The 57,118-nt window shown below is 37.2% G+C and overlaps 6 protein-coding genes and 2 pseudogenes across 16 annotated transcripts; 7 read left to right on the top strand and 1 right to left on the bottom strand.

Annotated features, from left to right (window-relative positions):
* Positions 1 to 12,613: 12,613 nt before the first annotated feature.
* LOC137735051 (NAC domain-containing protein 91) lies at positions 12,614 to 16,204 on the top strand. Its single transcript, XM_068474412.2, has 6 exons — positions 12,614 to 13,100; positions 13,826 to 14,103; positions 14,501 to 15,058; positions 15,201 to 15,291; positions 15,396 to 15,625; positions 15,706 to 16,204. The coding sequence occupies exons 1-6, from the start codon at positions 12,935 to 12,937 to the stop codon at positions 16,006 to 16,008; spliced, it is 1,626 nt and encodes a 541-aa protein (XP_068330513.2). The 5' UTR covers positions 12,614 to 12,934; the 3' UTR covers positions 16,009 to 16,204.
* Positions 16,205 to 16,309: 105 nt separating this feature from the next.
* Positions 16,310 to 18,975, top strand: LOC148696055 (IAA-amino acid hydrolase ILR1-like 3; annotated as a pseudogene). The gene is made up of 5 exons (XR_015964305.1): positions 16,310 to 16,893; positions 17,008 to 17,133; positions 17,625 to 17,939; positions 18,159 to 18,287; positions 18,469 to 18,975. The product of XR_015964305.1 is annotated as an IAA-amino acid hydrolase ILR1-like 3 (transcript).
* A 4,425-nt stretch (positions 18,976 to 23,400) lies between these two features.
* On the top strand, positions 23,401 to 25,462 carry LOC137735449 (heavy metal-associated isoprenylated plant protein 9-like). Its single transcript, XM_068474872.2, has 5 exons — positions 23,401 to 23,753; positions 23,962 to 24,136; positions 24,293 to 24,465; positions 24,566 to 24,656; positions 24,754 to 25,462. Exons 1-5 carry the CDS (start codon positions 23,733 to 23,735, stop codon positions 25,245 to 25,247), a joined length of 954 nt encoding a protein of 317 aa, XP_068330973.2. The 5' UTR covers positions 23,401 to 23,732; the 3' UTR covers positions 25,248 to 25,462.
* Positions 25,463 to 26,924: 1,462 nt separating this feature from the next.
* Positions 26,925 to 29,117, bottom strand: LOC148696054 (uncharacterized; annotated as a pseudogene). The gene is made up of 6 exons (XR_015964610.1): positions 29,105 to 29,117; positions 28,397 to 28,511; positions 28,195 to 28,302; positions 28,040 to 28,110; positions 27,869 to 27,964; positions 26,925 to 27,185 (listed from the first exon to the last, which is right to left on the bottom strand). The product of XR_015964610.1 is annotated as an uncharacterized LOC148696054 (transcript).
* A 1,846-nt stretch (positions 29,118 to 30,963) lies between these two features.
* Positions 30,964 to 32,290, top strand: LOC137733170 (uncharacterized). Its single transcript, XM_068472330.2, has 2 exons — positions 30,964 to 31,225; positions 31,718 to 32,290. The coding sequence occupies exons 1-2, from the start codon at positions 31,102 to 31,104 to the stop codon at positions 32,098 to 32,100; spliced, it is 507 nt and encodes a 168-aa protein (XP_068328431.2). The 5' UTR covers positions 30,964 to 31,101; the 3' UTR covers positions 32,101 to 32,290.
* Positions 32,291 to 35,098: 2,808 nt separating this feature from the next.
* LOC137733794 (uncharacterized) lies at positions 35,099 to 40,218 on the top strand. 9 transcript variants are annotated; one of them, XM_068472981.2, is made up of 7 exons: positions 35,113 to 35,228; positions 35,463 to 35,511; positions 35,753 to 36,454; positions 36,577 to 38,159; positions 38,286 to 38,402; positions 38,514 to 38,688; positions 38,775 to 40,014. In XM_068472981.2, exons 3-7 carry the CDS (start codon positions 35,761 to 35,763, stop codon positions 39,914 to 39,916), a joined length of 3,711 nt encoding a protein of 1,236 aa, XP_068329082.2. In that variant the 5' UTR covers positions 35,113 to 35,228; positions 35,463 to 35,511; positions 35,753 to 35,760; the 3' UTR covers positions 39,917 to 40,014. The 9 variants fall into 9 exon arrangements, with proteins under 9 accessions (XP_088553233.1, XP_068329080.2, XP_068329082.2 ...); XM_068472983.2 differs by having other exon boundaries at positions 35,746 to 36,454; positions 38,796 to 40,014; XM_068472978.2 differs by having other exon boundaries at positions 35,746 to 36,454.
* A 3,497-nt stretch (positions 40,219 to 43,715) lies between these two features.
* Positions 43,716 to 47,149, top strand: LOC148696053 (uncharacterized). The gene is made up of 4 exons (XM_088697460.1): positions 43,716 to 45,760; positions 45,852 to 46,160; positions 46,249 to 46,354; positions 46,457 to 47,149. The coding sequence occupies exons 1-4, from the start codon at positions 43,716 to 43,718 to the stop codon at positions 47,147 to 47,149; spliced, it is 3,153 nt and encodes a 1,050-aa protein (XP_088553586.1).
* A 6,983-nt stretch (positions 47,150 to 54,132) lies between these two features.
* On the top strand, positions 54,133 to 55,897 carry LOC137733377 (peroxidase 5-like). Its single transcript, XM_068472530.2, has 4 exons — positions 54,133 to 54,365; positions 54,454 to 54,645; positions 54,884 to 55,049; positions 55,135 to 55,897. The coding sequence occupies exons 1-4, from the start codon at positions 54,150 to 54,152 to the stop codon at positions 55,545 to 55,547; spliced, it is 987 nt and encodes a 328-aa protein (XP_068328631.2). The 5' UTR covers positions 54,133 to 54,149; the 3' UTR covers positions 55,548 to 55,897.
* The last annotated feature ends 1,221 nt before the right edge of the window (positions 55,898 to 57,118 follow it).

The raw sequence follows: 57,118 nt of genomic DNA, 5'->3' as shown, positions 1-57,118 counted from the left end.
GTGTCGCCTTGGCTTTTTATAGAGGTATCGATTACCTCCAACATCCACATCTTGAAGGTTGCTCATTCCTGAAAATCATCTTCGGTGTATTTTGTTTTAACAGCCCATTGAGATTTTTCTCCATCCGACCCTTCTCTTTTAACACCTTTGAAAAATGGCCAACCCATCTAACATTTGCTTAGATTTGAGTCTCAGCAGTGCGCCGCGTCAGGGTAAGGTATGGTGCCCGTCTTTTTTATCTTCTAATGGCCCTCTTACAGGTGAAGACTCCGTGATGACGGATGCAACAACAGCTGCGATAGTAGCTAGGAACCTCCTTACTCCCAAAGATAGTAGGCTGCTTTCAGGACGGTCCGATGAGTTGGCCGTTCAAGAGTCCCTCGCTCTCAGTGTTCAGTGTGCGGGCTCTGTGTCCAACATGGGCCAACATCTGCTTGCTCGATCCCGTCAAGTGGAATCATTGATGGCAGAGATGGAAAATCTTAAGCAAGAGATCAAACAGCTTAAGTACGAGAATAGAAGTTTGCATGTGCTTGCAAATAACTATTCGACGGGCATGAAGAGGAAGCTTGATGAGCTGCAAGAATCTGAAGGTCGAATTCAAAGTGACCGTCAAAGACTTGCGACTTATCTCCAGAGGCACCTTTTTTCTGGGTCATCTAGCGTTCCACCCAGTATTGAGGCCTCGAATACTCTATCTTCAATGCCTCCCGCTCCGATGCCTTCTGCTCCGATACCTTCCGCTTCTAGAGTTTTGCCAAGTACTGGGGCTTCACGTGAACATCCTTTGTGAAATCTTCATCTTTTTTTTTTTTTTTTTTTTTTTTTTTTTGTGTACGCACTTGTAATTTCTCGGAGATCAATGAACATGCTTTATTTTATTTAGTGTATTGTGCTAAATACAGATAAAACATATACATCACCAAGATGTGTTATTTCCCTTTTTTATTTTTTTTTATTTTTTTTATTTTTTATTTTGATGATGTGACTGTACTTGAAGTTTTGAAGTTTCAAGTTGCCTACGTACCCTTGGTTGAGGAGGGATCAAGTCATGACGTAGTTCAAATGAGTGATGGTTTTGATGATGATTTTGCCGTACACAGTTTATGCTCTTGCGGGCCAGGAGCGTGGTGCGTTTACTTGAAGGGTAGTAGCGCTTCAAAAATCTGTCGTTGATGGGGCCGATCTTCAACCCGTCTTCTGCCATGATTAAGTAGGCGCCATCGGTGCAGATCTCTTGTATTACGTAGGGTCCATCCCACTTTGATGTGAACTTGCTTTTTGTCTTATGAGTTGTAATGATAGGCCTACGCAATGCCAGCACGAGATCTCCGGCTTGGAAAGACCTTGGGCGGACTTTCTTGTTGAATGCCTTGGATAACCGTGCTTGGTAGCATTCCAAGTGTTGTTGAGCTTCGAGCCTTCTCTCATCCAGCGCTTCCAACTCCTGAAGGCGCAACTTTGCATTTTCTTCATCAGTCAAGCCTTCTTGTATAGCCATCCTTAGTGAGGGAATTTGACTTTCGAGCGGTAGAACAGCTTCTACGCCATATACGAGAGAATAAGGTGTAGCTTGGGTAGGAGTCCTATGTGTAGTCCTATATGCCCAAAGTGCTTCACTTATTCTTTCATGCCAATCTCTCTTTGTTCAGCCGATTACCTTTTTCAGGAGGTTGCACAACGTCTTGTTGAATGCTTCCGCGAGGCCGTTGGCCGGAGCATGATACATGGAAGACTTGTGCTGCTTGAACTTGTATTTGTCGCAAAGCTCGTCCACGAGTCGGTTGGAGAACTGCTTTCCGTTGTCAGTGATAATGTAGCGAGGCACCCCATATCGGTGGATGATATGCTCCTTGATGAAACGAACAACAGTTTCCTTTTTTACTTTCCTTAAAGGGATGGCTTCAGCCCACTTGGAAAAGTAATCTGTTGCAGCTAGGATGTAAGCTTCCCCTGCAGATGACTTTGGCGTAATTGGTCCTACAACGTCCAATCCCCATGCGTCGAACGGCCATGAAGCAACTGTAGGGTGTAATGGTTCAGGCGGTTGATGTATGAAGTTGGCGTGGAATTGGCAGGCTTGGCACCTTTTGGCGTGTTCCAGGCAGTCCTTCACCATGCTCGGCCAGTAGTAACCCATTCTTTTAAGCCGGAAATGTAGCTTTGGTCCAGACTGATGTGCCTCACACACACCTGAATGTGCTTCTTCCATGGCTTGATTAACTTCTTCCTCACCTAGGCATCTCAGGAGCACTCCTTCAAAAGAGCGTCGATAGAGTGTTCCTTTGTAGTAAAGGAAGCGAGGTGCTCGTCGACGTATTTCGAAACGATGTCTGAGATCATCTGGAAGCTTTCCGTGCTCTAAGTAGTCGATCAGCGGCTGTCTCCACTCTTCAGCATCGACTGGAAGTACTGAGATGACATTTGTATCATCTAGTGACATTTCATTAACGAGCGGAATCACCCATCTTTGGCAAACTGGCACGTCTGCAACTTCATCTTTTCCTAGTGTCATACTCGAGGCTAGATTGGCGAGAGCGTCTGCCATTTGATTTTCCTTTCTTGGCACATGTTCTAGTGTCACAGCTTCGAACTTTTGTAGCAGTTGGGTCGCTAGCCGGAAGTATGGGATGAGATCATCTTTCCTCACCTCATATTCAGTTAAGAGTTGATTGATTATGAGCTTGGAATCGCCACATACCTCAAGAGCTGTGATTTCCATGTTAATCGCCATTTGGAGCCTGATGATCAATGCTTGGTACTCAGCAACATTGTTGGAGCATAGCTCATTCAGTTGGAAGGAGTAAGGTAGTATTTGCCTTTGTGGCGACATGAGTACTACTCATGCCCCCGCTCCGTCTGCTCGTGCGGATCCGTCGAAGAACATCGTCCATGTTGGGAAGATGTCGATGTAGAACACCTCCTCGTCAGGCAAGTCGTCTGAGATTTTCCAATCAGCCGGGATTGGATGATCGGCAAGGAAGTCTGCTAGCGCTTGTCCCTTGACGGCTTTAGCTGGGACGTAGATGATCTCATATTGATTAAGAAGCAAAGCCCATTTAGCGAGTCGCCCTGTCAAGACTGGCTTAGTCATAACGTATTTGACAGGGTCGGCTTTAGCAACCAAGTGGATGGTGTAATCATGCATGTAATGTCTGAGTTTCTGAATGACAAACACCAAAGCGAGGCACATCTTTTCTATTGGGGAATAGTTCAACTCAGCGCCGATGAGAGTTCGACTGAGGTAGTAAAGTGCTCCTTCTTTTTGGGATTCATTCTCTTGCGCCAAGAGTGCTCCGATTGAACTTTCCTGAGCAGCAATATACAATATGAGTGGTTTCCCGGGCACAGGTGCCCCCAGGATAGGTGGACTTGACAAATATTTCTTTATGCTTTCAACAGCATTATGGCATGCTTTGTCCCATACAAATGGAACATCTTTCTTCATAAGGCGACTAAACGGTTGACAACGCCCTGCGAGGTTGGAGATGAAGCGTCTGATGAAGGCTAGCCGTCCTTGTAGACTTTTCAGCTCGCGCAGGTTTCTTGGCTCGGGCAGACAAGGTGCGTTTGGTGCCGTTTGCAGTTTTAGCTCGTGCAGGCAAGGAACGTTTTGGTGCCTTCTGCAGTTTCAGCTCGTGCAGGCAATGAGCGTTTGGTGCCATTTGCTGTTTCAACTCGTGCAGGCAAGGAGCGTTTGGTGCCGCTTGCAGTTTCAACTCGTGCAGGCAAGGAGCAATTGATGTCGCCTTTTATGCTCTTGCAAACCAGGAGCGTTGGTTGTCGCCTTTTATGCTCATGCGGACCAGGAGCGTTGGTTGTCGCCTTTTAGGCTCGTGCGAACGAGGAGCTTTTGGTTGTCGCCTTTTAGGCTCGTGCGAACGAGGAGCTTTGGTTGTCGCCTTTTAGGCTCGTGCGAACGAGGAGCGTTGGTTGTCGCCTTTTAGGCTCGTGCGAACGAGGAGCTTGTGGACAAGATGGTTGCTGCTTGTCCAATTTCTTCGAAGCAATCTTCGAAAGGCATTCCTCACAATCTTCATAGCAAGGAGCCTTGATCGAGAAATTGAATAAGTCTTCGATGAAGAAGAGATCGCGCATGAACGATCTTTGTGTTGAAATTTTCTTATCTTCAACATTTTCACATTGCTTTGGAGGTTGGTGAAAGCTGATTTCCCTCCTTTCTGATTGGTGCACTTGTGGAGAAGACATATGTTTCTCGTGCAGTTTCTTCGGAGTGACATGAGTCCATCCTTCAATTTCACTTGACTTGGAGCATGCCCCCAACAGTCGAGGTGAAGACTTTGAGTCGAAAGAGCCAGAAGTGACATCTTTCTTAAGGATTTCATCTTTAGTGCCGTCCTCTTGGGTTTGTTGGCATGAAGATTTGCCAGTGTGGACGATGATGCGCTTCCTTACTTTCAGTGGTACTTTTGTGTCGACCTCTAGGATTGCTTGGCGCTTCATCCTTGAAGGAATCAAGCTTCGAACATCGCCTTTTTCTGCTAACCCATCGAACTTTTCTTCCTTTGGTGTTGTCTTCCTCTTTCCAAAAGGCTTCTCATTATCTTCAAATCTTTCCGAAGCTGATCGTCGCAGAGGAGAGATAGCTGTGTTGCTTTGTTTCTTAGGCTTTAACAACCTTTCAAAAACAGAGCTTTGGGATGTTGGCGCGTTAAGCCTCTTGAAGACAGAGGTTCGGCCTTGACTACCAATGCGATTAAGCACTGAAATTCTGGAGCTTGAATGGCTCATCCTATCGAAGATCGACGTCCGAGGGGCGGGTTTAGGCTCTTTTTGGTTTTGTTCAATGCTCACGCTGATGTGTTGAGCGCTAGCTTTCTTCACTTTGCTTAAAATCTTCACGGGTGTATTTGGTGTGAAGCCAAGTCCAGCTTTGTTGTTGTCAACTCCGTAATCATGCTCCTTCAACTTCTTTTGAGTCTCAGTGAGGTCACGATCTTTGTCATTGACGGTGTTTGAAACCTTCTTTCCAAGATTTGAAGATGAAGCAAAGTCATGCCTAGCCTTTGACATGAGTTCGTAGGCATTTGGGTTAAAGCCTTCTTCGGTCTTCTTAGTTGGAAGAGAGCTTGGTTTCATTTTGACGCCATGTTGTGCCTCCAGACGGTTGATGAGTCCGGCGGTTTGCAAGTTTTTCTCCTCTGCATGGGTGCTGAGCTTTGCGATTGCTTCATTCATCTGAGCTAGCTGCTCCTCGATTGAAGTTACTCCAGTGGTCATGACTTGCATGGTTGTACTGCCGCTCGAATCAGCGTCGGAGAGTAGGGACTCTGAGTATTTCCTCGGGCTTTCCCCTCTTGATGCCCTTAGCGAGGCTAGGGTGATCACAGGCTCGTGCCTCAGGTGCTCTTGTTCCTTTGACAGAGTTAATGCAGGGGCGGAAGCCGCGGCAAAAAGAGCTCTTGCCTTACTTCGGGTTATGGTGCCCGAAATATCACCACTTGCGGCGATGATGTTCTTGTTCTTTGCTTTGATTGCAGGAACAGCTTGATCCTTTCTTGATGCCATTTGCGTTTTTCGATGATTTGAGGATAGAGATGAGAGGTAGAGATGTCCCACTGGGCGTGCCAAATTTATGAACACGAAAGATTCCTTGATACAAGAAACAAGAATACGTGTACAAAATATAATTTTTGTGTTTATGATTTTGGGGTTACGATCTCTCTCAAATTTGGTCCTCTGATTCTATCTTCGTAGGGTGTAGGTTTGTGGATGAGTTGTTGATCCAAAGGGCCGTCGGGGCTTGATCTAAGGATGAACAGTTGATGAACGGATCTTCAAGGGCCGTCGGGGCTTGATCTTGAATAATGGTTTAACGAAGAACGAAGAGAGCTTTCTTGATCCTTCGGGATTTGCTTGAAAGCTTCAGAGTTTCAAAGCTTCAAGGATTTGGGGAATTCTCTTCCAATTTGGGAGTAGAGAAATGTATTTGTGAATTGGTTGATGCTTGATACCTTGATGGAGAAGCCTATTTATAGGCTTTGAGAATGAATCACCACCACAAAATATTTTTTTCCTTTCCAAGCACCATTGCCTAATTTTCCCACTTAATGCAATATTGAAATTGAAGTGGTGTAACTTATGGCCTAATTTCCCACTTAATACCATTTTAAACTTGAAGTGGTCTAACTTATGGCCTAATTTCCCACTTAACACCATTTTAAACTTGAAATGTGTATGCTTTGTCATTGCCCAAATGAGAAAAACTTGCTTTGATCCGTAATGGATTGAAGTGTGATTGCCTTGTCATTGCCCAACATGAGAAGAAAAATTTGTTTTGATCATCAATGGATTGAAATGTGCTTACCTTGTCATTGCCCAAATTGAGAAGAAAAAACTTGTTTAATCATCCAAGGGTATTTCTTCCTATTTTGTTGAGTCACAAGCCATGTGTACAATTTGTACGACACGTGGCGTATGCCATGTATGCCCTGACATGTCAAAACTTTAATGCGTTGGTGAACATTTGTTTTACTGAAATTTCGATGTCTACACCTAGCACGAGGCCTTTTAGGAGCTCACTGGCTTCGAGTTCCGTAGGAACTCCGAAGTTAAGCGAGTAGCGCGCGAGAGCAATCCCATGATGGGTGACCCACTGGGAAGTTGCTCGTGAGTTCCCAAAAACAAAACCGTGAGGGAATGGTAAGCCCAAAGCAGACAATATCGTGCTACGATAGAGTTGGGCCCGGGAAGTGATCCGCCCCGGGCCGGGATGTGACAATTTAGTATCAGAACCTAAACCTGGCCGTGGTGTGTCGACGAGGACGTCGGGCCCCTAAGGGGGGTGGATTGTGACATCCCACATCGCCCAAGGGAGTGATCCTAAGATGTATATTCCCATCCCTACCTAGCACAAGGCCTTTTGGGAGCTCACTGGCTTCAGGTTCCATGGGAACTCCGAAGTTAAGCGAGAATGGGGCTAGAGCAATCCCATGATGGATGACCCACTGGGAAGTTGCTAATAAGTTCCCAAAAACAAAACCGTGAGGGAATAGTAAGTCCAAAGCGGACAATATCGTGCTACGGCGGTGGAGTCGGGCTTGGGAAGTGGTCTCGCCCGAGCCGGGATGTGACAATTTGGTATCAGAGCCTAACCCTGGCCGTGGTGTGCCGACGAGGACGTCGGGTCCCTAAGGGAGGTGGATTGTGACATCCCACATCGCCCAGGGGAATGATCATTGTATGTATATTCCCATCCCTACCTAGCACGAGGCTTTTTGGGAGCTCACTGGCTTCGGGTTCCGTAGGAACTCCGGAGTTAAGCGAGAAGGGGGCTAGAGCAATCCCATGATGGGTGACCCACTGGGAAGTTGCTCGTGAGTTTCCAAAAACAAAACCGTGAGCCCAAAGTGGACAATATCATGCTACGGTGGTGGAGCGGGCCCGGAAAGTGATTCGCCCCGGGTGGAGACGTGACATAACTAGTTGGCCTAACCTACGTCAACATCATTGACAATCATAAAATAAAGGTAGATTAATTATGGCTAAAGTAATGTGTTCTCTCTAATCCTTCATATAGTTTAGTTGAACTTCGTATGGTTAACAGTTTGAAATTTTTATTTAATTGAAAATAACAGGTTGAAATAAGAAATTCAATAATGAGTCTAATGACAGAAATTCAACCAAATATTGAAAATCATAGCCTTGTTTTGGACTATGATTCAGAAACCCTTTACTTCTGATTAACAAAGCATACCGAAATCTTTAAATGTAGTGCAATCAGGGAAACAATTAACAGTTCATGCCGAGCCTAATCTCAACAAGTTTCTCTTTTTGTTCATTTTGTATGATATTTTGTATGGGGTATCAAGCTATAAAAAGCACAAAGTTTACAGAAAAAGTTGGAAGTGGAAGATGACCGTTCTATTTTTTTGGTCAAATGATAAGGATTATACGTAGCAATCGTACTTAAATATTAATTTCAAAACCTTTTTTGGCTTTTTAGCATGATGTACACACACACACATGCAGGTAAAAAAATAGTAAATATTGGAGATAGACAGTAAATCACTTGAGATTAGAGAGTAAATTGCTTTTCCACAGCCATGCTTGCACTATGCTAACCGTACTGCACAAAGTAGTCAAGCACGACGAGCACAAAGTAATCAAGCACGATGAAAAAGATTCGCAAGCTTCTTTCAACTCACTTTTCTTTGTGTTCACATTATTAGGATACTACAAATGAAATTTTAATCAAAAGTTGCCGAATACATTGGAATCCTAAGTTGGGAAAAAGACAACAAAAAGAAAGATTTACGAAATCCTAATTAAAAATGTGGAATGTGGGGTGAATAAATATAAGTTTGTAAGTGTTTTTAAAAAGATTGAAAATGTTTTGTGTGAGAATATTTTGGAATTAATTTTTAATAAAATGAAGTAAATTATGAAAAAGTACTTAAAGTACTTCTTAAAAGAAGTACATAATGAGTGTTTTTTGTAAAAAGTACTTCAAGTGCTTTTGAAATCAGAAACATTTTCTCAAAAAACATTTTTAGTCATTTTAAAAACACTTTTAAATGATCTATTTATTTTTAAAAAGATATATAAGATTACTTTAACTTCTAAAAAAATTCATGAGACAAGATTGATGTAGATTGTAATGAAAAGTTTAAGGTTCTATATGCCCGCACTAATATTGACATATAAGCATAAGTAAATCTCGAACCTTTTAATTTCTATTTTTTAATTTGTTGAAAAAGCTCCTCTCTTTAAGATCCTAAAAGGTTAGAATATACCATGAAATTTAGGGTTTTTCCAACAACCTTCCCAAATCTTGTTCATTTTTTTTTATTTGTTGAAAAATGGGGCTAAAAGCAAAAGCCCAAACAAAACTGATCCATAATAAACTTTGACCTGACCATTTTAGGGCAACCATTATGAACAAAATTAATTGAACAAGAAAGAGAATTATCAAAGTACAAATTGCCTAAATTTAAATCAAAACTATAGTTCACTAAACTATCCGCTAAAGAATTATGCCCAAATGTTGTTCATTGTTCATCATAAATATCATGGAATTTGATAGTTCTAAATTTGTTTATGACATGAACATCTGGTATTAGACATAAATAAATGCCAATGGCTTCTCTACCCACTTCTATTTCATCAATATAATTAATACATAAAACTTAAAACTCATATTTTCCAATATACAACATAAAAAGTTATCCCTATTTTCCCAATATCCAACATAAAAAATAAATAAAACTTCAATTTTACATAAATAATTTAACGGCAAGCAATGGAGGAGTTTGAGCTCCCACTTTAGGGGATGAGCAAAGTTGCACTTAACAAAGAAAGAGTTGTATAGCTGCTGTGCATTTGTAAAGATCCTATAGAAATGTATAGCAGCCTGTGCATATATGTAGGTTTGCAGCTATCCCAATTTGTAATTTTGTAGCAATGGTGAGATGTACCACATTAGAGGCGTTTTTGTATTTGCAGTGCATTCAGCATCACCGTTAATAACACACACTAATTGCAACTGATTTTGCCCTTTTGCAACGTATTGCCATCTTACAATCTAACTTTTCTAATTTTCTGACAAAGGGATATCTAATACACTCTACTTTATTCGAAGGGAGATTCAAACTTGGATGCAATGTGGTAGACACGCCATCCTAACTAGCTGGCCTAACCCACGTTAACATCATTGACAATCATAAAATAAAGGTAGATTAATTATTACATTTTAGTCTAAGCTTAGTTGAGTTGGCTAAAATAATGTGCTCTCTCTAATCCTTCATGTAGTTTTAGAAATTAAATGAACTTCGAATAGTTTATCCTATGAATAGTTTATAAAACAATAAAAATTATATTTTTGTTAATAAACAGTTTGAAATTTTTATTTAGTTGAAAATAACAGGTTGAAATTAGAAATTCAGTAATGAGTCTAATGACAAAAATTCAACCAAATATTGAAAATAATAGCCTTGTTTTGGACTATGATTCAGAAACCCTTTACTTCTGATTAACAAAGCATACCGGAAGCTTTAAATGCAATATAATTAGGGAAACAATTAACAGTTCCTGCCGAGCCTAATCTCAGCAAGTTTCTCTTTTAGTTCTTGTATGAGGTATCAAGTTATAAAAAGCACAAAGTTTACAGAAAAGAGTTGGAAGTGGAAGATGACCTCTCTATTTTTCGATCAAATTAATGATAAGGATGATGCGTAGCAATCGTATTAAATATTAATTTCAATACCTTTTTATGGATTTTTAGCATGGCGTGTATATATATATAATATATATACATACAGATAAGATTAGTAAATATTGGATAGAGAGTAAATCACTTGAGATTAGGGAGTAAATAACTTTTCCATCCAGACATACCATATATACACACAGTGGAAAAGATTCGCTACTTTCAACTCACTTTTCTTTGTGTTCACATTATTTGAATATAATATAATATGGATGAAATTTTAATCAAAAGTTGTGGAATAAATTGGAATCCCTAGGGGAAAAAAGACAACAAAGGAAAAGAAGTATAAAATCCTAGTTTAAAATGTGGAATGTGGGGTAAATAAGTATAAGATGATAATGTTGTTTGGAAATACTTTTAAAATAATTTAAAGTGTTTTTTATGTAAATATTTTTTGAACTAATTCTTAGTAAAATACAAGTAAATCTTGAAAAAACACTTAAAATGCTTCCAAAAAGAAATATATAACTTGTGCTTCTTGCAGAAAACATTCTAAATGCATTTGGAATCCAAAATTTTTTTTCTAAAAATACTTTCAGTTATTTTAAAAGTATTTCCAAACAATTCATACTTAAAAAAATATATATATACAAACATTATTTTAGCTTGTGAAAAATTCATTAGACAGGATAGACAGGATAGATGTAGTTTGTAATCGTTTGAAAAGTTTAAAGTCCAATATCCCCGCACCAAGAGTGACATAGAAACATATTTAAATCTCGAACCTTTTAATTTCTGTCTTTCTTTTTTTTTTTTTTTTTAAATTAAAATTAAAATTTTATTTTTTATTGTTTTGTTGAAAAAGGTCCTCTCTTAAGAATCCTAAAATTCTAAATTCCCTATGTGAATATGCCATGAACTTTAGGGTTTTTCCAACAACCTTCCCAGATGTTCTTTTTTTTTCTTTTTTTTTTTATTTAAAAAAAATGGGGCTAGTAGCAAAAGGCCAAACAAAATTAATTAGTAATACATTTACATCGGAACATTTCAAGTTGGTTTTCATGAACAAAACTAACTAAATAAGAAGGAGGATTATCAAAGTAAATATTGCTAAATCTCAATCAAGACTATAGTTCGCCTAACTATACACCACAAAATTATTTTATTTGTAGACATACCAAAAATCCACATTGCCCAAAATGTTCTTCATTGTTCATCCTAAATATGGTGGAATTTGATAGTTCTAAATTTGTTTATGAGATTAACATCTAGTATTCGACATAAATAAATGCCAACGGCGTCTCTATCACTTCTATTTCATTAATATAATTAATACATTAAACTCAAACTTCACATTTTCCATTATACTACATTAAAAATTATCCATATCTTCCCAATATCCAATACAAATAATAAATAAACTTCAATTTTACATAAGTACTCTATTAGCACAAAAAAATATTCATAGGAAACCCGAACTCGACTACTCGAGGGTGGTATATCTATTTTTATTTTTATTTTTTATGCAACGATATATTTATATTAAATTGTTTCGAATTTGTCATTTACGAAATTTCAATTGAAAACTTCTCATTTACAATTAAAGAACAATACTAGTATTCCGTAGTATAAGTGGCTACATCTATTTTCTTGTTAAGTGACAAGAACATCATTGACTACCGACAAATTACCGCATAGAAAATAAGAAAAAATATTTCTCACATAATGGTCTGACGTGTTATGTTAAAAAACGGTCGATGCTAATTTAAGTAAATTCATACATAAATAGCCAAATAAATCGTCCAAAACGATAATCAAATACTATACCATATTAGGGAACGCGTTATACCGAAAAATAATTCACTTTCTCAAATTGTAATTCCCACACATTGTAGAAGAAATCATGTATACTCTTTTCCTTAACGATAAAGTTTCATCACACTATCACTTCACAAATCTTTCGACATTGCCTATGTTCATCGAGTCCCCATCAGTCTTTTGCTCCTTTCTCAGGCCACCACGTTCATTTTCTTTTTAGCTTTATCAGTTTTTTTGGTACATGAAAACAATTAAATTGTTAAATACAAAAATAAATATATGAAAAATTAGGGTAAAGTTCCTAGCAATTTGTCAATTTCGTACAATATTGAAACAAGCGGGACCAGCCTTCCGGCCGAGCGCACTCGCTTACGTGTCCGTACCTCATTGGCTTGCATGCACAATCCGCCCGCAAGACCTTCGTCGCGACGCTTTATAAATTCTCCCTTATACCCCTACTATTACTCAAAATCACTCTTCTACCTGAACGCGCTCTCTTCTAGCACAAGGCGTTCCATACGGACAGTGGCAGTGTTGAAAATTTGAGGCATTAAAATACCCCTGTTAATTTTCTCGGACGCGGTCTGTACGTGGAATTTAAAGCGGGCCGGAAGACTTGGCAGATGTATATATAAACTGTGTGTGTCTCTCTCTTCTCCCTCAGTAGTGCCTCTCACAACCTTCTTCGTTGCTTTCTCTCTGCTGAAAGAGAAAAAAAGCTAGAGAGAGAAAGAAGGTCCACACCTGATTTCAGAACACCAAAATCTCCATTTCGAATTCGAGAATCTATCCGATTCCTAGTGTTTTCTTTTGAGTTTCTTGGAAAAAGTTTTGGGTTCTTGAGAAAAGCCAGGTTTTTTTTTAGTTTTTCCTCACTCTCTCTGTCTCTCTGTTCCTCTGTTTCTCTGTTTCTCTCTCTTGAGTTGCGGTTGAGTGGTGGTGGCGGACATGGAGGTGCTGTCTATGAATAGTCTGCCGCTGGGGTTCAGATTTCGGCCGACGGATGCGGAGTTGATCGATTATTATTTGAGGTCGAAAATCAATGGCAATCACAGACAAGTCGCTGTTATCCGTGAGATTGATGTTTGCAAATGGGAGCCCTGGGATTTGCCTGGTATTAAACTTTTCTTTCTCCATCTCTTAGTTTTCACATTTTTCTGATAATTTTTTTGTGGGGTTTGATTGCATGTAGTGGAAAATGGTTAAACTTTGCTTGTGATTAATTGCTTATATCAAGTGGCGGAGCCAGAAATTTACAAAAAAGGTTAAAAAAATAGCTGTCTAGAATCGATCATACTTTCATTTATACTTGTCCGCGACGTGTTCTTAAATCCTTTAGTGTGTTATTTAGTTGTTAAATTCACTATTTAGTTTCCATTGGGTTGTAATTAAGCTGGGATTTTGTTGGATTACTGGAACTTTGGGAAAGTTATGAACTTTTGGTAGCAGCAAGTACTTGATTTTCTCACTAATTATCTAAATTGAAGGTCTTCAATTTTTGGGGTTTTCTCTGCTCAATGTTTAGCTTAGTTATGCTGCAGATTTATCAGTGACTTTTTAACAATTATGTCCTTTTATCTGTTGGGGGTTTTGACTGGATGTAGTAAAGATGCTTACACTTGCTTATGATTATCGGCTTTTCGTAAAAGCAATCGATTAATATATTATTGAGTTGTAAATTGTAATTAGGCCGGGAATTTGATGAATTGTTGTAACTAGGGAAAATTATGAACTTTTGGTAATTGGTAGCAACAACTTGATTTTCTCACCGATTACATATTTTTCGGGTTTTCAGTTTTGTATATTTTTGCTCAATGTTATGTTTATGCTGTGCTGCAGATTTATCGGTGATACAGACAACTGATCCGGAGTGGTTCTTCTTCTGTCCACAGGACAGAAAGTACCCGAATGGGCACAGGTTGAACAGGGCTACAATTAAAGGGTATTGGAAGGCCACTGGAAAAGATCGTCAAATCAAGTCGGACAAAATCTTGATTGGAATGAAAAAGACACTGGTCTTCCATACCGGGCGTGCTCCTAAGGGTAAGAGGAGTAATTGGGTTATGCACGAGTATCGTGCGACACAGAAGGAGCTTGATGGCACAAATCCTGGCCAGGTTGGTTTTCTGTTCAACCTTAATGATGTTTAGTTGATTCTATGATCACATTTGGACACTGAAGTCTTGAAAATTGATAGTTTGTGCAATCAGTTTAAGTGTAATTTGTATAATTTAGTCAAAATCTATTACTTAGTCGGGTTTTAGTTTTAGTGAGATATCTTATGATGTTTAAATATGATTCAAAACACGTCCATTTCGTGATTTAGACAATAGACAGTAGGATCTGATTAACCGGTTTGAGGAAAACGGATGGTTTGGATGTCATATTGTAACTGATAGAACAAAGATGCTCAGTTCTCCGTAACACATATGCTCACATCACTGACCGGGAATTTCAAATGACTGAACTTTCAATTACTAATCAGACGTTATGGTCCGTGTTTTGATTATGCAGAGTTCCTTTGTCCTTTGTCGCCTGTTTAAAAAACAAGATGAGACTATCGAAGATTCAAATTTCGATGAAGCTGAACCTACTGTTTCATCCTCCATCGCTGTTGTATCGTCTCCTCAAGACGTGCAGTCTCATCTTGCACCGGTTCCAACATCACCATCATTTGAAAGGCCAGATGAAAAGCCTCTTACCAAAGTCGAATGCACCTTTGCTGATAGTGGTAATGCGATGGGATCAGACACTTTACCACCTCTACCAACTATTGAGTTCCCTAGCAACAGCTGTGATGGTTATGATGCAGAAGGTCAACTGAATATGCCACTGGGGGAGTTGGACATGTTTTATGATCCCCCGCAAGAGCCACTTTTTTCCCCTTTGCACTCACAGATGCACGCGGAGCTTGGTTACTATGGCAGGAATGACTTCAGCAATGATCATCAGGGGGTGACGTTTCCACATGGAACCAATGAGCAAGACGCGTATGTATCCGAGTTCTTGAGCTCAATTCTAAACAGTTCAGGGGAGCAGATTGATGTCGATGCAAGCGCAGCTGAAGTACAGGTGAGTGGAAGATTTCATGTTACTTTTTAAGTTTTGCCTCCCAACTTGCAATTGTGCATATCTGCAGCATTTTGTGCCATGTATGTGCTTTGAAAAGATTGTCTCTAGAAAAATAATTTTTTGCTGATCTCATTTCATACAGTTTTTGAAAGAACTTCAAAATGATGTTCAGCCTGAGGAGAATATTGTCAGAAATGATCCGTCACTGTTGATGTCGATTCCAGAAGATTATGGTAAGTCTTTTCTGGTATTAACATTGATGAGTGTAAGAGAATTGTGGATGGTGTGCTAGATGAATGTTAGTAATGGAATGCTTCTCCATTTGGTTTTGCTGCAGGCCAATCCTCAAGGTCTGAGGTAACGAGCAATCATTTGAATGCAATTATCAATCGCGATGCTGGAACTGGAATCAAGCTCAGGGCTCGCCAAACACAAAATCCAACTAGTGCAGAGAGCTTTGTGACACAAGGTGATGCGAAAAGAAGAATAAGGCTTGCGACTAAAGTTCAGCGACTCCAATGCAGCAGTAGACCAGAAGACAACGAACTAAAACCAATAGCTCTGGAGGTGAGAAGTTTGTGAAGCACAAATAATGTCAAAGTCTGATGAGATTTGAGGGTTGGTAATGAGTTTAACGCTGTTTGCAGGAGATAAGCAATAACGAAAAGAAACCTATTGGTGCTGTTGATACTGATGTTATTAGTGCTGACATTGATCTGCCAGAAAAAGGAACCGTGCCCACAAGACCCAACTTCACTGCGGATGGCAGCATTGTTACCAGCAAAAGGCTGCTTTCTGTGTTGTTGAAGGCCGTCTCTCCTGCCGGTCATTCTATGTGGTCCTTAGCCTTTCTGTTTATAGGAGTTGTGGTTGCATTCTTGTTCATAATCTTGCTAGCTCATGGGGATTTCATTAGTTTTGAAGCCGCCAGAAGACCTTTCGCAGCCTAGCGTACCGCCTAAGCCCTACATTTTAAGGGTTTGTTTAATTTTATGAGTCTAAACACAGGATAGATTTGTTAGGTTCAGAGTCCTCATGTGATTATATACAGCAGCTAACAATTTTTGAGGGATTCCATAACTAAACTATGAATTTTTAGTTGAGCTGCACTTATTTATCCGAAATTGTTCTGTATTTCTGTTTAAACTTATCCCCTTCATGCAATTAACATGTAATTCACCGGAAAAACTAACCTACAAGAGAATATTACTACGACGTATACAACCATGCACAATCATAATTCACGAGAAAACTAACCTACAACGGAATGTTACCATGCATAGTCATGCTCTTTAACTTCACCAATCACGAGGGGTGGTAGATTTTAACTTGCTCGTGTGACCGTTTCTATTTGTTTGGGATATTGCCACAATTGTGTTGTTACAGTCGCCACACTTCATGAGTGAATATCCAATTCTACCCCTCTGGCCGCTGCTACTGTCGTTTTTCTTCTCCCCAATTCCGGTCAGACAAACAGAGACGGAGATGGGTTCTTGGTCGATCGCCAATTTTCTCCTCGTTTTACTACTCTTACCCACTTCTCTTTCTCTTTGTACCCTCCATGGAGCTCCTGATCAAACCCACTACCCAAAAGAGCTTCTGAGCGCAGCTCAGCAAGATAAAAACTGGTTATTATCCGTAAGAAGGCAAATCCATGAAAACCCAGAACTCAAATTCCAGGAGTACAACACCAGCGCTCTTCTGCGCAGAGAGCTCGACCGGCTCGGATCCCTTACGAACACCCGATTGCCCAAACCGGAATTGTTGCGGAAATCGGCTCCGGTTCGAGCCCTGTTGTTGCTCTTCGAGCCGACGTGGACTCTCTCCCGTTGCAAGTATTATCCGTAAACTTGTTGTTTTGTTGTTTGGATTCTGAGGAAGATGTCTTAATTTTTTGTGGATTTTAAGGTTTAGCTTTTGGTGGTTTTTGTGGTGGTGGTGACGTGTAGGAGCTTGTTGAGTGGGAGCACAAGTGTAAGGTTGATGGGAAAATGCACGGCTGTAGATATGATGCTCACACCACCATGTTTCTTGGTGCTGCTAAGTTGCTTAATCAACGAAAAGATTAACTCAAGGTCAGTTTTACGTTTTAGCAGATGCGGGTTAGGTCAGTTGAAAATTACACTATTCCTGCCATTTTTTTGCAAAAGTTCGAATCCTCTTCCCGTAGACAGTTTTAGAATACAAAAAATGCTCAGTTGCGTTTTATGTTGTGCAACAAAGTACATGTGCATTTTGAGGTTCTCAGTTAGAGTTTGAACTTTTCTATTGAGAGCATAACTTTTTAAATACGGGTTATGTTGGTTGGCTAGGGCAGTGTTATCGCCTTTTTATACAAATTCGAATCTTTATTCCGGTAAACATGGTAGTTTAGAATATATATCGTCTTATCGAAAAAATTCAGTTACATTTTATGTTGTGCAGCAAAGTAAATGTGAGTTTGAGATTCTGAGTTAAAGTTCCAATCTTTCTATTGAGACCATAACTTTCAACAATGAAAAATTGCAATAGTTGATAGAATGAGAGAATTTTGCCTAACTTTTATTTTGTTCGTATGGTGCTGAAGGGAACTGTGAGACTTCTTTTTCAACCTGGTGAGGAGGGAGGCGCTGGCGCCTCTGAAATGATAAATGGAGGTGCTTTTGGTGAAGCTGAAGCGATATATGGGATGCACGTTGATTTTACAATACTCACAGGAACTGTAGTGTCGGTTGCAGGGCCACACTTAGCTGCTGTTTCCATGTTTGAAGCCAAAATAGTCGGGAAAGGCGGGCATGCTGCAAAACCTCATAGCTCTGCTGATCTGGTACTTGCTGCCTCATTTGCAATTTTGGCGTTGCAACAGCTCATCTCAAGAGAAACTGATCCCCTCCATAGCCATGTACGTGCCTTTAAAAGATGAGAATTCTTTTCTGGTGATATTTTAGCTTTGATTTCATTCCAATTTCCGTTGTTTGTCAAATTGATCCCTTCACTGTTTTATCATTCCGGGAAGCTTTAAGAGTGTTTTAGGTATGAGAGTACTATGCGTACAGAAGGAACAATAACATAAATAGTTCCGCATCAGCATAATTCTAACAGCTAGTTTTCTGTGCTGAAGGTCCTATCTGTTACTTATGTTAGAGGTCGGACTGCATCGAATGTAGTTCCATCGTAGGTTGAATTTGGAGGCACTTTAAGGAGTCTTACAACTGAAGGCTTGTACCGACTCAGGAGGCAATTGAAAGAGGTGAACGACATTTGTTGTTCTTTAACCTCATTCCATTAGACAGTTAGACTTAGCACAAACAATTCTGGATGTTTCCTTCATCACTCATCAGTAACTAGGTAGAATATCAACTATCTTGTTGTGAAAGAACAAAGAAATAAACGAGCGAAGCATTCGGTTCATAAACTGAGATTTCTTGCAGGTTGTTGAAGGACAGGCAGCCGTGCATAGATGTAACGCATATGTTGACACAAAAGATGAAGAATACCCACCATTGCCTGCTGTTGTCAACGATGAAAGCTTGCATATGCAGGCACAGAGGGTCGGAAAACTTTTGCTTGGTCATGTGAATGTGAAGTTGTGCCGTAAAGTGATGGCAGGTGAAGACTCTGCCTTCTATCAGCAGTTGATTCCTGGAATCATGCTTAGCATTGGAATTAGAAATGAGGAAGCGGGTTCGGTTCACTCTCCGCACTCCCCTTCTTTCTTGATGAGGATGTCCTTCCAGTTGGGGCAGCATCACACGCTGCCTTGGCGGAGAGTTATTTGGACGAGCACCAGCATTCTGCACACGTTGAAATTTGAGAGCGATTGGAGAAACCTTGATGGTTGCATACTGCTAGCCTTGTTATGGTGAAATTTCAGAAGTACCCTTTGTGTAATGATACAGTTGTTTATAAATAACATAGAAGAAGTAGATTTTGTGTAATATGAATCTGCAAAATCCTAAACCCAATCTTTGAGCCCATGCAAACTCCCAAAGTATACCCGAAAACAGTTACCATGGAAGGATCCATGATTATAAGTTTCTGTGGTCAGAGGATCCATAATTATGTGTTTGTATTTTGAATCATGGTGGTGTTCGGTTTAATCTAGTTTGCTGACTCTTAGGTCTTTTGTGGAAGAAGTTTTTCAGTGCATTCGGAATATGGGACGGGACATCACATGTTATTATATAATTGGAGGAAATTTTTTTTTTTCAAGTGGCACTCTAATTAAATAATGACATGTGGTGTTCTATTCCATGTTCCAAAAACATTGAAAAATCTCTCCTTTTGTGGATGGTTGTAGAGAGAAGAGACTGCATTTTGTACACTAAGACCCCGTTTGGCAGCTTAGACTGTACTAACTATTTCAATCGGATAGGATAAATAGTCATCGGATAGTACTGATTAAATTAGTCAGACGTTTAGTGTAATATTGAACTAATGACTGTATAATTTATATTGTGTTTGGTTTAACATTGGATAAAACAATTGATGATTCAAGAAAATAGGGGGGAAAAAAAACAAATTGTTACTAGTATAGTGAATTTCATCTTTGGATCTGCTCTCCAGACCTTCCTGCAGCCAAACCAACACACGAACCCAGTATGAATGATATTATGAATTCACCAAAAAGCCAAGAAGTTGGAAAAATCTCCTAACCCATTTCTTCAACTGGGTTTGAATTTGCAACATACCCAACTTAGGGTGCACAAGCAAAAAAAAATAACATACATATCATTTTTTTTTTTTTTTTTTTTTTTTTTTTTAGATCTGAAAACTGAAAACCCTAAAATTTTAATTAAAACACAAATTTGCAATCAATTGAAGAAAAAATTGGAAGAAAAATAGGAGGAGGAGAGCAGAGCAATGAGAGAAGAAGAAGAAAAATAGGAGGAGGAGGGTAGAGCAATGAGAGAAGAAGAAGAAAATTGCAGGAGGGCGGAATAGAGAAGGAGGAGATGGAGAAGAACCTGGGAAAAATTGCAAGAAATATTGCAGGAGGGTGGAACAGAGAAGAGGAGGAGGAGAAGTTGCAGGAGGGCGAAACAGAGAAGGAGGAGGAGGAGGAGGAGGAGGAGAATCTGGGAAATATTGCAGGAAAAATTGAAAGAAATATGGCAGGAGAGCGGAACAAAGGAGGAGGAGAAGTTGCTGGAGGGCGGAACAAAGAAGGAGGAGGAGAAGTTGCAAGCGATGCGAGATGGAGAGAGCAAATGATTCAGGACGAAGGCGATGAGGACGGAGAGAGTGAGAGAGGCGTGCTTTCTACCCGACTAAACAATACCGGGGGTTTGAGCGGTATAACAAAGCGGCTATCAGCCGGATATAAAGGTGGGGCCGGACTATTTAATCCGGTGACTATTTAGTACATAAGAGCACCAAACACCTAACTTCGTATTATTAATCTTATTCGGTGTGTTATACGGTGTACCAAATAAAGCCTAATGTACACTAGGGTCTGACCTAGGGTGCAATGGGTTGGATAGAAGGCCTTTAACCACCGGGGCAATTCACCAATTATAGATTGAATGTTTAGAGCTTAACATAAAATATGAAATCCCCCCTAAATCCACCAAAATTCATATCTTTTTAATATCATTTAAATCAAATCCTGATTTATTACACCTACACTTCAATAGACGTATTTAAAATCTTAAATGAATTCTCCTAATTTTTATTGACTTCTTTATTTAAAATTCTAATCGAATATGATCAGCCAATATTTTAAACTTTTCAAAATCCTTCATAATCTCTATTAAATACACAACTATGTTTATGTGATCATTATATCAGGTTAACTTAGTACTAGAAACAACTTTCCAAAAATAATTGGGTGGTTGATTGTGATTACTTTACTAACTAAGCCAATCAATCATCTAGATTCTTCTAACCTCCCATCGATCACAACGATTGCATGCATTGGACCGCACGTTGGCCCTTTGATTAATTGGAATCTCTTAATTGATGCATAAACCTTTAGAAAGAACAAATCATTCTACACTACGTAATCTACATCTTCCAACTTTTTTTTATTAAGAAGAATGATTTTAGAGAGGTCATATACTTGAATTATATTTTGTAAATTACATAATCAATCTGGCGATTGATGGTTGAACTCATTTAAATCATTACATAAAGAATTCAATCATCAACCGTTGAGATTTACACAATGTAATTTAAAAATATGATCTTCCGAACATTTTCCTATAAAAATGGACAAAAGATAATCAAGGAGGTCAACCTAAATTCTATTTGGTCTGTCTTCTTGTTTGCTGATCAAACTTTAATTAAGGAGCTGCATGAGGACGTAGATGAAAAAGATTATGTTGTTGGTTGGTGAAATTTGTTTGTCTTGGAAAATTTTGAGTGGTTGTGAAATCATTCACCAAACTTTTTGACTTGGAAGGGGATTTCTGTTGCTGTTGCCGACTCACTCCCAAGTGTGACCATCATGGGAGAAGTAGATTTATAAAGTCACTCATATCAACTCTTTTATTATCACCGACATTTGACAAGTTGCATGGTAAATGTGACAGAGTCAGGATTTTAGTTTAGGAGGGGTCTAAAAGTCTCAATCTTAAATGCTCTCATGATCTTACAAAGACTGCTTTGCCATGTGTGAGAAACTGACTACCGTCCTTTTGGTCTGGTATAGTGTTGTCCTCATCATCCTCTTCCTTAAACCTAAACTCAAAGTCTTTTTGACTTTTTTCCTCTTTCCCTCCAATGATCCCTAGACTAGAGTTCTCCTCAAAGCTCACAAGCAATGGATTGCCACCAACCTCATATCAAGTCCAATGAAAGAAATTAAAGTAAAATGTTGGTTTGGGGCCTTGAGCCTACAAAAAGGCCTTGAAAATCATAAGCATAATACTAAACTTTTGTGCGTGAATAAAATGTCAGAATCAATGGGTCTCGGATCATCCTGGTCCCTCATAGCTCCGCCTTGGTGAAATAAGAGTAATTTTGTTTTCAGGCTTCCACGTTATATTACATGTTCACTCATGTCAAACAATCTATATTTCAATACTATACTCTCCACGTATAATATACCAAAACTATAATATATCAATTAATAACACCATATGACGATATGAGTGTTACACTCTTTATCGTGAAATAATATACCCATCACTCTCTTAGTGCAGGGAAGTGAGAACTAATTGAATATTCAGCAAAGAGAAAGAAAGAAATAAGCTTTTTGAATCACTTGAAGAAACATCAAAAGAAAGAAAAATTGACAAAGATGAAAGGGAGAGGACTAAGCTTTGTGATATGGAGGAAGCAACCCATGTGAGGTATCAACTGTAATATAGCTGGATCGTATAATTTTTGTTTTGAAATACACGAAAACTTGGAATGCAAAATTTCGCATCCCCACGCTTCATCCATCCCAACTCAGTTATGCATGATTCATGAAAATTGGAATTCTCTTTGCTTAATTTGGAGTTTTCTTCTGGTATTGAAGGTACGTACTAAATGTTTGTGAAGAGTTTAAACACTTTGATTAATTCGTTTCCTTTATCACGTAACTTTATTCTTTTTCTTCCCTACAGTTAATGGTTAAACTAATTAGGACCACCAAGAAAGTAGGTCATCATGGTCTAAAAACAGTAATAAAACATGCAGAACAGCGTATACCCAGAATAGTGTACATATATTTACTTGTTTAATTTGATCACCCCAAATAAGGCATAATCATCGAGTATTATTTGAGGTTTGGAGGTTGTCTCAAATCAGAAAGTTAAGCAATTTTGTATGTCTAGAGCATATGCTTAAGTGTCGTCGTACGTGAGAGAGTTTGTGAAGATGTAGAGTGATGTCTCTCATCGAAGAAATCTTGCATGTTCTTATTGGGAATTGAGCCATTCGCTTTTGCTAATTGGTTATTTGGTTTTATAGTAGGAACCACAACTTGCTTTAGATTATCAGTAAAATAGTACATAGATAGACAACCAAGTGGTAATGATGGATGGTTGATCATGCTCCACCTGATTACCTACAACTAAAATACTTCCAAGAAAATTATGTCATGCCATTCATTTTAATTTTTTCAACATATCACTGCGTAATTAGTTTGTGACAGAAAAAAAAATTCTCCTTGTGCGAAGTTTTCTTAGTTCTTTGAATAAGTTGCTTAAGGACCAAGGTATCCAGGTTGTCCACACAAGAATAAGATGGTTACACATGTGTGACACTTCACCACCTCGTCATGAAAAATCCACCTGTCGGTGGTGATGGAATTATTAATTATAATTTTTATTTTTCAGTTGGTTAATTATCTTTTTGTCATCTTTTTCTTTCCCTCTCCTCTATCTATTCACCCCTCTGCTGCTCTATAAATCTGCCAAATCTGCTCCACCGGTATCTCCTCTCTCTTTTTCTCCCTCATCAGCCTTGGGGATTGCAAAAAAGAATTAAAAAAAAACATTATTAAGAGCTTCTTTTTGTATAATTTGGTGGCTCTGCATGTGCTCTAGAATAACACACTGACTTTTTATCTAATAAACCAACTGCAACCGTCCATCCATTATACTCTCTCATCGCTCGTCTCTCACTCCTCTCACCTGCATATATAAATTAACACCACCTTCTCTTCTAGCCCTCTCCCCTTCTTTCTTTCTATCTTCTGCACTTTATTCTTCTGTCTAATTTTGGAGAACTCAAAGTTCATACTCATAATTGACTGAGATAACAAATGGGTGAAGAGGCTAAGCAGGTTAGTGTACTGCATTAATGTTTTCTAATTGGCTTGTTTGGGTCTGCATGCATTTGTTGTGTTAATACTGTTTGGCTTCTTTCGTGAAAGGAGTCATTCCTCATTTCTACAAATAAAATTGATATCAGTTGAAATAAGTCATCAAACACACAAAACGAAACATTTTTGCACGCATGTTAAACTGTGAAATGTAATTTTTATTGGATAGGAGCAAGCTAAGGCAGAGGAGAAAGCCGAGGTGAAAGTAGAGGAAAACAAGGACGAGAAGGCAGAGGAGGAAAAGAAGGAAGAGCCGAAGCCGCCTTCTCCTTTTGTGTTGTTTGTAGACTTGCATTGTGTGGGATGTGCAAAGAAGATTGAGAGGTCCATCATGAGAATTAGAGGTATTTCCTCTCTCACTCTCTCTCACGAAAGTAACTTACTTACGACAAAGAGGGCACTCTAACAGTATTCCACACCTATTACGCTCTATGACATCGATATTGCATGGAAGTTCTTTATGTTTATAATTGGTGTGCATTTTTGTTTTTGAAATGCAGGAGTGGAGGGGGTTGTGACAGACATGGCAAGAAATGAAGTGACCATAAAGGGAATAGTGGAGCCTCAGGCAGTTTGCAACAAAATCATGAAGAAAACCAAGAGAATAGCAAAAGTCTTGTCCCCATTACCAGCTGCTGAGGGTGAAGCTATTCCAGAAGTTGTTGCTTCACAGGTAGTCCAACCAAAACCCTTAATCAAAATTAATCAATAAATCACATTAAAGCGTAAATTTGTTTAAACACTTGACTAATAAGTAGTGGTTCTTCTTGCAGGTTAGTGGACTAGTAACTGTGGAACTCGAAGTTAACATGCACTGTGAGGCCTGCGCAGAGCAACTCAAGAGAAAGATACTGAAATTCAGAGGTATATATCCATTTTTGTCTTTATGATTTTTTGAGATAAAAGAAACTCCTTGTCCACAACTTATTGTCTGTTAAACTAATTGATAAATTAATTGCAGGAGTTCAAAGTGCTGTAACTGATCATAGTAGCGGGAAGGTGATGGTGACAGGGACCATGGACGGGGATAAGCTAGTAGAATATGTGTATAGACGAACCAAGAAGCAAGCCCGAATAGTCCCACAACCCGAGCACGAACCCGAGAAGAAGGAGGAACCAGCTGCAGAAGAAGCAAAACCCGAAGAGAAGAAAGAAGAAAATGCAGAGAAAAAAGAAGAGGAAAAACCGGCAGAAGGGGAGGCAAAGAAAGAAGAGGGCGGAGCTGAAGGCGGAGAAAGTAGTAATAAGGAGGGGGAGAAAGGTGGTGAGGAGAACAAAGAAGAGGAGAAGAAGGTGGAAGAGATGATGAGTGGCAGTTACGTAAATAGTGGAATGGATGAGGAACATATGAAAAGAACGATGCAGTACTATTACCAACCTCTTTACGTTATTGAGAGAATCCCACCTCCTCAGCTGTTCAGTGATGAGAATCCCAATGCATGTTGCATTTCATGACCAACTTGATCATGGTCAATAATCCTTCTATATTCCATAATAACAGTGCATTAAAATGTTGTTATGTTACCTAATTAATTACGTAATGTAAAAGTTGTTTTACATATAGTAATTAGTAAGTACCACCACTCGTGACCAGAATTTTAGACAAGTTTTGAGTTTGGTGGATGGTGGTTGGTGTCAAAAGTAATATTACTATATATGTTTCATCCAAATTGATCCATAAAATATATATAAGCTAATCATTCTATATTATATACAAGATTAATACATTGTTCCATATTATATTGTGTAAGACATTGTCCCTTGCTAATATATATGGATTCTAAAGGATATTGGAACAACCAAAGCAATGAACAAGAATTATATAAGTGTATATTTCGAAGAGGGTTTTACAAGATTCAAGGGATTGGTGTCGAGCTATGAAGAAACGAACTGCAAAATATAACATGGATGGGATTAGAGAAACTCTCTATGACAAAGACATGTCGACTTGCAAAATCCTATTTGAGAGGGGTAATCTCCAAAACCCCATCACATGTTTTTGTAATGCTGACGAAGAGTTTTTCTAATTCCCTTCATATTATATTTTATGGTCCATCAAAACCCTATCACTTTCATCAAAACTAGAGACATGTACATTTCAAGGAATGCATTTATTATTCACATGGATTATTAGTTTTTTTTTTTTCTTTTTTGAAGACAACCGGTGATAAATCACAATTATTCACTTTTTTGAACCGAACAAACTAATGAAAAAGTTTACTTTGCCTGTGGCCATATGGATAATTGGTTAAAAGGATACAAATTTGATTGGGGCTGTCGAGATTTCCTAAGATAAAATAGAGGTGTGGGTTTCACATGGTGGAAACAAGGTCACCAGGGCATCACATCGAAAGAGGAGTCATGAGTGGGACCCACAATCAAAGACTAACGTGGAAGAGATGGTGATGGCATCGCACCTGTCTATTTGTCGTTTTATCGCATTCACAGAACAAGGCACGCCCCCGCCATGGCCAATGCATGTCATTTGCTTCTCAAAAGTGGAAGACAATGTGAGGTCGATCGGGTAACCAAAAGGCCAAAAAGGAGAAGAAGTTTTTGGAACTCAAAGTAGTCATTCTCCTCTCTCTGAGAAATATTGTACTCGCACTACTACAAATTTTTACATACATGACACATTTTATGGGTCATGTTAAAAGTTTAATGACGCAAGGGTTTAGCGTCATCTTTGTGAGTGTCATTAAAGATATTTTTTATGACGTTGAAAGAATGTCATATATTACTTTTAAGGACGCCTAACATGCGTCATTGAATTAAGAACTTGTGTCATCTATTACCATTTAAGACATGAAACAAGTGTCATAAACATAGGAATGAGTGTCATGGTATACTAATCATGACACACACACAGTGTCATGCATAGCTTTTAGAGACACATAACAAGCGTCATTGAATTAAAAAAGCGTGTCATCTATTTCAATTTGAGATGCAGAATATATGTCATAAATAGAGGAATGAGCGTCATGGTATAGTAAACATGACATATGTATAGCGTCATGTACTATAGCACTGCAGCGTCATTGAATATTACCCATGACACACAAAGCGTGTCATAAATGATTCAATACATGTCCTAAAATATGTATGATGGCATATATAAGAAGACTTACATAATTCATCCAAGAAGCAAGATATTTACCTCAAATTAAACAATATTGCTTCATAAATTTGTAATTCATGCACTACCAAAGTATTACAAGAGACAATATAATGTGTAGAGTTTCCTACTAAACTAAAACTAGTTCACTTAATTTAAATTTCACAAACTAGCTAATCTAGTGTTTCATCTATTGGGATGAAGTCATCAACATACTCAGCCCACTCTATTCTTAATACATCAATTTCCTGTTGAGTGTATGTAGCTTTTTCTTTGAACTGCAACAAATCACAACCAAAAGAGAACATGTCACGACAAAAACTATTTTCAATCATTTAACTAATAAGGATGTGGTCAATTAGCATCAACTAGCCCAGAAAGAACAAGGGTTCTCTACTCGTATTTTTCGTACTTTAAAGGCCTCATCTTGATGGTAAATAACACCAAGCTCAAACACAACATGGCTTAACAAAATCATATCTGAACCTATTTATTTATCACATTCAAACGTATACTAAAGATAGATTAGCATTACAATTTTATTGAAGACAAAAAATAAATCAAGAATTAGAATCTGAATCCAGACAAGGAAAACAAAAACAAACCCATTGATTACTTGAATCAACTCAATACACGAATACCCATGATGGTTTTGATGAGCTAAAATCCAATTGGGCATCTTTTGGAAGATTCAAAAGTTCCAATTTCTATTGTAATTAACTTTAATTAAACACTACAAATCACGCTAACAACAATCCATCTCATCATCAATAATGTGAACATTCAAGTAATTTAGTATAGTTATGCCAATTTCCTTCATGAGTTACCAATGATTTGAGTAAAAAGCATCGTTAGTTGTAAATTAATTTGCCTGAACTATAAATTACATACAAAGAACTAATACTAATAAGATAGTAGCGAATACACCCGCTTAAGTGCTCTTTGTAATAGTAGTACTAACCTTGGTAATAATTGAGCAGTTCGGATCATCAATGATTTCCTTCATGTATTTCATCACATAATATCCACATTCTACAATTCCTTCTTGCAAAGGGCACTGCATATACAAATAACAAAGTATAAAATGTAAGTTAGTCAGATTAATTTAAAGTCAAAACACAATGTTCCTCACCTTTACTACTTTCCAATTGATATTTTTTTCAACCCTTTATTCCCTTTTGAGCTTTAAACATCTTCAGTGATCTGCACATAGAGGATAAGAACACATGAATATATTCAAATCTTGAAATGCATGAAATAAGGACAAACATATATCCAAATACTTACAGTTCAACAATGTCCTTCATTCCAGGATCTATCTGTATCCAATTAAGTGAGTCCATATAATACACTAATTCCTCGTAGGGGTCAATAATATCCAACAACCAATGAAACCTACAAAACATAAATAATTGCATTCTTTATTACACAATGGTCAACTACTAATTTGTTAGGAACAAAAAATTTCAAAACACATAGTACTAATAACCCTTTGTTATACGGAGCAAAAATTAATTGTCCTTTTTTGCAGTTCTGTAATCTAAGAGCTAGTGCATTTGATCTTTGTTCCTTTCTGCCGGCCTTTTGAGGGATTCTGCCAGGATCTACAAATCCAAACAATCCATCAAGATTGTTCTTCTATCCATAGACATCCAAGATTTATCCATTCTAAAACAGTTATATTGATTGATATTAGAATAAAACATATAACGAGATTGCATGAGGGCACAATATATAAACTGTTGCAGGCTAAAGATAAAAAACAGAGGCAGAGCTTATGAGGAGTTTTATCAAACATGTGGTGTGCTATAAACACCAACTCCCACAAGAACACACAATCTAAAGATTTTTTTTTTTTTTTTTATAAAAAGGATAAAAGTAATAGTTAATATAATTCAGAATTGGTATTAAGGGGATCACAAAGTTATAAAAAAAATAAATAAATAAATAAAAAATAAAATAAAAAATAAAAAAATAAAAATAAAATAAAAAAAAACAATGATCAATCTCGTTATCCAACATAGCAAATGACAAGGCTAAACTACAATTTGTACAACAACTACTTTAGCAAATGTCAAGGCTAGCTAAACTAAAATCTGTCCAGCCACATAGCTCGGACTAATCAATACAACTTCACAAAAGAGATTAATATAGAAATTATTTTCTAGAAAACCCATAACCATTCCAACAAACTTACCATACACAATTAGGTTTTGAGTGAAATTTGGGGAAAACAATCAATCTGGTTGATGAAGACTGTGGGCGTCCCAGAGAGAGAGAAATAGAGGGAGAGATAGAAAGACAGTGAGTACTCGCGATGAAGATGAAGATTGTGGGCGTCCGAGAGAGAGAGAAATAGAGGGAGAGATAGAAAGACAGTGAGTCTTCCGTCTTGAGGAGAAAGAGAGCGTTGATATTTCATTCTCTATCTGGGAGTTGGCTGGGAGTGGGTTGGGTAGTGGAGTGAATGAGTCGTGAGGGCTTAGGAAGTTTTGAGGAATTCACGCGACGCTCTTCTTTTTTATAAATCCTTCCCGTTGGTTTTTTTTAGTTGCGTCATCAATTTATTTTAATAACGTTTTTAATAAAAAAATGTCATTAAAAAATTTAGTAAGTGTCATGAAAGCTCTATTTTGTAGTAGTGTCGACTAATAAGAGGACTTATTTAATATCTAGTTCTGTAAGAACATAGAGAACTTTAATGACATCCGTGTTCAATTTATGTAGCAGGGAATTCAATTGCAATGCAAAACATAACAATCCCAAACAAATTAGGATTTGCAATTTTCTTCCTATAAGATTTTTCTATACATATTTGGATCAGTATAGCCCATCTAAATTACATAGACTCGGAGAAGCCAAACTTGTTATATAATAAAGCACGTTAAGAAAACAATAGTTAAAAAACGTAGTGTTAGAAGTCAAAAGCTAAAGCCTGAAGGGTGATTAAAGCATCAACGAAGATTAAAACTTTTAAACTTTAAAAGCTACTTTTTTAACACGAAATAAGGCATACATTAACTTAACTTCTTGATTATTTTCAATTAAACAAAGTAGAAAATCACTTTTATTGTGGGACTAACCTATCTACTCTAGTCTGTATATGCATGGTCCATCCAGTGTTTTTGAATATTGGTACCTTCTAGACTTACAGAAATTTGAGGGATATTTCTAGAGGATTTAAATTAGAGAATCGTTTATAGTCCGGTGACAGTGGTATTTAAGATGATGGGTAGAAGTAGGGGATTCAGCTTTCGAAACTTTTAATTTGTAACAAAAAAGAATTAGAATATCATTTATTGTTTTAAATAATTTTAATTAGCATGAACATCAATTTTCAAGTTAGGGTTCATCTGTTTTGGTACGATCAAGAAATTAAAAAAGAACTTGCATGCATGTGCATGGCGGCATAACCAATGAGAGCGCAAAAGGATGAGATGATGCCGAGAGTACGTAATGCGCGGGCACATATGTATATAAAATAAATCGAGAGGAATTACATGATCGAGAGATATATTATTAAAGTTAATTAGGATTACGTTAGTTAAAGTTGTTGTAAGTTCCAAAGTCTGAAAGCCAAACTTAGTTGATAAGGAAAACAAGCCACATGGGAGTCGTAATCTGAAACTATATATATACAACTGATCGACGAGCAGATATGCATGCATGAAGGGGAGAATACATATATACACTGCACTTTTTTTATGTCCAACGATGTAAAGCCATGTAAAGCCAGCGCTGCTGACACATCCTTCCACTCATCTCACACTCATAATCCACATCCTTCCAATATCCAAACCAAGATTTATCCAATCAAAGTATCTTTAATAAACTTTAATGAGGAATAATTATTGCTTAATAATCTTTATATTATCAAATGAACTGGTCAATCGGCAGCCGTGCATGGTAAAGCTTAAACAGAAACATGATTAAGAAAACACAGTACTCTATCAGCCTAGCTATACCTTTTCTTTTTTAAAGATATCTTGGAATACTTAGCTGAGTCGACCTCCTACAGTGTCTAGTAACTTAACCCTACATAAAGCCTTGCAAATGTGATACATAGATTAATGGAGATAAGGGAAACATCTCAAATGACCAAGTAAGAATAACAGCAATCTCTGATTCTCTTGCATGCATTCGTATATATATCTCTTGAATCTTATATAGTTAAATTAGGGTTTGGATTTGAATATGGCCGATATGCAAATCGTTCCCGCCTGCAAAAACGTAGAGGCGCAGTATGTGGAGATGATGGTTCCTCTCTATTCTCATGGATGTGAGAAGAAAATAGAGAAGACCCTCTCCCATCTCAAAGGTAAACTACATATCTCTATATGTATATATTAGGATATATTACTAAGCGCCATCATTATCAATATTTTTCTTATGTATTTTTAGTTGAAAATCATAGCACAAAGAAACCAAAAATATTAATATTTTCTAACCTTTTCTTCAACCGAACAATGCAACATTGCAAGGTGGTCAGTCTCCTTAAATTTCATGTTCTAATTTGTTGTTTTGTGTGTGCCCGCCCTCTAGGTCATGAGTGAGACATTATATATAGTAGCAGTCGTTTCCTTCGTTTCTAGGTCATGATGTTTGTTTAGTTTGACTAGGCCTGATATCCTTGGTCCTTCACAAAATTGCAGCCTGCAATTAGACAACTCTTGTGGGCCTGTGGCTATACATTAGGGTTTTCTTTAATTTTACTGGCTGGGTTAGTCCAGTAGGGGAATTAAGCAGCAATAAAATGTGAACTAAACCCTAATTAATGTTGTCTTGTAACATTATTTATATGTACTTGCAGGGATATACTCAGTGAAGGTGGATTATAACGAACAAAAGGTGACGGTATGGGGAATATGCAACAAATATGATGTGCTTGCAACAGTAAGGAGCAAGAGAAAACACTCATGTTTTTGGAACTCTGAAGACAACATTGCCTTAGAAGATCAATCAGCAGAACCACCGTCAGTGACAACACCACCACCTTGCTCTCCCCCTCCTCCCATTACTACTCTTTCAAGTTTTAAATACACAAAGCCTTCTTTGGCTCTGATTAAGGTTCGATCTTTGAGTTGGAAAGCATGGACTCCATGGAAAAAAGTCTTCAATAGGTCCTATTCATTACCCTCAAGGCTGAAGCTCAACGTGAATGGATTATTTGTAACGATCGATAAGAAAATGTAAAAGAAGAGATTGTTTGCTGCTTTCCTCTTGTTGCAATTTGTATTAGATAACTAATGAGTACTTTAATTGAGTGCAAATTTAATCATCTGTCAATATATTATGACTTATGTAATAGCTTACAATAAGAAGACTGAGTGAGACATATATGTAAAAATTTCACCGTAGTAGTTCGTAAACATGATTTTCTCCATGATCGACATCCTTTCACTTTCGTGGTCAAAAGAAAATGGGTACTGGCCTTATCTATCCCCTCTTTACTCTTCATCTATATTCAAAATTATTTGGCAGAATTTGACAAATTTCTTCCTTGTTATCTCTTTGGTAGGGTTCAGCATGATGATCATGTGCCCATATACTGTTACCAATTTACTGCAATTCAAAATTGTAATACTAACTAAATAACATGACATATATATATACACACACACACACACAAATGCACAAAAATCACAAATGTTAAGTCAGATACATGTGGAAAAGAGAATTGGATTCTATCCGGATTCAAATTGTCGAGATTCTAAGAATCCTTACATTTTAGTCATTCATTATATATTGTACAATTAGAAATCATTTAATTATTTTTATTTAAAATTAAATACAAATAATACCTAACGAAAATTAATCGTAAGATATACGATGAATGACTATAACATAAAAATCTCTAAAATTCCCACAAATCGATCAGGGAGGATCCTCTTCCGTGGGAAAGCAACATAAAGCAGACCACATGGCGTTTTTCCATGCTTATTTGACGCGAATTGTCATATGGGTAGTACACAAAGGCCTTTCTAACTTTTAAGCCACTGCACGCCCATCCTTCCAAAACCCTCCACTGGGTTCTTGCCACATCAGCCAACAAAATGCGTTGAGGTGATAACGGTACAAGCAAAAGTCTTAAAACCAGGCGAACAAAACGTGATGAATACCACTTTAATCATTACATTTTACGCGTAAGCTGACCAGATATTTGATCACGGTGTGCGTAAATTGGGTGAAAAAGTCTCTCCATATGGTAATTTTGATCCATAATCCACGTTATGCCTAACTTGATACGAAGAATAACTAGAAGATACCAGAAAGTTCAAAAAACCCAACCAGAAATAGAATGTAATCTGTATGGATTTATTGCATTTTTTGCCGTCACCCTGGTATCCATTATCTTTAAAATCAAATCTGGCCAAATAAAGTCCGCCCGTTACAACAACTAAAAGGTATATATAAGTCACCAACAATCTACGACTTTGAAACAGAGAATTGAAGATCGTAATTTCTTACGCTACCTCTCTCTCTCTCTCTCTCATAGTCGCGCTCTCGCTCTCTTAAAAGGAGGCTCTACAATTTGTGTGGGGTGAGAAAATTAATTATAAAAGAAGGGATGATAAGGGTAGGCATTGTTGCAGAGCTGCTAGGGTTATACGCGGCAGCGCTTGCGAGGATGACGGAGCAGCTTGTACCGGCAAGGCAGCGCAGTGCCAGTTTTCATGGTCTCGTGAATAATCTTCGTCTAGCTTCGCGGCCGGCCTCCACTCACGACGCTGCTTCTTCCTTCTATCTATATTTTTAAGCTAGTGTACGTCACTGATGGATACACACTCAAGCCTCATGAGATGGATTGGGCGGCTTTCTTTCTCTAATTGGTTGCTTAATTTGCAAGTCTTTCATTGATATCTTTTTCTTTGGTTACTTTATCTCTGTATTCATTTCTTGATGCTGCAGTATACTTTCATGAAAACGGTGTATATGAAATCTTTGTTTTCTGCAGTAATCTTTATTAGTTTAATTTATCTCATTATTAGTCATACATGCATATGTAATCTTGGATCATATATTATACAAATTTATACTGCAGGCAGCAGGTTTTTGTTAATTAATTAGTCTCTTTTTCATTTTTTAGTACAAAATAATGCTGCGATTTCGAGAGACTTCAGAAATATTGTTTAACTAATTACCTAATCTAAGAAATGGGGTTATTAGTATTCTATTGATCGCAGATCAAGCCTCAAGCTGAGTCAATGGAGTATAGCCCGTTATCAGTAAATTTAAAAAACCTGAAAAATGCTTTGAGACAAATATTGGTTCAATTATAATAAAATTGGTTTAATTTATCAGACCCTCTTTAATTTGGTCCATTTGCAACTCCCTTGCTCTCATAAGTATGGACCAAACCTTGTCGAGTTTTGCGATGAAGCTCGTGATCATAAATTACTCTAGAACTCTACAACTTTCGTATCAAACTGGATAAGACTGGATAAGTATAAAATTGGTGCAAAACTCAAATACAAAGAGTCATGTTTTTGAAAGAGTATTTTGACCAAGTACGCAGTCACACTTTTCCCTTATTTACAAGCGTTTAAACTAGGGTCTCATGCATTAATATTTGTAATAATGAAGATTGTTATTGGATCTAACTAATTCACGTATTATAATATGAGTGAATCATAAATTTAAAGTATATAAAAAAATGAAAGAAAAATACATGTGTTATAATATAATACAAATTGATTTGTCGACAAACAATATTACGATCTCCATTAAAGACTTCAATTTTAAGACCTAGATTCATACATACAAGTCCATATTCTTCCGTTTCTTACTCACAATTTACAAATGTAAAAGTTGAACATTGTACTTTGTTTATACAACAATACTAAGAGTAGAAGAATCGAACTTAAGACGTCAAATGCAAATGATTAATGTTGAATCTTCAGTTAGACTCGAGAAAAATAATGGAATGAAATATTTTTGTTCATGCTCACTCCTCATTATTATCATTAGAATAGTTTAAATTTTGATTTTCGTGTCTTTAATTAATTAAACCAAACTAATATAACGGAAAGAGGTTTAGCATCACCAATTCACCCTACCTTAAGGAGGTGATAGAAAATGCACTAAGATGAAAAACAAGTTCAAAGGGGAAGAAAAACGAACTGTCAAAAAGTAGGTGGAGGTAAATCATTTATGCGAAATGAGAGGGGCTTCTTTGTAGATAAGCGAAAATCAAAGGCCAAAACCAATCAGAGTGACTTTTACCCGAAATTCTCTTTCCTGGTTTCTCTTAGACGGTGAAGACCCGGAGGACACTCTGCCACCAGTCTCTCTCTCTCACCCCCTCACTCGTCACTCTTCTGGTATGAATTTCTCTCCGATTACTGCGAAATCTCTGATTTCTTGAATTATTTCCAGATTGGTTTTTGATTCTGCTGTTTTTGCCATATTCTGTAATCTGGGTTTTCTTATTGATGTAGTTGTAGGATATAGTTAAGCAAGACGACTATATATATCTCTCTCTATCTTCTAGGGAATGCTGCTTGTTTACAAATTTTACGGCTTTTGTGCTTTTATTTCCTCCTTGTTTTACCCAGTTAATTGGGCGATTGCTGAAAAGGGATGCTCTGACCGTCGTAATATATTGTAAGCAGCATCACCAATTCTTTCATTTTTTGCACGATTCTCAAAGATGATAATAATTTAATTGTGAATTGATTATCTTTATGCTGTTTGATACATGGGTTCTTCATAAAGTTTTGATTTTTGTAGTGAATGTTCATGTTTTTGGAAATTTTAGCTCTGATTGTTATTTCAAATGGCTTTGAGATGATTTAAATTTTAGTGGGTCTTGATCTATTTACTTAATTTGTGTGTTAGAACCAAGGTCTAAGAATGGCGGGATTTGTGCCTTATGGAAATGGAGGATTTTATCCATATTCTTCATCATCGTATTCAAGCTTATCGGCTTTAGCTCCACCTTTTACTGTCGATCGGTCTGTGCCGAAACCCATGTCTAGCCCACTTGATGTGATTGAGACACCTTATGTTGCCCCCATGAATTCTTCTTTGCACAGTTGGCTTCCTTCTCACCCAACCACTACGGGGTCTAATTTCTTTGTCAATCCATCCCCAGATTTCAATTCAATTCCTTCATCAAATGTGTATGGATATGCAGGCCTGCAGACTGTTGAACCATCCATTACAAACTTGCCTCCTTTGAACACTATTACCACCGCTTCATCCAGTGTGTTTAAGTATGATCAATCCTTCGATCCTGCTGCAACTAGTTTTGTTGAGGCAAAACCTTATTATCCCTCTTATCTATCCTCAACAATTCCGAGTGTTCCCCCCATGGTGGTTCCTAATCAACCTAGTCATGATTGGCTGTCAACTACTCATTTCGCTCCCTTGGATAGCACCTCTCACAAGGATTATGGTCAAAACCCTTCTGATCCAAAATATACTACTCAGTGGGGTGGCTTGCGGGAGTGGGAGCAGGGTAAACAGGGAGACTTTAGTGGAAATTTCTGCTCAAAGAAGACTGATGTTTCCAGCTCATCACTGTACAAGAATTACATGAAACAAGGTATGTCTCCCCCAAGTTATGTGCCTATGGAATTTTTCCAGTGCAACTACTTTTTTTTTTTTTCACTCTCTTTGTTATGCAACCCTACTCTATTTCCCCCTAACTATCTGTGTAATGTGCAGACCCCTCTTGTGAAGAAGCATCACATAGCATCAATATTCTGGGTTGGGAAAAGCATGGTGGATCTGTAAGTGCAGAGCACTCAGGTGATAAATCCTTTGTGGCGAAAAATTCCAAATTCATCCCTGCTGACTTTTCAAAATCTGTCACGGGGTCATTTTCAGCAGTTCCAGAAGCCCATCCTAAGGCATCATCCTCACAGTTTGTCACAAACACCACAAACTGTAAAACACCGTACAGTGTGTTCTCTGAGCAACGACGGAATGATGCTAGTATGGATGATATTTCGTCCACTTCAAAGTCTTCCTCAGCCTTTGCCACTAGAATACCAGTTACTGGCCCTAAATCTTCAGAACCAGAGATAGGTCTGTTCAAAAGGTTGAATTTCAGAAGTGGTGCAGCTGAGACAGATCGTGGTCATTATTATCCCTCTAGTGTACAAGAGTCTCGTCTGCCACAAGTTTCTGAAGGCAACGGTCATTTCAGTTCAAGCCAACTTGACAGTCTACTTGGAATAAATGATAGCTTCTTCACAGAAAGAAATGAAGAGCTGTCAAATAATAGAAGTCTCAACAAGAATCCCTGGGATCATGTGTTTAAAGCGAAATCTGGACTTGAAAATCCTCATTTTAGTCCTGGTGGTTTTAATGTGGCACTTAATACAAATGAAACCGTCACTTCTTTTCCAATTTCATCTGACAATGTAGATCCTAATAATCCTGCTGTGGACTCGCCTTGCTGGAAAGGAGTTCCTGGTAGTCGTTTTTCTTCATTGGAATCCTCTGAAGGAGTTCCAGAACAGATAAAGAAACTAGAGGACTGCAATGGTTTGCATTTTCCAATGCCACTGATGTTTCCACTAAATGCTGCGGAAAATGTTTCCTCCCAAAAGCCTGTCAAGAACACAGTTGAATACCATGATCTTGGGTGGCTGGAAAATGGTCTGACCCTTCCTTTGAAGAGATATTCAGTTGAAAACTCAGCTTTTGGAGAACATAAATTAGATGATGCGATGAAGACCACATATGACTCAGAAGCAAGCCATGATAGAGGACCTCAAAGTTACAGGGATGTCCTCCATAAATCAGGGAATGGGGACAATTCCTTTGGTCTCTTTGGCCATTCTCACACCATGGAACAAGGTCATGGTGGAGAAGTTGGATTAGCAACAGAAATAAAGAAAACAACATTGAGTTGTGGTCCAGATGTTAAACTGAATGTCAGTGACACCATGGAATATGGTTCACCACATGTGCCTTCTCATGCTGAAGAAAATATATTGTGTTCATCTGTACAGGATGCACCTACTAAGCTTTCCAAATCTGATGGGGAGGATTCTATGCTAAAAGTGGATGCACATATGCTGGTTGATACAATGAATAGCTTGTCAGAATTGCTGCTTAGTAATTGTTCATATGGCTGGGTTCAATTGAAGAAAAATGATATTGAGGCCATAAAAGCTGTGATCAATAACCTGCATATCTGCATATTAAAGAACGGTGAGAATTTGTCGCCGACACAGGAAATGCTATCGTTCCAGCAAAACACTGCTCAGTGTAATGGAGAGTTCACAGAGCATAATAAGGTATGCTGCTTAAGTTTTTGGAATCTTATTTCAGACTTAATTTTTCAAATGAATAGCGGGCGCTTCACCATGCAGTTACTACCTCATACTCTAGTAATGTTTTGCTTGGCTGAATAATTTCTTCAGGTTGTGAGTACAGACAGGGGCCCGTTGGCATCCGCCTCTAACATTCAGGATGAAGTTATTGGTTCTGTCTTTGGGAAAAGTGACAAAAACATGGCAAAAGAAGATAAAATGACTCAGGTACCCCTATCCCTAGTATCATAATGTAAAATGTCAAGTTTTATTTCTTCCCGTTGGGGGATGAGGAAGTACAAAAAGTTATTTATTTTGCCATGGACCTCGGTTTTGTAGGCTATAAAGAAGATTCTTAGTGAAAATTTTCATGCTGAGGAAACAGACCCTCAAGCCCTCTTGTACAAGAATCTATGGCTCGAGGCTGAAGCTGTATTATGTTCCATTAATTATAAAGCTCGTTTTAATCGTGTAAAGATAGAAATGGAAAACTGTGAGGCAGAGAAATCCAAAGGTTAATACTCTTACATTGCTGCTGTAGTTTTGTAACCTATAAATGATAAACTTTGACCTTATCTTTATTTTATGATTGTGTTTCAGACGACTTTATATATAATGCAGATATGATGCAGCAATCAGTGTCGGAGGTTTCCCCTGATTCAAACCCAGTCAATCCATTGACGTCTGATGCTCAGGAATTTCCAACTTCAAATCTCCAGGATTTGCCTGTATTAAGCCTGGAAGATGATGTATTGGCCAGATTTCGCATCTTAAGGGACCTTGTTGAGAACACAAATTTGATTGGTGCTGCCAATGGGGGTGAATCCAGCTCCAAGGTTTCTGAACCGAACAAGTTTGATAATATTCCTCCTGAAGTAGATGGTAGCTCATCATCACATGGTATTTCCATTCAGGATTCTCCTACATCAGATACAGTTGGGATGACAGATGATTACAACGAAGCTTCTGTTATGGCCAGATTTCGTATCATAAGAGACCGGGTTGAGAAATCAAAATTCATTAGTTTTTCCAATATGGAGGAATCATCCAGCTCCAATGTGTGCCTTCAACCCAAGACAGACATAATTGCACCCAACGCAAGTGATGTCTCGGCACCTGAGTTCAGTTTCCAGGATTCTTCCATTTCTATCAACACCAGCCAATCAAACGCTTTCGAGGCTTCTGTTCTGTCCAGACTTAATATCCTCAAATCCCGGATTGAAAACTACGCTGACTTGCATACTGAAGGGCAACTTCTTCCAAAACCCAAGATATCTGCAGTTGCACCTAACACGAGTGATAGCTTACTGCCCGAGTTCAAAATCCAGGATTCTCCTTGTTCTAGCACAACCGGCCAGTCAAACAACTGTGAGGCTTCTGTTATGCCGAGGCTTCAGATCCTTAAATCCCGGATTGACAACTCCTACATGCATTCAGAAGAGCAGCAACTGCTGGAAACTGATGGTCTTGGATATGCTGGTAAGAGAAACCCCTGGCCGTTTATAAGCAAGAGATCAGAGGGTGGAAGTTCAGAACTGAAAGAGCAACCTATTTTTCAGAGTCATGAAGCTGACAGTAGTGAAGGTAATATGGTTGATGCTGAGGAGTTCGATCTGTTCGTGGATGGTCCACCGACAGATAATCGGAACTGTCCTGGGAATCTGCTTCCGGCGGGTTGGCACGATAGCTCTTCCTCGGATTGGGAACATGTCTTGAAGGAGGAGATTTGGGGGCAGAACTGATGAACCTGATGCTGGAAAGAAAACATCCCTTCCTGGATGGTGGATGATTCCTCGTTCTTCTTTGCGTGTGTCCAAATTAAAAACTTAAAAAAATAAAATAATAATAATAATAATAATAATAAATAGGGTTGAAAAAAGAGGTAAATGACTCTGGATATAATATTTTTGTACAAAGTTCTTGAACTTAATTTGAATTGTTCGGAACGAGTGTGTTCTAGAATTATGTAATTACGATCGAGTCTCCTAGTCTAGAGTTATGTAATTACGATCGAGTCTTCTAATCTATTTATATTGTGTGGGAAGATGCGTGCATGCTTGCATTTCATCAAGAAAATTCAAATATTAATTTTACATTTCATTCTGTGTGCCAGAAATAATGTCATTATTCAGGCAAAGGGGCACTTAAAAAAGAATTCCCTCCACTTGTACAATAGTACATAGCGGCGGAGTCAGAAATTTACAACGACAGGGTCATAAAATAGAAAGCTTCCAAAAATTAACCATACTTATACTTATAATTGCTAATTTATAATTTTTTTTCTGCAAAATTTCATTCCAAATCAATCAATACAAAAATTCTAAAAAAATTTCAGGATGAAAAAAAACAGATATGATTGGGATTCGTGATACAACCATGTGAGATGGGGTGCCTGATCGAGCTGAACATTGGAAGCTTTGAATTAAGTGATATGAAGTCTAGGTGTAGAAGACATTTGTGTGTTTGGTAAGTCTTCAACTTATTTGAGAATTAGCGTGCTAAATTTTTTAAGTGAAATAGAACACAAACAACGCAAATTTGGTTTGTGTCAACTTAAATAATAGGGGTGAGATATCCACACACCCCATTTTACTTCTTACACACCTTTTTAATTTTCATCCGTTGGATCGGATGACTTGAAGAAGATCAACAGACAAAAATTATCAAGGGGTGTGTGAGAAGTAAAACAAGGTGTGTGGATAGCATACCCCAAATCATATTGATTAAAGGTCTCCTTATTTCATTTGTCTTAGCTACTATAAAGGTCAAACGAAATTTCGAAGGGGGATTTTATATATTACTGGGGTCAGCAGCAGCCAGTGACTCTACATTGGCTCTGCAATTGATAACATATGACGTATCATCTTGTGTTATGGGCACACTGAAAAATCTCACTCTAAAAGATAAGCACTCCTTGACTTATAGTGCAGATGGTTAGTGTTAACAACAATTTTCTTATGATTTTGCCCTGGAAAGTAATTTCTACACTGTTTTTAACCTTCGACATTCTCCATCTTGTTTTCATCTAGTTATTAAATCGAATAAATTTAAAAATAATTAAGAGACGCGATTAGGAGAATAAGTGCAGAAGTTGTTTGTCATTACATGTTTAATGTGTAGGAAGTTGGATCCTCACGGATCTTAGTGTCCAAAGCCTAAGAATCAAGAAATCTGAACACTTGGTTTGTGTGAGGACCGTCAGCCGATTGAGTTAAAGAGGACTGTCAGATTCAGTTTGAATGGTGAGGATTGCCTTTGAGCTTTGAATGAGTCTCTATCCTATCCAATGTCTATCCAATCTAAATTGTGGAATAGAAGATCGGACGTGGGTGTATGGATAGGCAGATTGTCCTATTCACGGCCAACCCAACCATACCGAGTCTACAATGTGCCAAATTTTGAAAGAGTATCCACCTTGGATCCACTCTTACACTACTACAAAAGGACCTAATAGTGTCAGTTGTTGCGTCGGTTTAATATTATATAGTGGCGAAAAAGAGATTTGCGACACTCATTGAAGATGACGTCGTATTTACTGTCGCTTATAAGCGTCGTAAAATTTCTATGTCGCTTTTAAACCGACGTAAAAATTTAGTGTCGCTTATAACCGACATATATTTTAATATTTTAAGTACTGGCGTCGCTTTAAATAAAATAGTGTCGCTTTTAAGCGACATAAACTATGGGTGTCGCTTCTAGGCGACACTAATTCTTTGTTTTTAATATTTTAAATCCTGCGTCGGTTTTGAGCGACATATATTTTGAAAACCAGTGTCGGTTGTAAGCGACACATTGATGGTCTTTATATGATCTCCCCCGTGTTTTCTTTTTCTTCTCTTGCACTTTTCTTATTCGTTCTTACAATTTTTACAAAGTCTCCCGTGTTCTCTCTCTTTCAGCTTTCTCCTTTGGTTTTCAAACTTCATTTGTTCCTCTTCACAACAGTAAGTTTTTCTTGCTTATAATATTTTTATTTTCTCCTCTTATGTTTAATTTTTAGTTACAATTTATTTTTGTAGGAAATTTATTTGAGCTGGTTGAGTACATAAAGAATTGTTGACGTCGAAATTCTTCAACAAATCAGGTTTGTATCATTAACTTCTTTAATTTTTAAATTGTATAATACACAAGTTTATTTATTTAAAAATTATAATTTAAGCACTTAGATAAAATTCTACTATTTTTGTTAAATTAATAAAAATTTAGTCGAATTAATTAATTTTGTCACTCTAATTGTTATTTTAATTTGTTGTTATTTTGATAATTTTTTGTTGTTATTTACTAGAATGGATTAGATGAACATAATTTGAATTGTTATGAGAAAATGGAATGAATAATATTTATAAGCATTTATATTAAATTAACAATATTAAATATAACATAAACTTATAATATTGAGTAATATAAGAATATATTATGTTAATTTTTTTTTTTTGCACTCTAATTGTTATTTTAATTTGTTGTTATTTTGATAATTTTTTGTTGTTATTTACTAGAATGGATTAGATGAACATAATTTGAATTGTTATGAGAAAATGGAATGAATGATATTTATAAGCATTTATGTTAAATTAACAATATTAAATATAACATAAACTTATAATATTGAGTAATATAAGAATATATTATGTTAATTTTTTTTTTTGCACTCTAATTGTTATTTTAATTTGTTGTTATTTTGATAATTTTTTGTTGTTATTTACTAGAATGGATTAGATGAACATAATTTGAATTGTTATGAGAAAATGGAATGAATAATATTTATAAGCATTTATGTTAAATTAACAATATTAAATATAACATAAACTTATAATATTGAGTAATATAAGAATATATTATGTTAATTTTTTTTTTTTTTGCACTCTAATAAGAATATAACCTAAACTTATAATATTTAGGAATATAAGAATATAACCTTTCATAAGAATATAACCTAAACTTATAATATAAGAATATCCTTTCATATAAGAATATAACCTAAACTTATAATATTTAGGAATATAAGAATATATTAATTAATTTTTTTTGCACTCTAATTGTTATTTGAATTTGTTGTTATTTTGATAAGTTTGATAACTTTTGGTTGTTATTTATTAGAATGGATTAGATGAGCATAATTTTGATAACTTTTTGTTGTTATTTTAATTTGTTTTTACTATAATAGGTGTTGAAAATTAAAAGATTGCAATCGTGATAGAGTTCCAGGGGTGAAAGATAGAAATTGAAAATTTTGATAGTTATGCCTACATGATAGGGATTGAAAGATTGTAGGCATCTTAGTGTCAACGTAATATTTTACCTTCGTAAAGTGGTAAAATATGGATAAGAGTTGGTTGACAATACCCCGAAATTTTGAAGCGTATACAACTGGAATTAATTTGTTTTTGGATCAAGCAGTTGCAAATGGTGTTGGTCTTGATAAGTTTAGATGTCCTTGCAAAAGATGTTGTAATCGATATACTTTTGTTAGGAACACCATTGTTGAACATCTCATATTGTATGATATGGATAAAGATTATAAAAATGCTTGTTGGCGACATCATGGCGAGCAAAACATTGGAGAGCAAAATGAAGGGAATTGGAGAAGAAGAAACAGGAGATGAGGTGATTGGCATGCATGATTTTCTTAATGATGTATTTGTCCAACCATTAACAGAAGAAGGTGTTGGGCCATCTACTGAACCCCCTATTGGGGAAGGGCGTCCAGAAGAGGTGCAGACTTTTTTTAAGTTGCTTGAAGAGGCATATCAAGATTTGTGGCCAGGTTGTAAGGAGTTTAAGAAATTGGAAGCAGTTGTAAGATTGTATCAGATCAAGTGTTTAGCGGGAATGCCTGACGAGATCTTCACCACTTTACTGGAGTTAATTAAAAGAATGTTGCCTGAAGGGGATTGTTTGCCTGAATCCTGTTACAAGGCAAAAAAACTTATAAATGACTTGGGGTTGTCGTATGTGAAAATTGATGCATGTCCCAATGATTGCATGATCTATTGGAAAGATACTTCAGATTTGACCGTGTGCTCAGTTTGTGGTAAATCAAGATATAAAATTACCAATGCAGAGGATAGCTCGAGGAAAAAGGTCGCAACTAAGGTTATGTGGTATTTTCCTTTAAAACCACGATTGCAACGATTTTTTATGTCGAAGCATATGGCTGAACATATGAGATGGCATGCAACTGAATGTCCTAAGGATGAGTTTATGAGACATCCTTCAGATTCTCCCGCATGGAAGCATTTGGATAATTTATATCCGGATTTTGCGTCAGAAATTCGAAATGTCCGATTAGGGTTGGCCAGTGATGGATTTAATCCTTTTGGGAAAATGAGGAATGATCATAGCACATGGCCTGTGGTGCTTTCTGTTTATAATTTGCCACCTTGGATGTGCATGAAGCAACCAAATTTGTTATTATCTTTGTTAATACCAGGACCACGCAGTCCTGGTAAAGAGATTGATGTATACATGCGTCCATTGATTGACGAGCTGAATGAGTTGTGGGAGGTGGGCATTCCTACTTATGATGCGTGTTCCAACCAAAGTTTTACGATGAAGGCTGCCGTGTTATGGACTATAAGTGATTTTTCGGCTTATGGAATGTTGTCAGGATGGAGTACACATGGCTATAAAGCTTGTCCACATTGCATGCATGATAAAGAATCTATTTACTTGCCAGCGAGTCGCAAGATTTGTTATATGGGGCATCAACGTTTTCTTGAAGATAATCATAGGTTTCGAAGGCAAACCATCACTTTTAATGGTCGTCGAGAGCATCGTAGTGCACCAAGGCAGTGGACTGGTTTACAATGTCTCAAAGAACTTTCTACATTGAGATTTACTTTTGGAAAATCAAACAAAGATGCTTCAGTTGGCCAACGCAGAAGAAGAGCTTCGAGCAGTACAAGTAGTAACAGTCAGTGGAAGAAGAAATCGATTTTTTATGAACTACCTTATTGGAGGCATCTGTTGATTAGACACAATCTTGATGTTATGCATATCGAGAAGAATATATGTGACAGTGTGGTGGGAACATTGCTAGATATAGAAAAGTCTAAAGATGGATTAGCGGCACGTGCAGATCTTGAATTCTTGAACATAAGACATAGTCAACACCCACGTAGAGAAGGAAATAGAACATTTCGACCTCCAGCATTGTTCACATTGAAAAGAGAAGAAAAAACTGCGTTTTGTAAAGTATTGTCTACTATTCGGGTCCCAGATGGATATTCATCAAATCTGTCGCGATGTGTGCACGTGAATGAACGAAAAATACATGGGTTGAAAAGTCATGATTGCCATGTTTTAATGCAGCAATTACTCCCGCTTGCAATACGCCCGGTTTTGCCTAAAGCTGTTACTATGGTTTTATTAGAGTTGAGTGCAATTTTCAGACAGTTATGTAGTAAGAAGGAGTCTGAGGAAGGATTTAAGCAACTGAATTCAAGAATTGCCTTGACATTATGTCAACTTGAGAAAATATTCCCTCCTGCATTTTTTGATATAATGGTGCACCTCCCAGTTCACTTGGCAGATGAAGCAGCTCTTGCAGGGCCTGTTCAATATAGATGGATGTATCCAATTGAATGGTAATGAATAAATTTTTATAATTTTTTTACAATTGTAGTCATAACTTTAATTAATAATTATAATAATTTGTATTTCGTTTTATAATTGTAGGTATTTGCAAACACTGAAGCGCTATGTTCGTAATAAGGGTCGTCCTGAAGGTTCTATTGCTGAAGCATATTTGGTGGATGAGTGCTTGTCATTTTGTTCCATGTATCTTACAGACGTTGAGTCTCGTCGTACCCGTAGAGGCCGAAATGAAGATGGTATTGGACGTGGAGTATCTGGTGGGTTATCAATTTTTGACTCGAAAGGATGTTATATGGGTTCAGGAGAAAATGTGGAGCTCGATCTAAATGTTCTTGATCAGTGCCATAGATACATTCTAAATAATTGTGATGAAGTTAGCCCATTTAGAAGGTAAGAACGTTTAATCATACGTCTTAATGTTTTATTGGTTTTCTTAACTTTGAAAAAATAATTATCTAAATTGGACATAATTGTGTAGGCAACATGAAGAATTCTTGAAAACTAAACATCGTCGAGAAAGGTTAACTATGCGACAAATTAAGGAGCTAAGCAAGAAAGAATTTCCAGAATGGTTCAAGCAACATGTGAGTTGATATAACAATCATATTATTTATTTATCGTTTTGCATTTTAATTATAACATGTTTATAGTTATTCTGTCAATTTTTATCTTCATACTTATTACAGATGAATTCAAGATATGATGCTAATGACACATTGATATCTCAAGACTTGCATTGGCTAGCTAATTATCCTAGTAGGGTTGTGAGTAGATACAAAAGTCACATTGTTCATGGATTTAGATTTCGTATAAAATCTGTGGATGATAAGCATAAGAATCAAAATTGTGGTGTCTTTGTACCTGCAAATGTTCCTGGAGCAATTGGGCAAGTAAATTGCTATGGCAGAGTTGTAGATATGTTCGAGGTCAAATATTGCGGTCCTACTGAAGCAGGAGATAGGGGTCGAGCTGTGATGTTATTTAAGTGCGAATGGGTTAATAGTGAAAGTCCACGAGGAATGAAGACTGATCAATATGGATTTACTATGGTGAATTTCAATCAATTGGGATTTAAAGAGGATCCTTTCATACTAGCATCACAAGCATTACAGGCATTTTACGTGGAGGACACGATTGAAAAAGATTGGCACGTAGTTGTTCGAACTCAGCCAAGAGATTTATTTGACGTATTAGAGGATAGTGATGCTATTGATGATTATGCCACGCCGAACTTGGATGATCGAATTCTTGATAATGAAAATTTTCATACAAGGGTTGGCGTGGAAGAGACTCCCTTTCTTGAATCATTAGCGTTGCCTACCGGGTTCGTTAATCATGCCAATACCGACGAAGAGCTAACAGATGATGACAGGGATTAAATATATTAATTATTTTTTGTATTAATTAGACTTTGTTTTATTTTGTATGCTATGATATCGTATCATAACATATAATCCTTTTGGCTTTGTTTTATTCTGTTTTTTTTTTTTTTCCCTTGTTTTCTGTCGCTTTTAACCGACGCAATATGATGTGTCAGACTTGGCGTCGGTTTTAACCGACGCAACCCTAGCCTATTTCGACGCAATACGACGTGTGTGTCAGCCTTGGCGTCGGTTTTAACCGATGCAATCCTAGCCTATTTCGACGCAATACGACATGTGTGTCAGCCTTGGCGTCGGTTTTAACCGACGCAACCCTAGCCTATTTCGACGCAAAATGAGACTATTTCAACGAAAGGTACTTGTTGTCAATCATATGTATTACCCCTAATAATAATAATTATATATAATTATTTTTTATTATTTGCAGTTTTATACCCCTAATAATAATAATTATATATTAATTTAACTGTTTTACACCCCTAAAAACTATAATAATTATATATAATTATATATTAATTTAACTTTTTTACACCCCTATATGAATACAAAGAATGTTTTACACCCTAATAATAATAATTATATATAATTATTTTTTATTATTTGCAGTTTTATACCCCTAATAATAATAATTATATATTAATTTAACTGTTTTACACCCCTAAAAACTATAATAATTATATAAAAATATTGAAGTGTATTACAAACTATGGATTAGATAGTGAACCCAAAAACCAAATATAACCAATAAGCACAAGTTCCATCATTAGTAAAAACCGATCGATTCATTGATTTTCGTATGAGTGATACAAGTATTGGTATACACAAGTAACATAAGGAGATAAGCCTCCAGGATATTGGTATACACAAGTAACATGAGGAAAGTACCTGTAAATTCAAAACCAAATTTATATAATAATAAAATAAAAATTTGAAAGGAAAAAAAAAAATCAACCTTAGAACATTAGGAGAAAAACGGCTGTCTCATGTGTCTGGGAGTGGAAGATATGAGTTTTGGCGGAATGGATCTCTTGGGTTCTTGAATTTTCGGTGGTGGACAACAAGCGACATGGAGATGAGCCCATGGACCGCGACAAAGTGATGGAGAGAGGGCTTTGTTTTCTGGGTAAATAAATGTGGGTATGACATGCCTGTTGGGTCACGGTGGTGTGAAAGAAACGAGCAATCTGAAAGGCAGAGAGAAAGAAAGGGGAAAGTGAAGTGGGATGGTCTAGAATTTCACTTGTTTGATATTTCATTCTAGCACTATAATTTCCCACTGTCCATTTTTTGTTAGGTGTGGAGTGGGAAGGTTTGGGCGCGAAGTTTGAAATCATTATTTACAATGTATGATTCGTGCCATAAAAGGTAGGGACCTAAATATATATAAAATTCACTTTACAACATAACACGAAACTAATTTCAACGATCCACCCGTCAAACATGTTTGTATATAATTCGAGATCGTATACGAAAAAAATCGCAAAAAACAAACATTCTGGGATGAAGTAACGGGACAAAAAATTTCAACGGTTATCAACGAAAAATGACGATTTAACGGTTATTTTAAGTCCGATTTTGATGATTTTTTGCAGCTACACTCCTTGAACCTATATGAATACAATGAATGAATTCGATCTTCAAATTAAAATATTTATACTAGTGGCTACCACAAAATCTTACGTTATACTTAATGAAAGTGTGAATAAACTCTTAAGTCTTAGTGAATCTATCGTTTTGATGGGATACGCATTCTACGAAACTAATTTCAACGATCCAACCGTCAAACATGTTTGTATATAATTCGAGATCGTATACGAAAAAAATCGCAAAAAACAAACATTCTGGGATGAAGTAACGGGACAAAAAATTTCAACGGTTATCAACGAAAAATGATGATTTAACGGTTATTTTAAGTCCGATTTTGATGATTTTTTGCAGCTACACTCCTTGAACCTATATGAATACAATGAATGAATTCGATCTTCAAATTAAAATATTTATACTAGTGGATACCACAAAATCTTACGTTATACTTAATGAAAGTGTGAATAAACTCTTAAGTCTTAGTGAATCTATCGTTTTGATGGGATACGCATTCTACGAAACTAATTTCAACGATCCAACCGTCAAACATGTTTGTATATAATTCGAGATCGTATACGAAAAAAATCGCAAAAAAAAAACATTCTGGGATGAAGTAACGGGACAAAAAATTTCGACGGTTATCAACGAAAAATGACGATTTAACGGTTATTTTAAGTCCGATTTTGATGATTTTTTGCAGCTACACTCCTTGAACCTATATGAATACAATGAATGAATTCGATCTTCAAATTAAAATATTTATACTAGTGGATACCACAAAATCTTACGTTATACTTAATGAAAGTGTGATGATCAATGAAAATTGATGATTTTGTAAAAAGAATAAAATGCAAGCTTTGAGTTACATTGGCAAGGTTTAAACTTTTGAGAAATGCTCATCTAATCCATTATAGTAAATAACAACCAAATGTTATCAAAGTTATCAAAATAACAACAAATTAAATGTTATCAAAGTCATCTAATCCATTATAGTAAATAACAACCAAATGTTATCAAAGTTAAACTTTTGAGAAATGCTCATCTAATCCATAATATATACTTATATTACTAAATATTATAAGTTTATGTTATATTTAATATTGTTAATTTAACATAAATGCTTATAAATATTATTCATTCCATTTTCTCAAAACAACTCAAATTATGTTCATCTAATCCATTCTAGTAAATAACAACAAAAAATTATCAAAATAAAAACAAATTAAAATAACAATTACAGTGCAAAAAAAATTGATTCAACTTAATAAATTTATTTATTAAAATATTATATGAGATAACTGATTACTTTTTAATTTTGGATGAAAATTTTTTAATTTTTTTGTTTCTATTTTTATCCTTGTTCTCTTTTTTTTGTAACTTAAAACTTTTTTTTTTATGTTGGGCGGGAATTTTCCTGGTTTTTTTGCACGGGGGAATGGGTTGGAAGACTTTGTCAGTCCTTATCATATCAAATTATGCTTATAGTGGCTTTAACCGATGCAAAATTATACAATTTCGAGAGTATCTGCTACAATGGATTTTCTGTCAGAGACACTACACAAATTTGTTCTTTTTTCGACGCAAATTTTATCTTATTTCGACACAAACTTGTTCTTATTTCGATGTTATAAAAATCTGTCAGTCTAACATCGGTTTTAACCGACGCAATGTGGCCTAATTTCGACGGTACTGACATAGTATGTCAGCCTATAATGATGTTGAGTCAGACGGTACTGTCCTCAGTCAAAAGCTATAAGACATAGTGTCGGTTTTAAGCGACACAATGGGTCCTTATTTCGACGCAATGGGTCCTTATTTCGACACTATGCCACATAACGTCGGTTTTAACCGACGCAATGGTCTGAAAATTATGTCAGGCTTTCTGCCCAAAGTATGTCAAGCCCAAAGTATGTCAGGTCTGTAGCTTTCTGCCCAAAGTATGTCAGGTCTGTGTAGGTTTTCTGTTAAAGTCAGACCTTGTGTCGGTTTTAACCGACGCAAAGTGTTCATATTTCGACGCTATGCAATTATCCACATTTAATCTTCTTGATTTCCTATCTCTGTCTCTCGTCTCTAACCCTCACTTCCCCACCCACTTCCCCACTTCTGTCTCTCGTCTCTATCCCCCACTTCCCCACTTCTCTGTCTCTCATCTCTATCCCCCACTTCCCCACTTCTGTCTCTCATCTCTATCCCCCACTTCAGCCATATTCCTTCCACTTCTGTCTCTCGTCTCTTTCCCCCATTTCAGCCATATTCCTTCTCCTTCCATTAAATTTTGCTATGGATAGTTCTCGTGAAGATCAACGTTCTGAAGAACGTCACTTGGAAGAGGACAAGGGTGATGCTGGTTCTTTTTTGAATTGTTATTAATCTCAGTTTTTATTTTTATTTTTTTGTGTGTGTGTTTGAACTATTATTATTGCTAAACTGAAAATATACATTTGTTTCCTGGTTTTTAATTGTGTGTTTGTATTAACAAGGTACATCTCAACGGAGGCGTGGACCCTCAATTCCTAAATGGACGAAACAGCTTTGTTCGTTTGATTCGTCCGGAAAATGCATTAGTGATAATGCTAGTGCTTTTTCAAAACATGTAGCAGCGGAGGTTAGGGACTATAGAAATCTGCCGTTGGAGAAAGATTGGCGTAAGGTTATGGAAGAAGATAAGGAAGCTTTCTGGAATAAAATAAAGGTATATATAGATGTTTTTATTTTTAGTTGAAAATAGAAGAATAGGTCAATGATTGTAATAATATTTGACTAGCGTGATTTTTTTTGTTTTTTGTTTTTATGTATGTAGGGAAATATTTTTTTTGAAGATGCAGATATAGTAAAAATGCCTTTGATCCGTCATATGACGCTTAAAATTGCAGAGCATGCGCACAAAGAGTTTAGAAATAAGTTAAAAAAAAAGTATTATACTAAAAGAGCAGAAGAGGTGCGCAGCGAGCCTCCTCTTGATGTGATTCCTGCCCAATGGGATGATTTGTTGGCATATTGGAATAGAGACAAAACAAAGGTAAACCTTACACGATTTATTTCGTTATAACTTTAAAGTTGCCTAATATAATCTTTTTTTTTTTCGTTCGTTTTTTTTCAGGAGGTTGCTGAAAAAAATAAGATTAATCGGGGATTGAAATCAATGAACCATACTACTGGTACAAAATCCTTTGCAAGAGTGCGGGAAGAATATGTATGGATTGTACATTTTGAAGAGATGATTAATTTTAAATAATTATATTTATTTTTAGTATGAGGTTTGCTTAATTTGTTTGTATGAAATTTTATTTTTGATAAAGCGGAAGAAGCATGGGAAAGAAGCAGATCCCGTAACCTTTTTTCGTGAATGTCATACACGAAAAGATAAAACATGGATTGATGAAACATCGGAGCGTACAGGGGTAATTGATTTTTTCATGTTAGTATTTGATTTTATTAGTATTTATTATCTATAGCTTATTTTTCTGTTTTACGATTGAATTTTTGTTTTTAAAAATTGTAATGCAAGTCAACAATGGAGAGCAACCTGCAAACATTGATTGAGTCGGGCCAAGACGATAATGAAGATCTTAGGACCCAAGTTTATGTTGATACTATGGGTCCTGAGAGGTATAATAGAGTTAGAGGATACGGTCATGGTGTGACTCCTGATATGGTGTCTTATGCATCTTCTTCATCTTCTACATCAATTTCCTCCAGGAGATCATCTAAGAGTTCAATGGCGTTGCTGATGACTCAAAATAATGAGTTGAAAATGAGGGACGAAAATAATAATAAACAGATTTCGGACCTAGAGAACAAGCAAAATCAGTTGTTTGCATGGTTTTTTCAAAGATTTCAGCCACAACCACTGTATAGCCCGGGAACCCAACAATCAGGCCACAGTCAACCTCCTCAACAGTCGGGCCAAAGTCAGCCTCCCCCTGCATATCCGTATGCTGGCCATAATCAGCAACCTCTATATCCTGTGTATCCGATGCCTGCGCAGCCCATGCCATACATGCAGCAGCCACCTTATCAAGTGCCAGTATATCGACCTGAGATGGCTGCTCCTAGTGGATCTTTTCCTGAAGTTCCAGTTGGGGGGTTTTCTGGAATGCTTGCAGGTGTTGGATTTGATGTGGACTTGTCGAGGATTTTTGGATCAGATGGAGGATCTCAAGGAGGAGGATCTCAAGGAGGAGGATCTCAAGGAGGAGGATCTCAAGGAGAAGGTTCTCAAGCAGAAGGATCTGGACGACGTTCAGGCGCAGATTCGGTTGGGTAGTTTAATTGGTTCTTTTTCTTGTCGGTTAAATACGACAGTATAATTGGTCTATCTTTTTGTTTTTTTATGTTATGTTTGTAATGTCGGATTTAATGTTTGTTACGACGGACGACTTTTCAGATTTTATGTGAAATGTTAGATGTACAGTTTGGCACTATTGTTTTTGTTATTTATTTTCATTAATGTTTATTTAGATCTTAAAATTTATAATTTTGATTATATAATTTACTTTAGTTGGAATTAATTGAAATTGCATGCAGTTGTCCATCTATTTTTATTATTATTAACAAATATAGTGTCGGTTAAGACCGTTACTAGATTTTATATTTTATTTATTTAATTGTTATCTAACGTCGGTTTAAGGAATATTTTATTTATTTAATTTTAATATTATGTCGCTTTAAAGCGACAGTAGACTGCATACTTTATAATTAAATAGCTGATGCACGTGTAAGTATGCGTCGCTTTAAACCGACGTTAAGGTTAGTGTCGCTTTAAAGCGACACTGTGTAGTGGCGGATTAAGCTCAAAAAGCGACACTGAAGCCCTTTCGCGACGCTAGCAATAGTGTCGCTATTGAAAAGTGACATTACATTGTTTAATGTCGGATTTGTGCCAAATTTTCGACAGAAATTTGATTTCTCGTCGGTTTGTCCTCCGCCGGTGATAGCATATATTGTAGTAGTGTTAATTTACATTTTCTTATCCATTTACACAACTATTTGACAACTGGAATTCTAAATAATTATCTTCGCACACGGAAAGTAAAGAAAATACAAACCTGCATTTTGAATCCTTCCATTTGGCGCATTTTCTTTGCTTTTCCATTGTTTAAATTATTTTTTTTTGGCAGAAAGTATGCAATCCCAGTTAAAACCTAAATAATGTTTCTGGTGGCATTTAGTGTGATGCTATAACAGTAGAAGTTTCGTCATATGAACCCCCACGCTTGTCCTCTTTCTTCTACTTGCTCATCAAATATTTTAAATCTTTGACGACTTCGCTCGGGGGCAGCTGCCAGCTTGATTTCCTGGGTTTTCAATAATTAAATTGCGATTAAACACGCATTTGCTGGGTATAAATACAGATCGTTATTCGATAATCCTTCATTAAGTTAAGCGGGGTAATTAACCAGTAAAGAAAATGAGTACTCCGCTAAATCTAAGTCGTGTTTTCAAACTTTTAGTTGTGGTCTCGTTTTTTCAGAGTGTTCATTCGCAGCTCCAAGTAGGGTTTTATACAACTTCGTGCACCTTAGCAGAGACAATCGTTAAGGATGAGGTTCAAAAAGCTTTCTTTCGGGATCCAGGCGTCACGGCCGGTCTTGTGAGAATGCACTTTCATGACTGCTTTGTTAGGGTACGATTTAACGTGCTTGTTATAACTTGACCCACACGGTAGAAATAATGTTAAAATTTTAATGAATGTTTGAATGTTGCTCCTTCAGGGTTGTGATGCATCAGTGCTCATCGATTCTACTTCCTCGAACACGGCAGAAAAGGACTCGCCGGCAAACAACCCAAGTCTTCGAGGGTTCGAAGTCATTGACAAAGCAAAGGCCAGACTTGAAGCTGCATGCCGAGGTGTTGTATCCTGCGCTGATATAGTTGCTTTTGCAGCAAGGGACAGCATAGTTCTTGTAAGATCTGTTTTTTTATTTTTTTCCTTTCAAATTTTACTATTATTAAGGGAAATGAGAGAGTTCGAAACTATTGCAATGTTTAATGGGGGGAGAAATTTCGAACTCAGGAGTGACCCATTAGTAGAATCCCAACATCCTATCCACTAGTAATTAAGCGATGTACTAAGGAAATTCACGTGATTTTCCTTATCTATGCGACTCCTTCTTATCAATATATCCATGATTTTCCATGCAGACTAGAGGGCTTGGCTATGACGTTCCTGCAGGAAGAAGAGACGGCAGAATTTCCAAAGCTTCGGACATACCAGGAAACCTACCTCTCCCGACATTCAATGTCGACAACCTCACTCAACTTTTCGCAAACAAGGGTTTCACACAACAAGAAATGGTTACTCTCTCTGGTGCGTTGAATATTTTTTCTTGTGAAAATTATACCATTAAGCAACAAATAAAGCTGCTTATATATCAGACAATTTGTTTCTGCAGGAGCGCACACCATTGGCCGCTCTCATTGCACTTCTTTCAGCAACAGATTGTACAATTTTAACGCAACAACAAATCAGGACCCCAGTTTAGATCCGGCATACGCTGCTCAGTTGAAGCAGCAGTGCCCGCAAGGCAACACAAATGCAAACTTGGTGGTTCCGATGGACCCAGCCAGCCCTACCGTCACGGATGCAAGTTACTACGCTGGCATCCTTAAAAACCGAGGCTTGTTCACATCAGACCAAACTCTCCTCACAAACTCAGCAACCGCAAACCAAGTGAAACAGAATGCAAGGATTCCTTTCCTTTGGAAGAATAAATTTTCTGCTGCAATGGTGAAGATGGGACAGCTCGAAGTCTTAACGGGCAATGCTGGTGAGATTCGAGCAAATTGCAGGGTAATTAACAGCTAGAGCCTGGAGAGGATGCCTCAGCCTGCTTCAGTAATCTAGTTCTTCAATTGCATCAATTATCTTGTTCATTAATTGTGCAGCTTATAGTTTAATAAAATAACAAACACCATGTTGTTATGTCAGCCTACAAAGGGTTTAGCCAAATTAAGGGTGTTTGAGTTCGGTATAACTCTTCACTTTGGTTCCTGATAAAGAAAATTCATTTGTCCACTATAAATCATTTTGATATTTGTGTGAAAAATCTATTAATATCCTCGTTAAATTGTAACGTGAACGACCATGTGACCACCATTTTAAGCTATTTTTGTCAAACCAACCCTCCATTTAAAGAGGACATTGACAGAATTTTCATTGAATGACAAAAATGATTTACGAACAAACTCAATAACCACTACTATCGATTATTATTCTTAGGGACCAAAGGAGAGAGTTATGTCAATCTCAGAGACTATTTTGGTGCAAAAGCCCCTACAAATTAAAGCAAAGTATACATTGCATTTTAAGTTGCTCATATTCATCAGTTAATTACCTTGAATTTTCCAGCACACATTCCGCGTTAAGAATCATTGATGTGCTCCAGAATTTTCGTAAAATTAGTGCATCCGAATTAATGGAGGAGACAACTCTAATGTGGCAGAATTAAAAGATGAAATAGAAACCTCAATAACTCATGACATAGGAGTGAAGTTGTTTGGGCCTAAAATATTATTGCTGGGCCGAGCAGCAGGATGCGCTCGGCCCAAGGTGATGACAAATAATATGGGCCGAATAATAAGGCCCGGGCCAGCTGGCAGGGTCAGCCAAATCTTAAAAAGTCCAGATAAATAGAAAGGTCGAGGAAGTCCTGGTACAACTAGGATTCTCGACCAGCAAGGAATGAAGTCCCGAAAAGAAGGAAAATTCAGAATCCCAGTGGGAGTAGGTTTGTTCGAGGAAGAGGCGAAGTGGGACAAGGACTCCCAATCCAAATCGGAGTCGGATTCAAGGAATGGGGCACTATAAATACAAGAAATCATGCAAACGGAAAAGGACCTTCAACTCAGCATACAATTGCCCTGCGCAAAACCTCTCAATCACCTTGAGATTTTTCCTTTTCTTTTTCCTGCCGACACACCTTCAGTTTGGATAAACAGCACTGTGGAAGCAACCGGCGAGCACCTTCAGTTTGGATAAACAGCACTGCTGCCGCAGGATCAGCCGACCAAGAAGCATCTTCAGTTTGGATAAACAGCACTGCGTCGAGGCCGACCGATTATCTATCCAAGTCTCGGTCGAGGAAGGTTTTCGAACCTTTGTTGGCAGAGGTCACCTTACTAAGCTTTCTCGGCATAGTTAGGTGTTACGAATTACATTGCTCGGCGTACTGGTTGCCGAGTGGTTTTATGATTGGATACTCACAGGTGAGTTTCAGGGTTCGGCATTCCGACGGCCGAACTACGTTTACCATCAAGACATATATCACGTTCGAGTACCTGTGCCCATACACCTTGGTCTCGATTCGACGTGCTTATACTCTCACGAATATAATCACAGTGACCGAATCGGGCTCGGACGATTTGTGAACTCCGCAG

Source organism: Pyrus communis, chromosome 7, assembly GCF_041283825.1.
Source record: "Pyrus communis isolate YQ-2024b chromosome 7, ASM4128382v1, whole genome shotgun sequence".
Classification (NCBI taxonomy): domain Eukaryota; kingdom Viridiplantae; phylum Streptophyta; class Magnoliopsida; order Rosales; family Rosaceae; genus Pyrus; species Pyrus communis.
Note: the sequence above shows the minus strand (reverse complement) of the source record. Positions and strands in the feature narration are given on the sequence as shown.

Coding starts and splice junctions, on each gene's coding strand:
- LOC137735449 (XM_068474872.2), top strand. CDS start 23,733: ATGGGTGAAGAGGCTAAGCAG. Junction 23,754..23,961: donor TGGGTGAAGAGGCTAAGCAG/GTTAGTGTACTG, acceptor TTTATTGGATAG/GAGCAAGCTAAGGCAGAGGA. Junction 24,466..24,565: donor CAGAAGTTGTTGCTTCACAG/GTAGTCCAACCA, acceptor TTCTTCTTGCAG/GTTAGTGGACTAGTAACTGT.
- LOC137735051 (XM_068474412.2), top strand. CDS start 12,935: ATGGAGGTGCTGTCTATGAATAGTCTGCCGCTGGGGTTCAGATTTCGG. Junction 13,101..13,825: donor GGAGCCCTGGGATTTGCCTG/GTATTAAACTTT, acceptor GCTGTGCTGCAG/ATTTATCGGTGATACAGACA. Junction 15,292..15,395: donor GTCGATTCCAGAAGATTATG/GTAAGTCTTTTC, acceptor GTTTTGCTGCAG/GCCAATCCTCAAGGTCTGAG.
- LOC148696053 (XM_088697460.1), top strand. CDS start 43,716: ATGGCGAGCAAAACATTGGAGAGCAAAATGAAGGGAATTGGAGAAGAA. Junction 45,761..45,851: donor TGGATGTATCCAATTGAATG/GTAATGAATAAA, acceptor TTATAATTGTAG/GTATTTGCAAACACTGAAGC. Junction 46,355..46,456: donor CAGAATGGTTCAAGCAACAT/GTGAGTTGATAT, acceptor TACTTATTACAG/ATGAATTCAAGATATGATGC.
- LOC137733170 (XM_068472330.2), top strand. CDS start 31,102: ATGGCCGATATGCAAATCGTTCCCGCCTGCAAAAACGTAGAGGCGCAG. Junction 31,226..31,717: donor GACCCTCTCCCATCTCAAAG/GTAAACTACATA, acceptor ATGTACTTGCAG/GGATATACTCAGTGAAGGTG.
- LOC137733377 (XM_068472530.2), top strand. CDS start 54,150: ATGAGTACTCCGCTAAATCTAAGTCGTGTTTTCAAACTTTTAGTTGTG. Junction 54,366..54,453: donor TTCATGACTGCTTTGTTAGG/GTACGATTTAAC, acceptor TTGCTCCTTCAG/GGTTGTGATGCATCAGTGCT. Junction 55,050..55,134: donor AGAAATGGTTACTCTCTCTG/GTGCGTTGAATA, acceptor TTGTTTCTGCAG/GAGCGCACACCATTGGCCGC.
- LOC137733794 (XM_068472979.2), top strand. CDS start 35,761: ATGGCGGGATTTGTGCCTTATGGAAATGGAGGATTTTATCCATATTCT. Junction 36,455..36,576: donor CAAGAATTACATGAAACAAG/GTATGTCTCCCC, acceptor TGTAATGTGCAG/ACCCCTCTTGTGAAGAAGCA. Junction 38,403..38,513: donor AAGAAGATAAAATGACTCAG/GTACCCCTATCC, acceptor TCGGTTTTGTAG/GCTATAAAGAAGATTCTTAG.